Source organism: Stegodyphus dumicola, chromosome 3, assembly GCF_044657685.1.
Source record: "Stegodyphus dumicola isolate Sdum_Otavi_A_Nest chromosome 3, ASM4465768v1".
NCBI classification, from domain to species: domain Eukaryota; kingdom Metazoa; phylum Arthropoda; class Arachnida; order Araneae; family Eresidae; genus Stegodyphus; species Stegodyphus dumicola.
The window spans coordinates 57,722,694-57,794,782 of record NC_140770.1 but is presented as its reverse complement, the minus strand read 5'-3'; the positions used below and the strand labels follow the sequence as shown (position 1 = coordinate 57,794,782).

The 72,089-nt window shown below is 31.6% G+C and overlaps 1 protein-coding gene across 2 annotated transcripts; it reads left to right on the top strand.

The window, feature by feature from the left end:
* The first annotated feature begins 37,656 nt into the window (after positions 1-37,656).
* Positions 37,657-50,523, top strand: LOC118184181 (uncharacterized). Of its 2 annotated transcripts, none has more exons than XM_035353822.2 (2): positions 37,657-37,800; positions 49,072-50,523. In XM_035353822.2, the coding sequence occupies exon 2, from the start codon at positions 49,081-49,083 to the stop codon at positions 49,510-49,512; it is 432 nt and encodes a 143-aa protein (XP_035209713.1). In that variant the 5' UTR covers positions 37,657-37,800; positions 49,072-49,080; the 3' UTR covers positions 49,513-50,523. The 2 variants fall into 2 exon arrangements, with proteins under 2 accessions (XP_035209713.1, XP_035209712.1); XM_035353821.2 differs by having other exon boundaries at positions 37,760-37,872.
* The last annotated feature ends 21,566 nt before the right edge of the window (positions 50,524-72,089 follow it).

The window sequence follows — 72,089 nt, the reverse complement described above, 5'->3', positions numbered from 1 at the left end:
ACAGCCGCATGATCCGAAAAGACTGTTACTGGCGATTTGCCGAAATAAACTCGAAATTTGTGTACAGCCATTAATACGGCTAATGTTTCTCTTTCTGTAGCTGTATAATTCCTTTGTGTCTGATTCAATGTTTTACTAAAAAATGCCAGCGGATGGTTATTTTGCATAAGAACCGCACCCACCGCATAGTCTGACGCATCTGCTGCAATTTCCAGGTTTTCGTCCCACTCCGGGAATTTTAAAACAGGGGCATTAATAAGCGCTTCTTTTAATCTTTCAAAAGCTGTGTTAGCTTCCGCTGTCCACGTAAATTTAGCCCTTTTTCTTTTGATTACTAAGAGTGGTTCAACAATATTAGTGAAATCTTTTATGAAAGATCGATAGTAAGAACATAACCCAAGGAACGAAGAAAGTTTCTTGGCGGTGTTGGGCGGTGGGAAATTCTTAATAGCTTTTATTTTTGAATCTTGCGTTTCTATACCCTTTTGCGAAATTTTATAACCGAGATATTTAAGTTCTTTAGTTGCGAACTTGCATTTTGAGGCGTTAATTGTAAGACCGGCCTCTTTTAATAATTTAAAAACTTGTTCGAGGTCATTAATGTGTTGTTCCAACGTACTACTCGTTATAATTATATCATCTAGATAAATTAAAGTTGATTTTCCTAGGACAGGCTTTAGAACAATGTCCATAGCTCTCTGGAATGTTGATGGGGCCCCACACAACCCGAAGGGCATGCGTAAAAATGCATAAGTGCCCGATTTTGTTATAAACGCGGTTTTATGTATATGTTCGGGTCTCATAGTTTGATAGTAGCCAGACGTTAAGTCCAAAGTAGACATATATCTTGTCGATTTGATCTGTCTAATGATCTCGTCTATAACCAGCAAAGGGTAAACTGGAAATTTAGTAATAATATTTAGTTTTCTGTAATCGATAGCAAACCTCCAAGCCCTTTTATCCGAAGGAGGAAACTCGTTCTTTTTCCTACATAGTACGACTGGACTCGCGTACTCACTATTTATGGGCGTTATTATTTTATTCTTTAACATCTCCTGAATATGTTCTTCGATGATTAGGTCTTTTTGGTTATCATAACGATACGGTTTAGTCCTACAAGGTTTTTCGGCATTTTATTGAATCTTGTGAGTTACTATCTGGCAGTTTCCTGGTTTTTCTGAAAACAAATGAGAAAAATTACTCACCACTTACTGTATTGCTTTACTTTCATGGTCATTCAGATGGCTAAGGTCCACTTCAGGTGTCTCCACAGGTTCCACCACCTTCTGGTCCATCTCCAACACCACGGAACTATCTTGAAAATTTAATTTGGCCCTCGCGGCCCTTAAAAAGTCCATACCTAAAATAAGAGAGTGTTGTAGGTCTTTCACCACAAAAATTAATACTTTGAGATTTTCCTCTTTTACCTGTAAGTTTAATGATAATTTCCCGATACAGTGACATGTTTTTCCTTGCGCTGCTATAATTTCCGTATTTTTGGTTTTAAATAGTCGTATCCTATAAAAATTCTTTTTGAAGAAATTTTCACTCATAAAATTTCCTTCTGCTCCTGTATCGATGAGGGCTTCTACTGGTACATCGCCAACCAGGACTTGTATAATTGGTAGCTGTGAGGTTTTTACGATGACCGTGTTTAAATGTCTATTTGAGGGTTTTTTTAAAACTTCCGGGGTCTGGACCCTTCCTTTCACAGGCCCCTCTATTCGTTTAAAGCTTTCCTTTCAATCTGTGTCTTCTGGGTACGCGGATGTTTATTTTCAAATTTTCTTTTTGGGCCTTGACCTTCGAGTTTCGATGCGTTAGCTTGATAGTTCTTTCCCCCATAAGAGCGATTTCCATTTCTGGTTTCCTCCTTCCTTCTGGTACTTTGAGAATATGTTTCCCCTCTCGTTTTTTCCGCTATTCTGCGATTTTGAAACTTCACCGCCAATTCGAAAACTTCCTGCAATGTGGTTGGGTTTCTAATTTCAAAGTAGTCTTGAACAGCGGGTAACAATCTTGGTAATATTATTTCAATAATCTCCGCATCGGGTTTCTTTCCATACAGCATATCCTTTAGCTTGATTTTTCGTAGAATAAAGTCCGTCAATTCTGCTGTATCCCGTTGGTAGAAACTATATAGTTCGGCTTCCAGCCGTGCGCGATCTTTCGCTATGGGGAAGGCCTTTACTAACGATTTTTTGAAATTTTCAAATGTATATGTCTGGCTTGCAAATTCCTCTAATAAAAATTTACCTATATTTTTCCACCATAGCGCGGCCTGTCCTCTTAGTGCTGATGTGGCGATGGCAACTTTTTGTCTTTCAGGCACAGGGTAGAGCTGAAAGTGGTTTTCTAGACCTTCGAGAAATACCGACACCGAATTTTTTCCGTCGAAATAGACGTTTGGCTTGATTGACGCTCTCAAAGTCTGGACCAGGTATCCAAATCCTTCTAACTGACTTGTCATTTCTTGGTGTTGTCCAGCGGCTTCCGTCCAATTTTCGTCCATTTCAGTTCGATAATTGTTCGGGCGCCAATATAACGTTGCGCGCCTCCAATTTGCACGCAACCAAGAGGTGACTGTGAAAACTTGTATAAAAGATAGAGCCTTGTGAAGGGTTTAAGTCCCTTTTTATTCAACGTAATAAATTACAATTGCCTGCTCTTGACGCTCACAGACTGTGCCAACTTGGCAGTCAAATAAAAATAATAACCTGAAAAGAAAGTAAAGACAAGATTCTAACTACGAGGCTCTCTAAAATAACTAACTCACCGCGTTTTACAATACCGCTGCTAATTCAGCAGACTTGAAGCTCACTGGAACGATTACCACTACTTCCCGCCAAGCACATAGGCCGCAACGCGGGGTTCTTCAATTCTCGCTAACTACCTCCGCGCTCGTGCAGTAAGAATATCACACCGAACTCGTTTCCTTCTATTTAAATCAGAATACTTCCGCTGATAATTTGAATCCTTGCGCGTTCTACTAAAATTTACATATTCTGGCATTGGCAGTTCCAGGGGAAAGTAAGGCTTGACAGGAAAGATAGTTTAAACTTAAAATAAATGTTAGTTAAAATAAATATAAACCCTACATAGTAAATGCGTCATAGTGAATTCCATGCATACTCTTAATGCGCACGAACTTATTGACTGACCCGATAAAATGCAACATTATAGGGGCTATTGAGTAGTTTTGTGTTTAAAGTTATGACAGCGTATAAGATTCTTGGTAAAACACCGTGCATAAAATACAACTGCGAGATAAAACGAAATTTAATGAATTGATTTCTGATCTTAATATGCATCTACAAAATCCACTTTCAGCTCATACAATATGAAGGTAAATGTACAAGCAAAGTATATCCTATTGAGCTGAATACTGAGCTACTGAGCTGAAATCTTCCCATTTAAAAAATAAATGCGAAGTGAGACTATGGTGATGCTAGTAACATAAGAAGCGAAATGCTAATTAGTGATAAGGCCGGTATCACACATCCATTTATTTTTTTAGACGAGCAGCTATTTCAGTCAATTTTTGCACCTGCTTTACCATTCAAAGAAAGACGCACGCGCGACTTTTCCCTTCCTTTTGCAAAAAATTGTAAGTTATTCGTTTCATCGAATCCCTCTCTTCAGCATGGAATCCCTCCTGCCATCAACCCTCATTTATATTGGAGAAACATTTTCCTCTATACATGGTAACCCTAAAATAATCTGCTGTCATCGGCTATTTCATATCGTGTGACAAAACAAAAAAATTGTTCTAAGAATTTGTATAAGGTATTTTCTCCCTCCTTCCAGCATGCCTTCGTGGTGTAATGGTAGCACACTCGGCGCATATTCGAGGGGTCCAGGTTTGAGTCCTGGCGAGTGCACTGCACATTTTTCACATCTCTTGCTTCAAAATAACCTAAATGACTCTGCAGTTATTCTTTCTAAATGTTCTGAACGTGTGATACGATCTTAACATATCTAGTTTCCTGAAGAATCATCCTTCACACTGTTTGCCCCCTTGGAGGGTTTATATGCAGAGAACACCAGCAGCAGCTCATGATTCAGATATAAACATTTCGTGGTAAAACATGGTTCTGGTCCAACCCAATTTAGATCAGTCACATCGTAGTTTTTTGGAGGCAAATTATCATCTTATAAAGAAACGTGAATACTGAAGACTATAAGTACCTTTTCAGTGACTAGGCCAATTCATTGTAGCAAACATTTTTTCCTGAAGCTAATATCATTTTTCAAGATGATGGTGATTCACCAAAATCAAATTGCTCAATTATGGCTTGAAAAAAAAAAAAAAAGGCATTTACACATCTAAACATTTTTTCTAGAGAGTTAACATATTTTCCCTGGCCTGCACCATTGCAACAGTACCACTGCAGCCTCGGTTGGAAAAAGAACGAGACCATCTGGGAAGTAGATGAGTTTTTGAAGAAGATTGAGAAGACCATAAAATACCACCTATTGCCGCAATTCAGAACTTGTCTGCTTCCATTCGAAAAACAATTCAAGCAGTTTATGGCTGCAAAATCTTCTGCGTCATATCTGGCGTACAATTCTTTGTTTTGAAGTGTTTTCTTTAGTTTAAATATAAAGAAATATTATTCAACGCTGAAATATTGTTCAATATATTTCCATATAACTCATACTCTTCCTTTCCGAATTCATTGCAAATTCGAATTTTTTGTAATCATTCAATGATTCAGATGAAACTCAGAAACTAGTAAATGACTGATCTTATTATTTTGTTAAATCAGTCATATACAAAAACTAAAATCTTTAAGGGATATAACATTATCTACTGAAGAATTTAGGTACTTTTGGAAAATTTATGAACTGTTTATAGCAGATTAAAATTAAGAATAAAAATGGTAAAGTATTGTAGAAGCGATGACAAAATTAAGTAAGAAACTTGCAGAATCATTAGGTTATTTTTAAAGCGGGAAACGTGAAAAATGTGCAATATCCTCGCCGAGACTCGAACCTGGACCTTTCGAATACGCGCCGAGTGTGCTTCCATTACACCACGAAGGCATGCTGAAAGGACGGAGAAAATACTTTACATACTCCCCCTTTTAAATGGAGACTGGGGATTAGGGGATTCGATCGCCAAATCCTGATGGTGACGAATTATTGTTCACCACCTTTTAGTTCCGACGCCTCTGTAGAGACATTAGTTTGTTTTTTGATACGGAACACATGAAAACTGACCCCTCGTGATAAATGCCCTCTCCAAGACTTGAACATGGACCTCTCGAATACGCTCCGAATGTGCTACTGTTAGACCACGAAGGCATGTTGGAAGGAGGGAAAAAATACCTTATAAACTCTATAACAAAGAATTGAATGCGGATGTTGCGTGCGTTGATTTATAAACAGAAATGATCACAGTTGAGAATATATTTTTCGGAACAGTTGAAATAAATTTTAAAATTGATGGAAAAAATAAAAAACATTGATTTTGTTGAATTAATAACTAAAAGTTTGTTAATTATACAATCTAGCTTAAAACATTACAGTTGTGATCAGAATTAAAGTCATTTTAAGGGATTAGGGGCATAATAATTAGTTCTGGGACTAACATTAAAATGACCAGCTATATTTATTTTATATTTACTACTGAAAACTTGAAGAAATGCCTAACATCTATTTACAAATAATTTAAAACTAGAGGATGTTTAACATAGAAAGCGGTTTTTGCTGTGAATAAGAACTGATGAAGGAATAAAACATTACTACTATGAACTTGAAAAAAAAAAAAAAAAAAAAAAAAAAAAAGAAATGATTTAGTCTACTGGAAAATCGGATCTAATGCTTGAATGGATTTAATGCTAGAATGATCAAACGGCATTATGAAAAGGAAGAAATGGAAAGTTAAAGGTCTATGATGCTCAAAGGAATTACTAAGTGAATAAAATGGAAAGTTATAATTCCCCTAATAATACTTCGTTTTATACACTACCAACTCATATTTAAAAAATACAAAAATATATCTTTACCATCTACTTCATTAGCAGGCAATTACAAAAAAAAAAAATATTTTTAGAACTAAAAACATATCTATGAAGGCAAAATTCATTCTTGTTTCAACTAATCTCGCTTGTCTGATATCAGAACAAACGCAAGGGCTTTGGGCACCACACAGATAACAGTACAACTTTGTTCAGTTCCGTCTCCAGTATTGAAGGAGAGCACCTCAAGCGACGGGTCCGAGGGTCTCCTACCTTTCATCCCCTACCACTACCTCCTAGAGAAGACTTTCGACTCGCAGCATGTTTACTTGAGTGCCTCCATGTTGCTCAGACACTATACGTTTAAAAACATCCATGTCTTCTCCGGAATTTGAAACCGAGCCTTTCGGTATAGCAATCAGTATCACTAACGACTATCCCATTTGGGCGGTAATTTTGTGACTGCAATAAACGAACCCTGTAATGAAAAACTTTGTTGAAACCTATACAAAATACTTAACTTTCATATTAAAGTAGTATAATGATTAAAAGCGTAAAGAAATGAGGCATTTGAAAAAAACACGCTTATTAATACCAGTTTCATATTTCTCATTTGTGGATTTAGGTTATGGAAGGCATTCTACGGCTACCTGCTTAAAGTGAGGGATGCCTTTGTGAAAGCTTTTAAGGGGACCCATACACCTTAAACCCCCTCATGATCTTCAAATATGTGACTGTTGCAGGAATTGAAATATTTTATTTATTTTAAAAGCAATTACTTCCAACTTTTTACAGCTGACTGCATAATATAGCTGCTTTGGAAACTAGTAACCAGAAAGTTTATGTTGCCACAAATATTTTTGTAATTTAATCCTCTTTGTGACAAAATATTTCGCCATGTTTCCATCTTGCGCGCATGATATTTTAAAAATGGTTAATGGTACATACTTGAAATTTGATGGAATTCTTTATATGGGCACTATTTTCTAACTGAACCAACAATCTGATGAATATTTTAGTACTAAAAAATTTTATGGACGGAAACATTACACATTTTTTTAATAAAATACATTTTATAAACTCAACTCTAAATAAAATAAAAATTTAACATGAAAGTTTTAGAATTTTAGGTTCACTGTAGTTTTCAAATGTTATAAAAGCTATATATTAAATATGGAATTAAATTATGAAACAGAATGTTTTAAACTGTGCTCGCAAGTTGGAAACATGACGAAGAATGTTGTCACAAAGCGGATAAAATTATAAAAATATTTGTGGCAACACAAACTTTCTGATGACTATTTCAGAAAGCAGCTATATTATGTAGTCAGCTGTAAAAAGTTGGGAGTAATTGCTTTTAAAATAAATAAGTTATCCCAATTCTTGCGACAGTCACCTATTCGAACATCTTATGGGTTTTAAGGTGTATGAGTCCCCTTAAATTGGTACAGACTCGTATTCACATCGCACATTGGAAAACAACGACAACTCCCATGCAAGCAGGCCCGTTCGCAGGAATCGAATTGCCAGCCTCAGCGATTTTACCTTTTGCCAGCTAACAGACTTTTGCTTCTAAGAATAAAATCGTAAATTATTAGTGTTTGCACTAATAAATTAAATCGGTATAGATGTGAAACTGTAGTGACCGAACTTGAATATACAGTATTTGTTTTCTAAGAGAACTAAAAGTTTACATTCGAATTGTTTAGCTGATGTACAAGGATGAAAAATATGATAAAAAATTAGAAGTTGAAATATAAAAAAATCTATGATGCAGATTGGAGATAATTAAATTAGACAGTGACAGCAATGTTATCGAACTAGATTTTGACTCTGAAAAATATCCAAGACACTGAAAGCAGAAAAATCAAAAGCAATACCGAAGAAAGCACTAGAAAAACAGGAGAAAATTTCTGTAATTTGCTTCGAAGAAGTAGGATTTAATTAGAAATTACTTCTGCAGGTAATGTTTTCAAGAAAGTATGACAGCGGAAGTATAACTTTTGAGTTTTAAAGGAATGATTCATTACGCTAAATCTGCAGACGACAAATACTATAATACCAGTATTTTTAACGAAGATACAAAAGTATCATAAACTTCCTGATATTTTTAACGCTATCAAAGTGAAAATGATTATTAGAGTGAGGAAGAACACATAGAAATATCTCTAATGCATTACAGGAAGCTATGTAATACAAGCTTATCATATTTTGATATCCAGGAAATCTCTAAAGTTACCGAAAAACAAGGCACTCAGTTTTAAGATAAAAGTCCTTTTAGGAAATGTCAACGTACATTCAATAATGGAAAATATTCTAAGAATAAATATCTGTCAATAATTGTCGTAACTTAAAGAAAACTTTTAAGAGCAAAAAAATAAGTATAAGCTTTTGCTTGTATGTCAAACAATTTTCAGAACTTCAGAGGAAAGCATATTTATTAAATTTTTTTTATTTAATTTCTTAATAAATCAATAATCATAAATATGAGAAACTAGCCATTTAATATATATGAGCGATAATAAAACGGAATGTTTACATAATATATCTTATTATCCATTTCCACAGCATTACGTTAGAGTATTGCTCTGCCATCTGGTATCTGACACATATACGAAGCTTTATAACTATGTTTTCAAAGCTATGTTTTAATAAACTATGTTTAAAAAAAAATTAGATACACTTTTATAGTGGAAATAAAATTAGTCACTATAATGATTTTTAGCTACTAATTGGTCGAAAAAAAAATAAAGTTTAGGTTGATTTTTGGTTGAATTTTAGGTTGGAATATTTGCTATTTTAAGTTTAGGTTGATTTTAGGTTGATTTTAGGTTGAATTTTAGGTTGGAATATTTGCTATTTTAAGTTTAGGTTGATTTTAGGTTGATTTTAGGTTGAATTTTAGGTTGGAATATTTGCTGTTTATGCAGAGATTCCTGTAGCTGTTGCACACAATAAGAATTTTTGTTAAAATACAATCTATGAAATCAAAGGACAGTTGACAATCAATAAAATACTCAGTGTCAATTGTAAGCAATGTGATCAATGCTGATTTGATTCTTAACCCTTTAACAGTCAAGTTATTTTGATGATTTGGGTACACAAATTGTCAAATTTTTTTATTGCAAAAACCAAATGTTTAGTACAAAATAAAATATACTTAAGTAGTTAAAAATTGATATTTTGACGTACATGGGTAAAATTTTTAAAGTTTTGTAGCCACTGCATGTTTTCTTTGAGGCAGCTGTCACTCAACATGGCAGTTGCAAAGTTCGCTTCTAGTGGAGCATTATTTTCTAAAAATAAAAAAAAAATTAACTACTTTCTAAAACATAAATAAATATAAGTGAATACCTATTAGTAGTTCAGTAATTCAGTCTTATGTGGTACAACTGGAAACACTTTTCCAAGCACAAACCAACTCCACAATCACTACACCAGAATCGTGATTCCTTCTTTATCTTTTCCCCATTTTTATCCTTTTTCGAACAACACACTTTGCACTGTCTTGTAGGCTCACGTTTCGCAGGAATAGGAGGAAAATGGGATATAAAATGTCGTTCAGTAAGACGGGCAGGGTTATCTATTGTAGGTGGTCTGCCAACATTCTTTTGTCCAGAAGCTGCATCATCATATTTATGTAAAAGCTCTTCTACAACTTGGATTCGAAATTCTAAAAATGTAATACGTTTCCCAACTACATTTTTATAGAGCAAATATGAGTTCCAGAGTACCTTGTCTAGTAAATGTAAAAATATCTTTTTATAGTATTTTATCTGACGTTTTCGGATTGTTGGATGAAAGGATATTTCCTGATCACAGCCATCTACATCACCCATAGTTAGACCGTAATTAGAAACAATCTTCGGCTTGAGTATATCTCCATTTTTTATTTTTGAGGCTGACCATGGAAGTATCATGAATACTGCTCATCAAACACACATCCTTCATCTTCGGTTGAAGAATCTAAATCATCTATATAACGTTTCAAAGAACTGGACGCTATTTTACAACAAAAAGATCCCCTGCACCTTGAACCAAATAACCTCTAACCTTTGAAATCTTTAGTAAAGTGCTGTCATCTATTGAACTGAGCACACATTAACTTTTCCCGAGATACAGTCGGGTTTGACAAAGAGATGAAGCCGAAATAAACGTCTGCCGATATATATTCGGGTATAACAATACGATGTACTCAAAAAAAAAAAAAAATTACCCCGAGTAATACTTGGGCGTGACATTTTCGAACACTAGTGCTGTGCCCGAGATTATCTCGGGCATGACAGTTAAAAGGTTAAAAGGCCGATAAAACGTAACGTGCATCTTCTTTCTCCACGACATATCGTCGAAAGCAGAACGCGCTGCAGAATTCTGTATGAGAAATAATTATTCGGACAAAAATTAAAACTGTGTTCTCAATAGATGAATCTTGAGTATATGTAAATAGCGGCAATAAAACAAGATCCATTTATTATCCCCAAAGTAAAGAAGAAATCTTAGAATATGGTTCAAGAAATTCAAAGAAAGCTTTTCAAAGAGGTTTATGATTGTTACTGGTTTTTGATATAATGACAAATAAAAAATGAAGAAAGTGCAGAAAACTGTTAAAGTGAATTACACATATTATCAGTGACTTATTTTATATCCAGTTTTTAAATATGAAATAACTTATCTTTACCCACAGTGCCATCAATTAGTAGAACTGAGAGGATTTTCCAAACGTCTTCCTAGAATTTGAACAGATTTTAAGAGGACTGTGATAAAATGCCTCTTCCGCTACTAAAAAAAGTTTTATTGTTTTGAAAATTACGGTGTAGAACGATAATGAAGAATAACACAAAACTGTTAGGTAAAATATTTCTATAAATACAATGAAAGTCGTCTAAAACTTTGTGCGAACAGCCTAATCGTTGCTGTTTTTCAATAGCTAGTGTTCCTTAAAATCACTAATTTAAAGGTGCTTGAATTTGAGGTACAATATTAGCAGAGTGTCCTTATAATTCTTAATTTTGTAGTTTTTGGCCATTACCTATGCTCATTTAGTACTTTAATAAACTGATTAGTAAATAAACATGAAATAAAGTATCACTTTTAAATATGCTACTTTTGAAACGTAGGGCTTAAATACATGAATTTAATTCAAAGCTCTTAAACATTAATCATTTTCCTTAAAGATTCATTCTAGGAAAGGATCAGAAATCTCCATAAGAGTTTCAGATTTCAATTAATTGTTAATTAAATATCAACAACAAAAATTTAAACAGTAGCCCGAAGAAACGGTATTTTTACTGTTTCACTGAAACGAATGATTTTATTATTTGAATAAGTTTTAAACTTTTGTTATTTCATTAAAATTCAATCAGATAGACACTGGAAATAAATTAAACAGCTTGATGGGATGGGAAGAGAAGAAAAGTTCTATTTTTGAAATCTTCATTTTCATCTTATTTAGTATCAATGGCATTTTTGTAATAATTTTGGTTACACTTATGAAAAGAAAATTGTTTTTAATTCCTTGTAATAGCGAAACATTTCGGGTATCATAATTCACCTTAAGTATCCGTTTTGACCGTTTCTAAGTCCATTTGGATTTTTTTTGCGTGAATATATACCTATATATACATGTATACCGAAGTGAGTATATACATATATATATTTATATATACACTTCGGTTCGTGAATATATACATATACATGTATACATAAACACCATTCCCCCTTGCACGTTTGATGAATATATTCATGTTTTTTTTAATGCAAAATTAAAAATAATAATAATAATTTTGGACAAAAAGAGGAAATTAACTTTTAATCCTCCCTCTCGATTCCTATAATTATATTTGGGAAAGTTTTATACTCGTTATGAAAAAATAAATTATGAGAAAATTGGCTTCCATGTAACAAAGTTGAACGAGGTGTTTAATTTTAAAACTTATGATTTTTGATGTCATTTTCAACTCGCGTTGAAGGATAGGTTAATTAAGTTAAAATAGTTCGAAGGAATACGTTTCAATGAAGTGCAGCAAAAAATGTATGCAATTTAATAAAAGGTCATGTGGTGTCCAAATCAGATTTCTGTTTCCCTGTAATGAAGGTAAGATAGAAAATGGCTTAACAATATATTTATTTCTTTCTTTTTCTTACCACTTGCGAAATTTTAACAAAACAAACAACATTGTTTATATTAATTTAAAAGGACTTCAACATTATCCTGAACTGTTCCTTTGAATAGAAAATCGAAGTCTTGTGATTTTTGTAACTTTTAAGTTGAGAAAACCAAATATTTGTCTACGCAAATCTTGCATTTTATATTAAATAAAATAAGAATAAAATTTCAAAAATAAAAATTAAAATCTGAAAGGTTTCTTTCAAATTTTAACGGTCGCCCGAAAGGTTTTTCTAAGGTTTGCTTTTTACGCTCTTGCTAAGTTCACAACCTGCCAGTCTTCTCTTACACTCACTCCAACTAGCCCCCTTTTTGTTGTCTTTTTAGCTTTATTACTAAGCATCGTTTTCTTCCCACTTTCACATAAGTTCAACAACAAAATCATCAGAGTTTTTAAAACCTGCACGGCATCATATGTTTAGAATTCCCAATAGACTGTTAAGTGTTGGCATATATTTTTATATCATTCCAGTCTTTCCTCAGTTCCTCGTATCAGTACTGTTTTCCTAGGAAGATTTTGCCTTTCTATTTTTCACTTTTTATGTGTCAACTTTTATTTATTAAATATTACGTTCTTTCCACTTACGCTACAGGAAACTGAACTCAACAGCAACATCACAAAATATTTAAAGGCAGTATATCTTTAGAATTCCGGTTTGAGAGATTAGATAACTACAGACTTTGTTTTTTCGAACAGCGTAGCTACCGCTCGCTTTCTAATCTAAAAAAATAAGGCAAATTCGAAATTCAAAATTCGGTACCTTCATTTTTTTACAATGCGAAGAACGTGCACTACTCAAAAAAAAAAAAAAAAAAAAAAAAAAAAAAAAAAAAAAAAAAATGGACAGTTTTATATCTCCCGTGCGACTGGTCCGACTGACGAAATTCAACTTACGTTTTTCATCTCTCGAAAACCCAACTCAGGATATGTATTATATTTATTATATTTATCCATAGCATTGTTCTAATACAGGTATTTTGACATAAAATAGGACTTTATCTGAAATAATACACCAATTTCTTTCCATATTTCATTCTATGAATCAAATTACGCCAAACTACCGAGTTTGATAAAAATCGCACAAGTAGTTTTTAAAAAATTAGTTCTCAAAATTTTAGCTCAATGTTAATTGAGTTTGGTATATATTTCTTAATCTCTATTTTTAATTAAACTTATTTGATTCTTATTTTCATATTTCGAAATTCAGGTTCATTCCAAAAAAAAAAAATCACCGATTTTTTATGATTTATTTTTTTAAATTTGTATTTTTAAATAAATTTTATAAATTTTTCAAAAATAATTTTGAATTATAACCTATAAATGTTTTACCATCATCTTAAAAAAGGCGTATTTGTAAGCATACATGCAAACAATTACAGTTTTTTATTCAAAATTCCGAAGATATACGTGAATTTTGGCGCGTTTTGAAATTTGGCATATCTGTTGAAAGCGATAAAACATCAAATGGGATTTAGACACTTTGCTAAAATTCTTTGAATGTGACTCTTTTTCCGCTCACGCACAATGTAAAAAGGTAACCGTTTTTTCTGCTCCGGCATAATGAAGGGAAAGGAAAATTGGTTGCCGTATTTTAAGACGTTCGTCATTTGCGCAGTGTATGTACATATGTGTATGCAGATTCTTCAACATTTCATTTCTTAAAAAATAATACACTGGGATAATATTTGGTGGCAACAATCTGAAAAGTGATACACCTTTTATCCGACGGAAAATCCCGTTTCAAGACTAATCATTCCTTTTGGAATAACAATAGATTTCAGATTTATATCTAGCCCTATGCCCGATTAAAAAACATAGACGAGTGGAAGGAAATTTAGTATCTGAAGATTCCTAATTTGAACTCATCCTTTCTCCTCCTTTTAATGCAAATTTTATTTCCCAAAATATCTTTTATTATGCCTGGGGTTAATTTATAATAATAGAAGTTTTCCACGCTTTCTTGCTGCCACAGAAAGTGTTTCTCAGGAAAATTGTTTTAAGATAAAAGATTTAGTGATGTGCTTTTAAGGCATTTGTTATTTTGTTTTTGTGTCAGGGAAAGGAAACGAACGCGTTAATCTTGACTTTCGGTAAATTTGCTCGCGGTTACGATTTAGCAGACGATCGATTAAGATCAATGTCATCAGAGAAACACGCCTACTTTTGCCACTGTTTCGATCCAGCGGTTAAGATTCGCTGGAAAGTGTTCTGAAAGCGTGTTCGTCCTAGTTGTCTAAAATGCGAAGGTGTCAACGGATTGTGTCATGAGGAAAATAAAAATGGCAACACAGAAAAGAAATAATCGGTTACGAGTTCGGCCAATACTCCAAGATTTCTGAATTGTGTTATTAATAATTGCGGAAAATGATGAAATTTTCTAAAAGAATAAATTATTAATTTATAGAACTTATTCCTAAAATTAAATTATTAACTTAAATTAGAAAGGGCGGAAAAGGAAAACATGTGTGTGCCGTGGGAGCACTCATCTAATTGATGTTTTCATTTACAGAGTGTTAAGTGTTGTCAAATTTCTTTTATATTCGCTATGTTTATTCACAAAATTTATACGAATTGTTCGCACACAAAACGGAAAAACACTAACACAGCATGTGAAAACATTAGAAAGTAACAAAATGTTTAATTTAATTATTTTTTCTTTTGAATTTGAGGATGTCAACGATTTATAAATTAAATGGAATCCTAAGTTTTAATACTTTTATTTCTGAAAGGAGGTTAAATGTTATTTTTATATACATAAAATTGTTGATTTTAATAAATTTAAATAGATTCTAAAAATGCAAGCAATAGGATATTAATAGCCTTGTTATTATCATCTAATTTTATGATTTGCATTCTGCAGACTGTTTTATAGTGGCTTTAAGATAGTATGAGAGGAATGAGCTTTAAGGCATTAGTTGCCTAATCTATTTATTAATAGTTGTTATTGAATTATTTTTGCCCAAAGGAGCGTTAGGGCTATTAGTCTCAAAACACGATTTTGTTCAAATTGTTGCCACCAAATGTTATCGCTCTGTTTTATTTTAAATGAAATTTAATAAAGAATGTTTCTAGCATTGTAAAAAAACGACGGTACCTACAGCCATCAAATTTTGCATAACGTAGTCTTCCACCCGAACATGGACACTTGGAAGTCCTAATTTTGAATTTCGAATTTGTTTTATTATCTATTTCACATTTTGTAAAATCCAATGAATTCTTTATTAACAAACTCGACGATTCAAAGCGAGCAGTGGCAACATTGTACAGAAATAAAAATAGCGCGCGAGACTGTCTATCGGGAATTCTAAAGATATGCTGTTTTTAAATATATAAATATATGCTGCTTTTTATTTTTGTGATATTGCTCTTGAATTGTATTTTATGTGGTTTAAATGGGAAGAACATGATATTTAATAAATAAAAGTAACACACAGAACGCTAAAAAATTATCCCTTTGGGCGTAATATAAATTCTGAAAGCTTTCCAATTTTTTTATTAGGAAACATTTTTTTATTATTTATTATTTTAATAAACCGTCATTTATTAAAAACGATACGATTCATTAGGAAATCAGAATATTACTAGCGTTAAAATATTTGGTTAGCTCTGTTAGATTTGTTTAGAGCTTGATTCTGATTGGGAAACTGAAATTTAAATAATATAATTTTTTTTTACATACTCTAAATAAATCTTTTCGAAACTTTCTTCGAGCTACTTTCAGCAAAATCTAAACATTCACACAAAAATTATTCTATAACGAACATTTAACAAGGTTATTTTCCGGTTTTTCGAAGCAAATTATATAGATGTAAAGCTTCATAAATTATTTACTATACTGCTAATAACAGGCAATCATCCATATACTCATTTTTGAATACTATATGATGTCCATATTTATGTCCAGGAAAATTTATCCATCGTATCTGATTTATGCGCATATATAATAGTAGAAATCCGTGAAGCATGTATACGTAAAATCAAATATTTTTCTTAATCATTTTGTATTTCATTCGTTATTAATTGTATTTATTTAATTACTTCTTTCAGTTATTGACATTTTTCGCTTAAAGGTGGTAGAAAATACCTCATAACTCTTTCAGTTTTACTTTCAATGTTCCAAACAATAATAGTGTTTATACTGTAGAGTCTTTAGGATTTTTTTGGGGGGGGAGCAGGAGATATGAAAAATGAGCAACGCCTTCGCCTGGATTCGAACCACGGACCTCTGGAAGACAACTACACCACGAAGGCAAGCTAAGAAGGGGGAAGAAATGCCTTGTAATACAAGGTATAAACTCCTGTACAAATTTATTTTTATCATTTTTTCAAATTTATTGTTAATTTCCAGTGGTAAAATAGACAGCATTCATCTCAGATAATTTACAAATTCAAATAATTCCCAGGAATAGTACTGCGTTTATTTAACAAAATTGCAGAAGAATTTGCATAAGAAGGAATTTTATCTGCATTCATAGTACTCGCAAATTCTAGCATACTAAAATAATCAGGCGTTTCGCATATTTTGTTGGATATACATTCTCACAATACAGCTAACTGATTTCACATTTGTCGCTACACATTCTATTACGAAATTTAATTTATCAGTTTTATCTGTTTGTGACATAACAAACTCATCAAGGTCTCTAAATGAAAGTTCTTTTTTCGTGAAGAAATATATACAGTTTAACCATCGAGTTAAAATTTTATTAATTTTGTTGCCGCTTATTTATTTTTATAAGGTTTTTTTGACGAAAGATTTCTTTAAGCTCACATGTGAAATTATTCTAATGTTAAAAACCGAAGTTTAATTTCTAAAATTAGAGAAACTTGAGGTCTGAGAAAGGCCATCAGGAAAAGAAGTAAATAAAATAACAGCTAAAACAATAAAAAAATAAATAAAATATTCGAAAGGGTTCAAATTTTAACGACTGCCCAAAAATGTTTGTTGAAGTTTTTGTACACTCCTGTTGAGCTTGCAGTCTACTAGTACTCACGCCTGTTAACTTTTTTTTTATTATTTTTAGCTTTATTATTAAGCATAAGTTTCTTCGAACTTACGCCATATGCAATTTAACAGCAAAATTTAAAAAAAAATTAAGAATAGCACGTGCTTAGAATTCACGATGAAGTGTTAAGTGTTGGAATATATTTTTCTCAGTTTATCATACCAATATACACCTTTCTTAGTAAGATGGTTTACAAAACCTTTTTTTGCTTTTTATTAATAACGCTTTATGTATTATATTTATTAATTAAATATAATGTTCTATGCACTTATGCTACATCAAATTCAGTTGAATAGCAAAACCGCAAAATATTTAAAAACAACAAATCTTAGAATTTCCGACATACTGGCTCGTGCCCTGGAGATACAAATGTTTCATTCCGTTACAGTATTAATCAAAACTTCGTTAAACTTTTACAAAATAGGAAATATAAAATTCGAAATTCAAGATTTCGCCATCCAGATGCACATGTTCGGGTGGAGGACAACGCTATTCAAAATGTCATAGCTCTAGGTACGTTCGATTTTTCACAGTGCAAGGAACATACGTACATATATGTAGATTCTTCATTATTTAATTTCTTTAAAGATAATACAGGGTGATAATATTTGGTGACAACAATTTGAAAAGTGATCCGCCGTTTATAATGCACGAAGCAAAATTACATTTCAGGACTACTAGGCCATTCGGACTAACGCCATTTTGGACTAATAATGAATAGTTAAAATTATATAATGAGTTAAAACCGCGAAGGGAATTAGTAAAATTTATAATGAGTAAGTAAATAATAAATAAAAATTTAACAAGAATGAGAAAATTAATTACAAATTTTAAAAAATTAAAAATAAAAATATCTGAAAGGTTTCAGATTTTAAATTATGTCCAAAATGGCGCTTTTTTAATGTTTTGTGTGTTACTTTTATGTAATAAATATCATGTTCTACGTACTCAAACCATAAAATTCAGTTCAACAGTAATATCGCAAATTAATTTTAAAATGAGCGTATCTTTAGAATTTCTGATACAGAGTCTAGCGCGCTGGAGATAAAAATGTTTTCTTTTTCGTACAGTGTTGCCATTGCTCACTTTGAAATCGTTTAGTTTTTTTTAGTTAAAAATTCATTTAAGTGTTACAAAATATGAAATCGATAATGAAACAAATTTCAAATTCAAATATGGCTTTCACATGCCTATATTCTATGGAAGATTACGTTATTCAAATTTTGATGGGACTAGGTACCGTTGATTTATCACAGTGCGAGAAATATACATACATTCATTCATGCAGATTCTTTATTATTTAATTTCTTTAACTCTAAATTGCGTTAATACTTTTATATGATGGCAACGATTTGAAAAGTGATGCAGCCTTTTTAAAGTTTTCGACGCAAAATGCGAAACCGAAATTAATAGTCCCTCAGGGCAAATTACCTCTTTGGACAAAAAAATAATAAACATTACGTAATAGAACGAAGGAAAACTGAGTAAATTAACAGAAACAATATGCTACAAAAAGGATAAAAGAAGATAAGTCTTCTGATTTGTACTCTTTAACAAAATTTCACCTTTATATTGGTTTCTCTTCCATTTGAAGCCATTTTGACGAGATGATTGCAGTCCATAAAAGCTTCTCTTTCTGATGCGATCTCAGTTTGATAAGAAGTACTTTTTTAAACTGCTGAAGACTTCTCCTTTTGCTCTTCTTCTCTTTAAAACTAGAGGCATTTGTTCAGCATTCAGTACAAATATCAGTTTTGCTATCTGCAAATAAAATATTGCGTTTACAGATTCCGATTCAGTTGCACAAAATAGTCTCGGAATTTTATTTTAGTTGGAGTTTCGAAGCTCTTTGGCTGGATCAAATCAAGCAGTGTTTCTAATAAGATATTCTATATCATAAAATAATTAATAATGCACTGAAATTTCTGAAAAAAAATTTAGCGAAGATTTTTATATTTTAGTGACATTAAAGATGTGAAATTAATTAGTGCTTACCAATGCATTTTCTTTAAATTATTATCTTTGTGTGAGCATAAAGCTGTCATCAGATCACTTGGCGTATCTTAGGTTACACAGAATTATTCTTGAGCTCTTTTGCCGTAGATGTGATCAAGTTAAAATGGCGGGAATGATAGAAAAATAGCAAAAACAGGACCCTGATGTGCCCATAAAAGGCGCTGCTCTAAATGATGCGAAACTTAAAGCAGCATTATCGCTGCTTTAATTTTTACCTGGTATAATTTATTTTGATTGTTCGTAAATAGTGTGCTGCAGACTATTATGCATTTCATTTGTTCTCGTATACTTTTAATTTACAATAAGGTAAACTGTGTAGATTCGCAGTGTATGAAGTTCAGCGGCGTATCTAAATTATTTACAAAAGATGTGTTCATTAAAAGTCAGAAAATAGTTATAAATATCACTGAATTTATCAGGCACTGTAACGCAATTAGTTAAAAATGTATAAATTATAAATTGTTTTTCTTTTTGAAATTTTATCATGCAATTTTTCATTCTCCGATGGCATTTTATTTACAAAAGAATTCAATTTATCTCTAATAAACATTAAAAGTGGTGACCACCAATTCCAATGCCTAAACAGAAGACTTCATTAATGGCATTTTCTGTAGTAATCATAGATATATGACCAAAGGCCTCTGGTCATACTGCCTTTGGCCACCTAAACGCTATAGTGATTAATGCCGCTGATTTGCAGTACCAATGGGGCCGAGTAATCCCGGAGAAGGCTTGAATCTTTGTAAGCGTATAATGCCTGTGCGCTAAAGGGGCACACTAAATCACGGAGACCGAAAGTTCTCTCAAGAGGCTGGGGTCAACGAAAGAAAGGTGAGAGATCCCCGGACTGCCACCACCACAGGCGTCGGGACTATGCCAGTACCACCAGTGGTGAACTTCCAGCGTCCCGTCACTTTTACTTGTACACTGTTACCACCAAATATTATCGTCGTGTATTATATTTGAAGAAATGAAATAAATAAGAATGTGCATAAATATAGGTATGTTTCTAGCATTGCGATAAGACAACGGTACCTAGAGCCATCCAGTTTTGAACGACGTAATCCTATTGCGAATATGGGCATCTGGAAGGCCAAATTTAAAATCTGGAATTTGTTTTATAATCGATTTCGTATTTTGTAAAAATTTAAAGAATTTTCGATTAACAAACTCAAGGATTTCAAAGCGAGCAATGGCAACGTTGTACAGAAAAAAAATTTTTATCTCGAGCGCGTGAGACTCTGTATCGGAAATTCTAAAGATATGATCAGTTTAAAATTATTTTGCGATATTGCTCTCGAACTGAATTTTATGGTTTAAGTGTGAGGAGCGTGATATTTAATAAATAAAGGTAACGCACAAAATTTTAAAAAAATGCCCCTTTGGACGCAATTTAAAATCTGAAACCTTTCAAATTTATTGATTTATTTATTTATATTTATTTTATACTTATATTTATCCATCCTGGGGAATTTTATACTTCCAGAAGGGAATAAGATAAGCTTTCATTTAGCTGTTAAGTATTTAGCTTTAGTGTAAGAGTGGCTATAAGAAACTACTATTGGTATTTATCTACATTTTGTTGCTTAATTTTTAAAACACGTTAAAAATAATCTAAGTGAATGTGTACATATATTTTTTTCAAGTTTTGGAAGGAGACGGAGGATGAATGACCTTCTAACAATAGGAGAAAGGGTGCACGGAGCAAAATACGTTGAGAATGACCGGCGTAAACAAAGTTAAAAGAACACCATTCAAAACGTAATGCACCATGTAAAACGTAAAAACTTTTAAACTCAAAACGAACGGCATTTCAGATGAATGCACTGCGGTAAAGTAATTTTAAAGACTCCTAGTAAAATGAGATGAATATTAAAGAACTTATAACAATTACGATAAGTATACTAGATTTCTCCTTATCGATCGCTGACTCAGCATGCAATGCTTCTCTAATCCTCAAGTCAGCACCTAAGTAGCTGTAAAGAAAAGCTTGCGAGACGGAAAAACTCGAAAAAGACAATGAAGATAACTTTTAAGCCTCTAATAATTTTTAACTTGTAAAACTGATCAGCATCTCCGTGCATCTATAGTTGTTAATAAATAGGATTTTAGCCTCATAAAACGGTACACTAGAACTGCTTTTCAGGTCAGTTGCAGTTGGAACAGTTAAAGCTTTTAAAATTAATTTCAACTTTAACACATTGTCTGTCATATTAGAAAATTAAAGTCGTTATCCCTGGAGCAATGATGTTTTGTTACAAAAACAGAATAAAAAAATGAAGAACAATAGTTTTTTAAAAATTGCTATTTATATAAAAAATACAAATAGCAATTTTTAAAAATTGCTATTTATATTTTTGCATTTATATAAAATATTGCATTTATATAAAAATTACTATTGTTTTATGCATTGTCTGCTATGAAGTCTGTATTTGCTTCTATTGAAGAAAATCTTGCTTTGCTATGCTATAATGTTCTAAAAATCTCATGTGGACACCATATAACTTCATTGTACGGTCTAGTAAATCATTCACATTTTTTGCTGCACGTTATCTAAACTTATTTCCTGCAGTTTTTCTAACTTAACCAACCGATTCCACAAAAATGAAGTAAAAAATTGTAAATTTTGAAATTAAACATAACGATAAATTTTTCTTGTACGGGAGTCAAACTTCTTATAATTTTATTTTTTGTATCCTATTAGGTATTTTTGTAATTGTCCCAAACATAAGTATAGAATTAAGACACAATAACACGCCGAACAAATACTAATTCAGAAGTCAAACAACAAAAATCAGCGTTATATTCTCAAAATTTTCACAGGACTAGTTTCGATGGCTTTACCAAACCACCATCCTCAGCTGCAAAACCGCAAAAAAAAAATTTTTGCGTTTTTTGCAGCTGAGGATGGTGAAAATTTTGAGAATATAACGCTGATTTTTGTTTTTGACTTCTGAATTAGTATAAGTATAAAAACACGAAAAACTGCATTAAAAATTAGATTTCGTGATGTGTCGAATATTTTTAAATTGGCACTGCTAAAAGATGAATATTTTCTTAATTTAAAACTCTTCTTTAATTGAACGTATTTTACTACGACTACCAACTGTGAAAAGAAAGCTTGGGAAAGGGGGTAATTATATATATATATATATATATATATATATATATAAAGACAAACATTTAAAAAAAAAAAAAAAAAAAAAACAAGATATAAACATGCCTAGTAGTTTCGCGCATTAAGCTGTTGAAAAATTATCAGTAAAAACATAAAGTGAGAAATTTAGAATTAATTTTTGAGAACCAAAATTTAAAATTCATAATTAATAAATTTCAAATAATCCTATAAATGCGATAAAGAATTTTAAAAATGTTAAAAACCAAAACATTTCAAACAAGAAATACCCTAATCCAAAAAATTATAAATTTAAAGCAAAACGAACATAATAGATGAGGAATTCAATCAACCTCAATGCCACTTCATCAGGAGGAGGAGCATTGAAATCAACTGAAATCTCTCCTCCACAAAAATCCTTGCTTTTCTGTGTCCAGAATTAGCCGATGAACTATTTCAATGTATTTTAATTATGATACTTCACCCAAAAATTCTACCCCTCGCCAAAGTAAGGGGGAAAATATTGCTTGTTTTGGGGAGGTTTTAGAATGCTTCGAAAAGAAAAAAAAAGAGAAAAATGTAATAAGTAAATTCTAAATAGAATCTTGTACCTTAAATAAAAAGAATTCTATTTAAAGAATTGAAAACGTAAGTCAAATAATAAAATACTACAGTGAAAAATTTCAATCAAAATTTTACCTTTAAACAAATAGGATATAATCCAAAGAATTTAAAACGTAAGTCAAATTATAAATCTTTAGTGAAAAAAATTATTTAAAACTCACAAGAAGTAATTAAAACCTTCGAGCACTTTCATTAGAACACAATCGAAACTATGAAGTGTAGTAAAGCATAGGTTTGCCATTTTGGCTTCATTGGCGAAACTAAAATACCTCGGAGAGAAAGAAATCGCTCTAAAGGCTAAAATTCTGACCAAAATTATGGAATTTGAAACAAAAGAAAACCTTTCATACTTTTAAAAAGTATTACAGGGTGTAGATTACTCCAGATTTCTTTAAAGGATTATTAATGAATTTTAAAGGAATTTCATTATCTTTGAAAATTTTGGTGAGAATTAGAATTTCTTCTTTTTATGTTTCCATTTTGCTAATTTGGTTAATAATAGTATTTGCAATAACTTTTTCAGATATGTTGGAGTTCCAATTTATGAGTTTATTAGTAGAAAATTTGGAATCTTTTCTTTTATCAAAAAGGTTTAGTTTCTGTTAGATTATATATACATAGATAAACTATTTCTGTTTAGTTTTCATTGGTCTTATTTTAGACAGTTTGGGTAGATGTTGCTGTTTCCGATGAGATTATAATTGTTAAAAGTAATAATATCCTCAAAATAACCCTAAGTGTGTTTAAATTTACTGAAATCGTTATCAAAAAGTCTCTTTAGGAATTTGAATTATTTAGAAAATAGAAATAAGTTACAAATATGAGTGGAATATGAATTTCCCATTGGAATTTCTTGTGTTTGCAGGTAAAGGAAGTTTGAATGTTTAATCTAGTTACTGTATAGCGAAAACTGTAGAAATTTTTCCCATTTTTGTAAATCCAGAATATTAAGTATTTCAGAGAAAAATTCTGTCATTTCTAAAATACTTTCGTAGATTTTTTTTGAGTGGCAGAGACGCGTAGAAATTTTCAATTCAAATCATAGCAAGTAATAAATTTGAAGATTTATAACGTCTTCAGTGATTTTCAAGTTTTCGTAAATAATCCAGCAAGTTTCTGTCGGCTTTAACTTGTTCAAAAACTATATTACAAATAGTTTTAAGTAGTTGGTAAAAATATTATCAAAATTCTTCTTGAAGTTTCTGGTATTATTGGCTATAAATGTAAATTTTACAGGATTTTTATGAAATTTTGGTAAGGCATAAAGATTACCAAATCTGTTATCTGTAGTAAAGAGAGAAATTCCCCATTTTTTGCGAAAAGCAAAAATTTTGTTAAAAACAATTCTTTATTTATTTCTGCAGATACTATAGGTAGAAGAACTTTTCATGAAAGTAGAATTTTTCATGAAATACTGAAATTATTGTTTGCTTTATCAATTTTGGTTATGGTAAAATGTTTTTTTTAATTGTGAAAACTTCAGACGTAAATTTTTCCAGTTTTTAATACCTTTAAATCCTTGATTTTTTTTAAATTTTCCTTTTGCTTTGAGTAATAATCTCATTCTTCCCTTCTTTAAATATATGTGAAAGTAAACTTAATTGAGAACTTACTTTCAAGATGAAATTATCAATATCTGTAGAAATACTTTCTATGCAATGTAATTTATTGATGAATTTAATAAGTCTTGTTTCGCGATTACAGTACTTAGCCTTTACTTCGTACAGCCCACCAGCGGCCGAGCGGTAAAGACGCTGAACACTGGTAGTTCGGTCCGAGGTTCGAATCCCGCGAACGGGCTGGCTGCATGGGCGTTTTCGTGGTTTTCCCCATGTGTAACGTGTATACGAGCCTGTTTCCCTTAGAAAGTCCTCCACGAAAGGCATCCCTCCCCTTAGGCAGATAGCCCTAGTGTGCTTTGCCATAATTAAATACACCACACCACACCACACCACCTTTACTTCGTACAAGGAAGCAAGAAGGTGAAGAAAAAAAAATGCGTGTGTGGTGGGTGCTCTTAGGTGATCAATGTTTACGTTTGCAAGTAATATTTTCGAAAGTAAAAGAAATGAAAAACAGTCTGAGAGACCATTTAGATGTCAAAATAAATTGAAAACAAGGGTTGAACATTGGACAGGAAAAGGTACGTTGGTTGGTTATTTTAATTAAAAGCAAATACGAACAAACTTACACTATACTCTGCTTTTACTCGTCCCAAAGGTCTAGGGCAGGTTCTGGCAACCTTTTTTGGCTGCGCCTCGAAATCGACTAAAATATGTATATTAAGAAGACATTTCGGGTCAGTGGTACTTTCATATTAACAGTTTTTCTTGGTGAATAATAAGATAAATTTTACTGAGAGAATTATTACAAAGTGCTTTAAACTTAATACATAAAAATTTAATAATTTATTTTAAATTATCAGGACTTGTATTTCTCTTGATTTGCTCTGGAAACATGAATGGTCCTGAATAGGAACTGGCAGCTTACTCAAGCTATGTTCAGGAAGGTGTGAAATAGACAACACAAGCAGGAAGGGTATACGAAACCCTTTATTTTCTATCTTTTACAGGTATTTCCGAAACTTCGGAATACAGAGACCAAACAGGAAACGGAATACAGACCGGAATACAGACATTTGTGGTCTGAACGTAAGAATATAAAAGCTACTAACTAAAACTCTAACTAAAAACTAACTTTGAATTAGTATACAAATGCCTAGCACTAAGATTGGCCTTTATTTAAAGAAAGGTAAGTATGTAGTACGCCGAGCTGCTTAAACTGCAATACGTTTGCAAATAACAAGAGGACTAAACCTCTGGCCTTAAAGGCAACGAGTAACAGAGTGAAAACTCGTAAAACTACAGTGGCAAGCGGCTTGCTTCCTATAACCCCTTCCTCTTTCTCTCTTGGCAAAAAGCCACAACTTAAGTACTTGGCGCTAGCAAGACAATTTGCATAAACAGGTTAAAGCATTTAATTCTGGCCGGAAGTAGAAAATAAGAAGTGATAGTACAGTTTTAAAATAAAATAAACGTTAGTAAAACTTAGGATCCTTACAAAATAATTTATGAACTAATAATTAAAGTGCACTTTAAACTTAAAACATAAAAATTTTATAATTAATTTTTAAATAATGCAATAAAATTTTATAATTAATATTTATAAATAATTGATCAACAATTAATTAACATTAATTGATCAACAATTAATGCCAATTTAAATAATTACAATAATTGATCAACAATAATTGATCAACAATTAATTAAAACATAAAAATTAAAATTAACATTATAAATATTATAATAAAAGGAAACATAACTTAATGAACTTTATCCTTCCATTCGATATCAATAACCTCCATGTTGCTGAACTTGAGCCGTCAGTTCAGTAAAGTCTGGCTTATAGTTAATCGTCTTAAGTCGAATACTTAATTTTCACTAGTTAAGCTGTTCCTGATCTTATTTTAAAAAAATTTGGTGCGTGAAAATATTTGCTCTTATTTATAAATTGAGTCGAATGTGGAAAAAATGAAAAAGGTCAGCATTTTGAAATTACGGATTAAGTATCGGCCTTGCCAAACTTAGCGATTTCTCCTTGAAATTATGCTTTGATTTTTTATTTTTTAAATGCATGTTCGTTGCTGCATCTGTGTAATAAACAAAAATATTATTGCTGTTATTTATTTTCGGTTTATATTGTTGAGTATTAAGTGCTTGTTTCACATTTAGGTTTAATTATTTATTTGATATATTATACTTTATTTTTTGAACTCATGAACTCATGAGAGTCACTTGAAGTTATGAAATAGGTCACTCGGTGACTCGCGAGGTTGTCGAGGCCTGGTCTAGGGTATTGATTTGTGTTGAGACAAATCTTACTTACTTTAATTTAAAGTTATTCCCGAAAGTTAGTAACTAGGCTACGAAAATCACTTGAACGTGCGTACGTACATACGTTCGTACAGACGCCACGAAAAATTCTCTTTAGAATTCATTTTAAAGCAGTTTTATAATTTTTTTGGAGGAAAAGAGTGTTTTATTCTGTCCTTACATACAGATATCACGGAAATACATCGTTAAATTGCATTTGAAAGAGGTCAAAATGGAATATTTTCGTTGAAATATGCTGCCTGAAACTTTTCGCGATTACAATGCTTCCTTTTTCTTCGTACAAGGAAGTAAAAATACAAAAATTACTAAAAAATTATGCCGATTAAGCTTTCTTAGTTTTCATAGAGAATTTCCCAAGCAGTGCAAAATTTAAGAATAAGTAATGGCAACTTAGAACCTTTCTCCTATTTATTTTAATTTTTTTTTCGATTCAGAAATAAAAATATATGTTTATAAGTAAATAATTATATAAACTTCTTTATTTCTTACTACAGCTGAACTTAATGACGTCTCTATTCTGATAAAGTGTGCAACCTTGAGGACAGATAATTAGAAATATTCTTCATCACGTATTATAGGTGCTCACATGTCAATCCGGTTCTTTTGAAAAAAAAAAGAGGTTTACATATAAATACATCTCCAAACAAAGCGATGACACTTTGTGAGAAAATTCGTAACTGAATGAATTTAATTTTTGTCAGAAGTACAAATAAAAGTTGATTAAATCTATATCTTTAAATCGATGAATAAGATTTATAACACACTGTATATAAATTAGCGTAATTTTTAGATTTTCTGGTGCATTATTGATAATCATTTTAATGGTAATGTAAATAATCTAAATTCAGATTTAAAACAACTATAATCTTGAAACCTTTGTAACACCGTATTTCCACCAATTACATAATTGAAATGTATTCACTGACAGCATAAAATTGCTTTGTGCCGCCAGTTTGAAATCACTGCGCTTGAAGAATTTTGAAGCTCTTTCTGGCTCCCATCTTCCTTAGAACAAAATATAGGTGCAAATATAATGCTTCAAAAATAACAATGTTTACGTGTATTAACTTAATATTATTTTGCTACACGAGTGAACAAATAGAAGTGGCTACAAGCATTATTTCATTTAATATACATCACACACATTCACTTCTATTTACAACTGTACTCAAAATATAAGAGTAAAACTTATAAGAACATTTCAGCATTGGGACTGAGACATTTTTCGAATATGCGGAATCTAATTTTTATATGGTCCTGATTAGAATAAATAAAGTGAGAAATGTAACACGTATTTGAAATAAATAAATAAAAGGTTTACGTTTAACACTTTGCATGTTACCTTTATCTACTAAAAATCATGTTTTTCGCACTTAAGCAATAAAATTCAATTTAACAGCAATATTACAAAATATTTAAAAAGAGGATATCTTCAGAATTTCCGATACACAGTCTTGTGCGATAGAGATAAAAATATTTTTTTTTTCGTACAGTGTTGCCATTGCTCGCTTTGAAATCGTTGAGTTTGTTGATCAAAAATTCGTTAAAGTGCTACAAAATATGAAATAGATAATAAAACAAATTCGAGACTCCAAATCCAGGGTTCCAGATGCCCATATTCGAGTGGAGGACTTCGTTATTCAAAATTTGATGTCTCTAGGTATCGTTATTTTTTTACAAAGCGAGAAACATACGTAGTTTCTTCATTATTTAATTTCTTTAAATATAATACAGGGTTCTAATATTTGGTGGCAACAATTTGAAATGTGAAACGCCGTTTCATATTGGACGACGCAAAATGCCAAAGCGAAATTAATCGCCATTCTTGCCTATTGCCACTTTCGGCTAAAAAAATTATAATGTTTGAGACTTTACGTATTTGAGGTTCTATTCATATTTCGTTATCTGCACACAATTATGAGTCTTTATGGTTTGTAATCAGATTAAAATTTTATGGACATCCTTCATACGTACAGTTTAATCCAGATACTATGGAATACTTCAGTAAAGAGGAAAGCATTGAAGAATTTTATTATATATATGTAATAATAAAATTCCATAATCAAGAATACATTTAAAATTCTAACTGTATGTTCTATTCATTTTTAATGGCAACGTTCTCTTATTTGAAAGTACGTAGAATTAAATTCACAGCCCCGTAGTCATGTTCTTTTTCCCGCCTTTTCTACACGTACAGTTATAGAATGTTCTGGAAATATTTAAAGCGAACTGGATTGGCTGACGAGGCTGACGTCATTTCTTGGAAGCTCCGCCTTTTCAGAGGCTATAAAAGGACTCGCAAAGGAATATCGGAGGCTTTTTCTTAAATGTCACAATGCAGTAAACCCTTCATACAAAATGTTATTAGTAGTTCTTTTTTATTTACTCCGGATATCTGAATTTTGTAACTGCTATTTCTCCTGAATAATAATAAATGGATCCTGTTTTTTTTTTTTTTAAACTTATCGTCTGATAATTTAAGCTACGACTAAAGCCGGTACATCACATATATATATATTGTATTATACTGCATATTAATTCCGTTATATATGCTGTTTTAGGGCTAATGAAATTTGAAGTTTTTAAAATTTTAAAAATACTTGCATTAACTTAACTTTCCCTTCCTCTATTCTACATAGTTTTCCCTCTGAGGGTTAGTTTATTTGTAAATTGAATTCCTTTGATTATTTTTATTCAGTATATTTAATTTATATTTACATTTTTGTAATAACGTTCAATGAATTTTATGTTCCCTTACATTTATTATTTGAAACGTATTTTGGGCAGATTCTTCGTTAAGTTACCTAGACGTGGCAGGTCTTCTCATATCTAAGAGTCACTGACAACATATGATTGCATCTTACTTCTGTTATTTACCTTTCAGCTTATTATAACCTTATCTAGTCCTGAAGTACTCGCACTTTCAAAATCCACACCTTTTGTTCACCCCCTTCTTATTTTTTCGATGTACCTTTTAAGAATTGCCGTCAACAATCCTTCATGTGATGTGCGCCTCTGGGGATTTGCAGACGTGTATGGCTCAGTTAACGTCAGATATTTTTAAGATAATATTACATGGATTCTTATTGCAGTGCAAGTTTCTTTTAAAGAAATAATTGTATGATAGTTACCATAAGCATAATCACGATTACTTATCATTTACTACGATCTTACTGTAGCCGATTTCTTCAGAAATTAAATTACCCCTCGATTTTCGGAAGATAAAATTATGTAAAAAACGGAGGAAAAAAAGTATATATTAATATGATAAAATGATTATTAAAATCTATTTTTTTCAAAATTGTTTCTCAAAATATTGTTACTCGTATTTATGAATCGTAATATCTTAGTTTTTTTCACTGATAGATCGCATGTTATGTTGACCAAAAAATAAACGAATTTATTTGTTCTCACTCATACAGTCAATCTCACTTTTCAAGCTATTTACTCATTTTAATCTCACTTTCCAAAATCTCAGTCACGCAGTATGGTTCTATTTATAGTAGTTGTGCTAATACACTACTTACATGTATGTGACAAGGCATTCATTCACCAAAATCGCTTCATAGAAGGAAACGGATCAGCATTTAGAGATTATGAATAGGAAATAAGTAGAAAAAGGTCAAATTCCGTGAGTCGATGTTCGTTCAGAGGATGAAGAATTATCTCTCACTTAAATTATTTTTTATTTTTAAAATTAAATGGATTTAACAGTAAGGAGCTAGAAAATAAAATATGTTAATCGACACTATTTAGTACGCATTTTAACAAAAACAATTACCAGATTTCAGAAAGAAAAAAGCGCAGTTGAACGAGGAAATGAGAAACCACATGAGATTGCTGATGCCACAGTCATAATGTAGGACTAGAAAAAAAATTGAATATAGAATGCCGGGTTTTCAGTATAAAGAATATGTATTTGTTGAGAGATAAGGAATAATTTTTTGAGTTTTTCCTTAGCTATTCACATTCGCTATTGCGAAAACAAGGGGATTATTTTATTGTTATCAATAGCGTAATAAATTTCTAAAAATGCATTTCTGTTTTAAGAACAACTGTTTACTAAAATCAAAAATGATACCAGCAGTTTTAAAAATAAAGTTTATACGTCTCGAAAGAAATGACGTAACTTTTTTCAATTGGAATATTACCATTACATTAAGCTTTGAGAATAATATTAATGAAGTGTTAATTAGAACCTGACTAATGATACAAAGACATAAAACTGAACACTAGTTCAGTTACCAAAAATATGTTGACTGATGTAAGGCAGCAGAAAGAATAATTATGCGCTTTAATTATTATTAAATATTAACACAAGCACAAAATATCTTCGTTTGTCGTGTTACTCTTACAATATTACGTACGCTGGATTGGACTGGATTATTTAATTATGACAAAGCACACGAGGGCTATCTGCCTAAAGGGAGGGATGCCTTCGTGGAGGACTTTCTAAGGAAAACTGGCTCGTATACACGTTACACATGGGGAAAACCATGAAAACACCCATGCCATTAAACTTGTTTTAAAATTACCTTTTTTATTTTGTTTGGTTTCAAACTGTCTTAGCAATACTAAATGCTAAATCCTCAATTAAGCATTTCACTCATTTTAAAAATGCAAAATTCTAAAGTCGCTAAACTATCAATATTCATCCATAACCACTAAAACATTAATGATGAAAAATAATAACTAAAATATTAATTAGAATTTTCAGTACCCGTAACATAATGATCAACGTATTTATGTGTGCCAACATATTCCGCGTTATGAATGCCCCACAGAAAATAAAACTAAAATGTTTTCTTGAATATTTCAACTGCATTAGTGAAGAAAAGAAGAAAACCCGTAGACAGATTTAATTTTGTATAGGTTTGGCTTGAAAGTAATTTCTGTCTTTTTAGTATAAAATAAAACTTAAGAGAGTAAGGTTTCAAAGTAATTCCGTTTTCTATTCAGATTTCATAAAAATGTGAATTTCCTGCTGGTATGAATGATTTCTCTGAACTACCCGATTAAAATTTCGAAATATTTTGACGAATCATGTAAACATTGTACCCGCGTAATTTTAAAATCGATAATATGACTTCTGTTATATCAGAAGTTTAGCCCCAGTCCTCTTTGATTCTGACATAATTTTCCAACTATATGTAATTCCTTTATATCTCATACTTGTAAATAACTATATATATTAAAAGCAACCTTTATTAAATATACAAAAGGTAAACAGAATTATTAAACTAAATAAATTTAATACGATATAAGATAAAATACAGTCATGTAAAGAAAAATATGTCTTGAGGACGAAACGTTCCAACGGCGAAATGTTAACGGTGAAATGGCAACGGCGAAAAGTCCTAGACCCGCTCAATATTCCGCAATCCCAACAAAATGACAGTATGATCTTTTTTCATCATGCTTGGATCATGCTCTTTTCTTATTAATGCTGTTGAAGATTATCCATTTTTCATGCCCAGTCATAATTTGTTTGAAAAAAAAAAAACGCCAGAAAGACGTTTGAAAAAAGATTACGTTGCGCAATTATATAAAATTAAATTATAATAACTTATTTTTGTATCATCTATCTTCATAAATTTATTCCACTTCTAAATGAAAATAAAATTTTAATTACATACTTATTTAGTTTCTTTAAACCTCAGTTTTATAGTAGACTTTAAAACTGATTTTCATGTACTGATTTCAGTGATTTTCATGTACTGATAACTGCCTTTTAGAAACCTTTTGTTTCAAAAGCTTAAGTTACTACTTACGAATGTTTAACTATTTCAAAAGGAATTGTTACTTAGTTTTCAAATAAACATTTTTTCAACTTTAACAATTCCATCCAAAAATTTAACTTTGAAATCCACATTTCTTTAATTTTTCTGCTTTTATTTACTTAATGAATACTTGAAATTTTAAATGAGTGTATTTATCATATTTCCTCAACTATTTCCACTCTTCCTTTTAATGTATTTTATTTTCCGGAAATAAAGAGGGAAAAATTCTGTGCGTAATTTAATTTCCAAAGAGCGGGGTTACAGTAAGAACGTAACAAAAAGGAAAAGTAGCTATGGATAAACTACAGGTAACTACCATAACATTACTTCTTTAAATGAAACCTACATTCCAATAAGAATACATGATAATATTGACATTACAATATCTGATGGATAATGAGCTGATATCTGATGGTAACTGAGGCAGACATTTTTCACTAGACTCAATTACCTTATAAAAACCCCAGGGGCACCTCACATGAATGAATATTGGTTGAACTTTACAAGAGGGACATCGGAGGAACGAAAGAGAAGGGGGCGAACAAAATATCTGGATTTCGAAAGGTCGAATAAATCATCAGTAAATAAGCTACAATGAGCTGAAACATAAATAATAGAAGTAAGGTGAAATCATATGTTTTGAGATACACAAACTGACGCGTATTCGGGAGGTCCGAAGCTCGAATCCCGAAGTGGGTACTGCACATTTTTCACCTCCCCAGCAACAACAAAACTAATGACTCTATAAATAATATAACGGGGAAAGTGGAATGGATTAAACGCTAATACAAAAATGCTAATACAAATTAAATATACTGAATAAAAATACAAAATAATCAAGGGAATACAATTTACTAATAAATTAGGCCTCCCAAGGCAAAGCTATGCACAGCAGGAAAAGGGCAAAATTATGCAAATATTAAAAAAATTTTCAGATAGTAGTGGGGGAAAAATACACATGGAAATGAGATATTTGAATAATGAAAACAGAATTCCGAATTGACGACGTTTCATTCATCTCTGTAAAAAATATTTTAATATCTTTAAAAGATATATTTTGAAAATAAATAAATTTTGTATTGTTTTAAAGTAGGAAAAAGTATTGATTAATTTTATATTCATTTAATATCGGTTGCTGAGTGATATAATAAAATTTTAATGACTTAGCATACATTGAAATACAAGCCTGTTTTGGTAGTACGAACCCAGATTATAATGGCCAGTCTAAATATAGTTTCAATACACGACGTATGTTATCAGGTTAGAGCTGTCATTAGCTTGAAGTACACCTTGCACCAATAAAAAAAAAAAATTCTATGAACTTTCAGATTTTATACTACACCCAAAGGGATAATTTGCACAGAAGGGCTATTAATTTCCTTTGGCATTTTGCGTTGATTCACTATAAAGGGCGAACCAGTTTTTAAACTGTTGCCACCAAATTAGAGCCTGCATTGTATTTAAAGGAAATAAATTATAGAAACATTAGGATTTTTTTTTTTTTTTGAGCAAGAGAGATGAAAAATTAGCAATTGCCTTCCCCGAGAATCGAATCATGGACCTCTGGAATACCAGTCCAGTGTGCAGTCCACCACACCACGAAGGCACGCCAAGAAGGTGGGAGAAATACCTTATAAAATAATGAAGAATCTGTAAAAATGTATGTATGCTTGTCACATACATACATTTTTACAATAGTACCTAGAGCATATTTATACATACATAAAACAATAGTACCTAGAGCCATCAAATTTTGAATAACATACGTGTCCACCCGAATATGGGCATCTGGAAGCCCAAATTTGGAATATGGTATTTGTTTTATTATATGTTTCATATTTTGTAAAGCATTTATGACTTTTTGATTAAGAAAATCAACGATTTTAAAGCGAGCAATGGCAACACTGTACGGTAAAAAATTATGTTTTATATTTTGTAAAGCATTTATGAGTTTTTAATTAAGAAAATCAACGATTTCAAAGCGAGCAATGGTAACACTGTACGGTAAAAAAAAAATATGTTTTATATTTTGTAAAGCATTTGTGAGTTTTTGATTAAGAAAATCAACGATTTCAAAGCGAGAAATGGCAACACTGTACGGGGGAAAAATAATTATCTCTAGCGCACTAGCCTACGTATTGGAAATTCTAAAGATATGCTCTTTTAAGTATTTTATAATAATATAAAATAAATAAATAAAATAAATAGCTGTTGAATTGAATTTTATAGTTTAAGTGCGAAGAATATGATATTTAATAAATTAAGGTAAGACACAAAACGTTCAAAATAAGACCCCTTTGGGGATAATATAAAATCAGAAAGGTTGCAGATTTTTTTTTTTTTAATGTCATGTTCTTTGCTCTTAAACACATCAAATTCAATTCAACAACTTTTTTTTTTCCAATGGCAGATTGTGAACAATTACAAATGCAACCCAGTCCATTAATCTATACAAAGCCGGATGTGGTGGTCTCTTTATCATGGAGGCATCTAATAGGTGGGCCACCATCGCCTTTCCTACGAAAAGGCGGATAGTTACAACATGCCTTCTCCGAGATTCGAACCCAGGCCCTTCGGCATCGCAGTCAGCTGACCTGACCACTATATCGACTGGACGGCTCAATTCAACAACTATATCACAAAATATTTAAAAACACCATATCTTTAGATTTTCCGACAAACAGTCTCGCGAGCTATAGATTATTTATTTATTTATTTGTTTTCTGTACAGTTTTGCCATTGCTTGTTTTGAAATCGTTGAGTTTGGTAATCAAAAATTCGTTTTAAAGTTTTATAGATTGGGAAATAGATAATAAAACAAATTCGAAATTAAAAATCCGGGCCTCCAGATGCCCACATTCGTGTGGAGGATTACATTATTCAAAATCTGATGGCTGTAAGTACCGTCGTTTAATAACAATGCCAGAAACATACCTACATTCTTGCACTTTCATCTTTATTTAATTTCTTTTAAAATAATACAGGACGATAGTTTTTGTAGCAAAAATTTGAAAAGTTATTTATCCTTTTACAGTGATTCAAAGCTAAATCTCGTTTCGAGACTAATAGCCCTTCTCAGCTAACGCTCTTTCGGGCTAAAAAAGTTGAACGTTTTATATCAAATTTATATATACATTGTTTTAACATAGGTATTTCGACATAAAATTGGTCTTTATCTGAAATGATGCACCTATGTTCCCCTCTTCAATTCTACGAGTCAAATTATGCTGAAATATTAAATTTTGTCACATTTGGTGAGAAAATTACCGAGAAATTAAGAAATTTATCTTGGCGCATTTTTTTTCAGCTTGTGACAAGAATAATTCACGTGGCCAAATTCTTAATTTGTGGTAACTAATTTTTCTTTTCCTTTCAATGTGCACGAGAGGAACAAAAGGTGCATCGTTCATTCTTTCAAACAATTTTAACTAAGTGCATAAACCGTATTTGGCGTTATTATCGATTATAACAAATATGTCAAATTTCAATACGCGCCAGCATATAAATTCATGTATATAATCGAAAATTTTGAATAAAAAATTTCAATGTTTTGCAGGTATGCCTAAAAGTGCATCTACTTTAAAATGACGCTAAATTTTATACTTCATAATTCAAAAATTTTTTCGAAAATTTTATACAAATTCTAAAAACAAATCAGAAAACAGCGGCGGATTTTATTTAAATCGAACCTATATTTCGAATCGTGAAAAAAAGAATCAGGGAAATTTAATAGCAAAAGAGATATATTGATAAATATGCACCAAATTCAGTTAACAATGAGGAGCTAAAATTTTGAGAGCTAAATTTTTTAAAAATTACTCTTTTGAATTTTACAAAACTTAGCCATTGGCATAATTTGAGCCTTACAGTCGAAGTATCGAAAACATTAGTATGTCATTAATTTTAGAAAATGTGCCATTTTTTGCCAAAGCACCCATGTCAGAACTATGCTATATATAAGTTTAATATATATCTTAAGTCGTGCGTTCGAGACAGGATATATATAATTTTAATATATATCCTAAGTCGTGCGTTCGAGACAGGATATATATAATTTTAATATATACCCTAAGTCGTGCTTTCGAGACAGGATATATATAATTTTAATATATATCCTAAGTCGTGCTTTCGAGACAGGATATATATAATTTTAATATATATCCTAAGTCGTGCTTTCGAGACAGGATATATATAATTTTAATATTTATCCTAAGTTGTGCTTTCGAGACAGGATATATATAATTTTAATATATATCCTAGGTCGTGCTTTCGAGACAAGAAAAATGCAAGCTTAATTTCGTTAATCGCCCCAGCAGAATGGCAGATACAGAATCCCGTTTTTTTTTTTTTTTTTTTTTTTTTTTTTTTTTTTTCAGTGCAAGGGATGCAATTAAGTCTCAACTAAAAATACTTCATCGAGCATTAAAACCTTATTTATTTTTGTTAAATTGTTTTAGTGGATTAGTAAATTACTTCATCTCACTAATACTTTCGTATTTGATAGAGATTACTTCATTTAATTGTAATTGTTGTAGATAAGAACCATGAAAATGAAACCGATAAATTAGGAAGCATTTTCAAGCAATTTCCTTTAAAAATATTCAAAATAGCAATTACTGAGATTATTTCGCGGAAACATATCTGCATAAGATACGTTTCGGACGTAGAACATTACACATAATCTTCTAGTTCCTTTACAACTCACATTTTAATCCCGTAAACGTATGTTTTAGCACTGTAATAGAGCTTAAAATGTCAAATTCGTATTGTTGTAAAGCAAAAGGAAATTTAAGATCACGTAATCTAATAAAAACCATTTCCTTTGTATCAATCTGATATGTCGAGGAACCATTATAGTTATATACTCAAGTATCATTCATATCGATAATAAGTCTCCTTTGTATCGATAATAGCCGTTTGAGCAGAGCAGCCATCAGCATTGCCTGAGTTCAACAGAGCATGGAGAGGAAATCTATTTGACGAATTTCACTTTCGATCTCCAGAAAAGCCTGATTCCGGGAAACGGCAGAATGCAGGAAAAAAAGGCAAAATAAATAAAAGAAAGAAAAAGTCAAGCATCAAAAATTGGGCCCGATTAACCGATAATAAGGTTTGCGAACGCTCGAGTGATTGGAAGAGGAAAAAAATGCGTTGGAGGAACTGTGGGTTTAAAGGCGTTGTATATAGACACAAAGCACTAACTTTCTTCTCTTCATTCCACGGAATTCACTACCAAGTGAGTATTTAAATTTATTGGTCTCACTGCTCACTTCACAATCACTTGGGAATATTTTTCAGCTTTGAAATCGTAAGTTAGTTTGTTTGGATAGTAAAAGCGATCTATTTCGATGATGTTTCTCCTTCAGAAAAATCTAAACGATTTCGTTTAATTGAATCCTAAAACTTCAAATTTTAAGCCATTTTTAAAATATGAGTACAAAATTTCTTAGAGAAACTCAGTAACTTTTTATAATGTAAATTTTAAACGAATTTTTAAAATCACTTGGGAATAAATAAAAAGTAATTCTATTCAATTTTAAATTTAAATAAATTATATATTAATAAAAAGTAATTCTATTCAATTTTTAAATTTATTGTATTAATAAAAAGTAATTCTATTCAATTTTTAAATTTATTGTATTAATAAAAAGTAATTCTATTCAATTTTAAATTTAAATAAATTATATATTAATAAAAAGTAATTCTATTCAATTTTTAAATTTATTGTATTAATAAAAAGTAATTCTATTCAATTTTTAAATTTATTGTATTAATAAAAAGTAATTCCATTCAATTTTTAAATTTATTGTATTAATAAAAAGTAATTCTATTCAATTTTAAAAGAATTTTTGAAATTGAGTAGAATTACTTTTTATCTTTCAAAGCGGAATATTTTCTATTAGCTAATTCTTGATTTTATTTAAACTATAATTTTAGAATGAATAGATATTAACAATAACTTATTGTTAGAGCTGCAGGAAATATATGTCGCTTGCCAATACAATTGAACGCTGAAAATGCTCTTTCTCAGATTTATAATTGAATAAATTATCTCTGTTTCTCTCATTTTTAGCTAATTTAAAAATTATTTTATCCAAATTTTGATTTAAATATTAGTTTTTAGAGAGTAATTTTAAATAATAATATCATATATATTCTTTGCATTAGATTCATATATGCTTGAACTTTTCTCCCACTCGTTTTCAATTTAAGAGAAATTTGTTTTTAAACTAGTTTAACTAGTATTATTGAAATTAATATGTCTTTTTGAAATCTTTCTGCAAATTTAGTATTATACGTATCTCTCCATTCTGCGTAAAAATCATTGCGTATCATTGCGTAAAAATATCTACAATTAATATACAGCAAAAAAATATATTATAATACATTAACTACTAAAAATTAGAACGTTGTGAAGTTGTATGAAAATACATCAACAACGTCATAAAACTCATTACGGTTCATTATTTATTATGATGATTTTAAAATGACATCATAAAATCAAAGCACATATTAATTCGTTATTTAATGTAATATGTAAAATAAATCTTGTGCTTTAACTTCCTTTGCAAACTTTATTGATTCCCATTTAGATTTCTTATGATGCATTATATTTATTGCTTTTTGACATTTTTATTGATTGGAAAACATTTTAAAAGCATAATTGCTGCTAGTTTTACATTTTTTTTTAAATTATACTACACTAGATTTCAGTTCTGCCAATATTTTTTAACGGTGATAAAGAAAGGAATACTATAGAATATTTGCTTATTTTCACTTTTTAGCTTGAAATGGAATAGCGTTCGCAACACGTTTTCAGATTTCTATTTTACATGATTTATTTTTCTATATATATATTAAATTGCATTTCACTTTGCAGATAATAGTTTTCTATTTTTAAAATTGGCAAACTTAATTTTTAAAATTGAGAGAATTATTTTCAATATTCTTTAATCAATAAGATTTAATAAATCTGCACTCAAAGAAAGCATGATTTACTTAAAATATTTTTGGACAAAAATTATAATTTTTAACAGAACTCTACTCGTGTCCTAATTTTATACTAGCTTTCATCGTTATATTTTATTAAGAATTATTTGTGCAATACTCTGTAATTATTTCAAATTTAGAATATAATCGAAGATTATAAATATAGAAAAATAGAAAATTTAAATAATTTAATTTGGAAATACAAGCCAAAATTTTATCCGAAATTTTTTCCCACTCAGTTTAAAATATTAAACTTTAAAATGTTTGTATTTTTCCTACAAATTAATGTTACAATTATCTTATATTATATTATAAGTAAATTTACATATTTCTAGATCAAATAGAAATTATTTTATTATATCTATGAACGAGAAATAAAAAATAATGTTCTTTCATTTCATTTTCAAGTAAGTAAAATCAAATCCAGTTCAAATTTTTCATATCATCAGTGTCAAAAATTAGATACCTAAATTTTAATAAAAACTTAATTAGCAACTTTCTCAAATTTGGATTAGGATTTCTTCATAGCACTTCGACAAACGGCTGACTTTAAATTTTTTAATAAACTTTATTTACTGTCGTTTATTTATATTTCTAAGCAATTTCATTTATTATTAGTGCCAGCGCACTATTGTATTCCCTCGCGTACGTTTCCTCTAGCATATTTTTGCATAATTTTCATACATAATTTGTGCAGTATTCGTGTAATTTTCCCCTTCCTCAATGCAATCAGCAAAACTAGCTCCCTTAAAATTTAAAATAGATACCTGCATGTAGGAACTGGTTTTTGTCTTCCCTCTCAAACTACCTGCGAAGGTCACTTCCAACCTTTCCCTTCCAACTGTTGAACTTTATACCAGCCTAATACAAGAACCGGCCCATAACAATGAAGCAAACACGAACTGGCATTAAGTTTGCGATTTCGTGGAGTCGACTGCATATTTGTCTTCTCAAAATATTTACGGATGATTTGAGCCGTAAGGAATAGTAGGAAACCAGTAAGAACAGGCGATTTTCAAAATGCGGTAGAGAACAAATGAAAATATTATCTTATTAGAAGTATTCGTACGGGAATGTATGTTATTTTTAAAGAAATAATATAGTCAACTGTAGTTTATCTATGGCTACTTTTCTTTTCCTATGTTCTTACTGCAACCCGCCCTTCGAAATTAAAATCGCATAACTTTCTCTGTCAATTTCGGACGTTCTCTTTTTTACTAATTAAAAATTAGTAAAAGTAAGTATTAGTAAGAGTTTACGATATTTCGCTTCATAAGTATATTTAAAGGAGATTTAATTACATATTATTTTATAAATTGGAGACAGTTGTATTGGGACATTTAAATAGTAAAACTGTTTAAAATTTAGGAAACATAATAGTGGAAAATAGGTTTTATAAAAAATGTATATATTGCTCTTATCTTATATCTGAGCAGATTAAGGGAATTCTATTCTTAACATAAATCTTTGTGCAATTTGCTGAACAACAAAACCTGTTGGGTGAAGCAAGAAAAATATGCTCGAGTATATCTGTTTCTGGTTATGAATGGTTTAAGGAATGAAAAGTCAAATAATCGTTAAAGATCTAAAAATCGTCTTGTTGTGCAGAATCTAAGAATAATAAGAAGAATAAGTTGTAAGACTCTAAGAATGTTACTCGATTCTTTCTGGAATAATGGAATAATTTATTATTCAGCACCTAAATTTATTGACATATGTATATTTATATATATATGTCTGCATTTTAAGAAGGAAGAATTTAATGAAAGCTAAATATATAATTCTTTTTAATTCGTTTGTTTGCATACTCAGTTCTCCAAATTTACGTTACAAAGCTATAACATTCATGTTTATTTAGAAAATAGGAATTTTATCTAAAAATAATACTCAAAGCTTAGTTCTCGTTAAGAGATATTAGAGGATGGAGGAAGAGGAACAGTAACGTACTTTAGGAGGAGCAGTAACTGTTGTAGTATGTTCTGTTACCGATAGATGGCAGCACTACCAAATATTTGAATTGGCTCATATAAGTGATTTATTTTCGGAGAATCAGAAAAAATAATTGTTTTTTTTTTAATTTTCACTAATAATTTGCGTTGCTTTAAAACCCATTGACAGTTTTCAAACTCCTTTTCAGACAAAAAATTGTTAAATTAGTTTGTTTAAGTAATTTATATCAGTATTTTTTGAACGGATAGGATACGTTACGTATGGTATAGTTTCATGAAAATGCTTCCCTAACTCTTGTAGCAGAATTTTTTAGCCATAAATATCAGACGGGAAACATTATTTGGAATAATTTCTGAAGCATTTTTATTTCATTGGATACTGAAGTAAGTATATATCAATTTCTGACATTTGTTAAACTTCCTGTGATTCCTCCTTCGCAAATCTACTTCTTTTTTCACCAAATATATAGCTTCGTTGCATTTGAAAGATGTAAATTTTGTCATATCTGCAAGTGACATCTATTTAATTTCTATCTCTGATTCTTGTGTGGAAATGATGGAAGTTTAGGAGCGTGAAATCGTTGAATCTCCAATCCCAGGCTTGCACTCAAATATCGGCGTGCTAATCCTTATATTATATAAGCATGCGGTAGCGATGACTTTAGCTCATTACATTGTTTTCTATCTACTCGACTGATAGACAGCGGACGAATTTCAATCTACCAGTTTTAATCTACTAAAGAATTTCTGTCTGCATAATTTCTGTTAAGCTCTGGATATGAAGAGGAAAGGTATTTTGAATGAGGAGATTCGTAAAAATGTTAAAACTGCCTGGAATCGAACTTGAAGGATTCAAATTGAGGGGTTCAATGTTCCATCTCAGTTTTTAAAAAAATTAATATTTTATGTTTGTCCGAATGAAATCCAAGTTATTTTTCTGAACGGATCAATTTTCATTATTTTTTAATTTTTTATGAGAATTTTTCAAACAAATGATTAAATGATGAACTTTTTAAGATTTAATTTACAAAGATCGAATTAAATTAAAAAGTCAGCAATTAAAGTTTAAATTTTATGAACAGTTTTCCTTTGGTGATAATTATCTTTCAATGTGGTCTTAAAGACAAGTTATAATTACAGTGCTAACAGGAAGCTAACATAACCCCTCAGTAGTCGCCCAGTGGTTGTGAACGTTGAACAGTGATAGTTCGCAAGAAGATGCTAGTTCTAGCAAACGAGCTGGTTTTGTCAATGTTTTCGTGGTTTTGATCGACATATAATATAAACACAAACCAGTTTTAAATAAAATGTCCTCTATTCAAGTGTCCTCCTCCACAGGCAGATAATCTCTGTATGCTTTGCCATACTCAAATAAACACATAAAGGTAACAAAATTCTGCCACTACAGTTAACGTTTTTATACGTAAAATAATTCATACAAAACTTCAGAAGCATACATAATTAAAATAATCTTCGACAAATTTTATCTCTTTTTTTTTTTTTTTTTTTTAATATCAATGTTGTCAGAGAAGTCTAACTTCAGTCTTTAAAAATCATATGAATGCTAAAAAAACTGCATTACTAAAAGCTACATTTTTTATCACTCTAATAAAACATAGTATCATTGCAGATGTGAGTGCTAATACGATTTATTTTAGATCATATATAAAACAATACTGCCAATTTACATCTAGACTGCCAATTAAGGTTTTGAGAGTTCTTTATTTTACAAAAAAAAAAAAAAAAAAATATTCCTCCCTGTAAATAGAGACATTTGCTTTGCCTTAACTGTTTGATAGTAATATCATTCAATTTACTTTATAAATAATCTCCATAACTGGATTGTAAAAAGTACGATTAGTAATGCTTCACTAAGGCGGGTATATAAAAAACACATTATACAAACGAAAAGTTAATACACATTCTAACCACTTCTGAAAAACATCATTTGCAAATATGGGGCAACTATAAGTCTCTTGAATGTAATTGCTGCTTTAAATTCAAATGGTCCATCACGTTCTGACGATAGATTTAAATCGAAACATGTTACCAGAAAAAACTTCGGCGATAAATAATTTTAACATGTATGGGGAATGATATCAGGAAATTATTCATAGACCGAATCACTCGATATAACAAAGTGTTTCATGTACTATTTCTTAGTTCTACAGTTTCATACATTCTCTATATGCATATTGATATTGAAAATAAGCACGTTTTTATAACCGGAGTGAATATGAAATTTTACCTTATTTAAAAATATAAATTTCAAATCCTAAATTACCAAATTTATTGTTATTAGATACTTTTATATGCAGCCCAGCAGCGGCCGAGCGGAAAATTCGCTGAACACTGGTAGTTCGGTCCGAGGTTCGAATCCCGCGAACGGGCTGGCTGCATGGGCGTTTTCGCGATTTTCCCCATACGTAACGTGTATACGATCCAGTTTTCCTTAGAATGTCCTCTACGAAGGCACCCATCCCCTCAGGCAGATAGCCCTCGAGGCTTTGCCATAATCACACACTTTTATATGCAATTTGTAAACGCCTCTTATGGCGGGCACTCGCCTATGCAGCATCGTCCACTCTTAAAGCCAGAAGTGGTGGCTATTTCATTGTGGAAGGACCACCGTTGCTTCTTATGAAGGTACGAACAGTTATAACAATGCCTCCTCGAGCCCGAATGCCGCAATATACTGATTTTCTGATAAATAATGAGTGGAAAAATAATAATACCAGTAAGAAAATTTTTCAAGTTCATAGGTTTACCGAGATAATTTGCAGCAATTCTGTGTAATAATGAAGATTGAAAAATTAATATTTGCTTGCCATAATATAGCGTTGTTTGCTGTTTTTACGAAGCTTACTTGTCTGACAACAGTCAGCACAGGCCCATGATATTCCTCGTGACAAGGAATTCAACGCTCCTGTAGTTGGCAAGAACCTTGAGCATCATGCAGCTGGTAGCTCAACTTTAGCTCAGTTCCGCCTCCAATTTGGAGATAGAGCACACCATTTGAAATTTGAACCACTAACCTCTCGAGAGGACTTTTGGCTCACCGCTTATTTAGAGTACCCTCTTGCCACGCAATACTATCATCGATACCTTTTCGATTCGAATTTGGGCCCTTCGGTATAGGATAGTACTCACTAACTACTATTATGGCTCGGCGGATAGTACTGTTTCAATTTTTTAAGCAAGAGATTTTTTTTTAAATTAAGAATGAAAGAATAATTTTTCAAAAGCAATTATTATGCAAAATATTTAAGAGGAAACCTATAGCAAAAAGATTATACCAGACCTGCAAAGGCAGAAATTTAATCAAGGAATTTTTTCTCAATATATCAAATTATGACTTGTTTTCTAAATTCCTTCCTTTTCTTTTGTTTTTTGCAAGTGTTGTACTCCACAATCAGTAACTTAATTTAAAAACATTTTCTTATTAATCTATACACATATCTATATTCCAGCTATGGAGAAAATGCAGTATAGCAACTTTAGAGCTTGAGGCTATCCTTGAGGCATTTTCAAAATATTATCGTTTTTCTTTTTCAATATAACCTTCGCTTGTTCTTTAGTGTAATAAATTGGCTGATAGAAAAGTCCTCTTCTTTATACATCCTTCATAAAGATATTTCTTTTTATAAAAAAGCCAATAAGGATAGTTTGGTTGAACTCCTTATAAATCAATATATAAAGAAAGGCAAGTGAAATTAATTTTATTGAATTCGCTCCTATATGAAAGCTAAGTATCCATTTTCTATGTTTATTCAAAGAAAATAACTCTACAAATTGCGAATTTATCCTTCATTTAGTGTTTACTCATGCATAAAATAGATTTTCAAAATTGCTTTCGAGGCAATGTCAACGGCTTGAAATATCATTTCATTGCCTGTGCAAAACTTTCCTGATCTAAATAACTGGTACATTCTTACAGATATTAGGATAAGAAATTTCCATTAAAGATTTCTATTACTTAAATTAAAAATCATCTTGATCTAGTAGAAAACAAAAATTGCCCTTAGATAGCTACAAAATTTATTCAAAAATAGCGAATAGTAAAGTTGTTTCTCTGGAAATATATCTACCAAGTCTAACGATGATTCTGCATAATTGCTGAAACTATTAAAAAACCCAAAAATCACTCATTGCTTTTAATAACATAAACGCAAATGTAGCAGTCAGTTCTACTTTAAATTCCCATGTATTTCCCAGAAAATATGTCACATGTATATCCTAAGCAGTCCACTTCTAGTTCGGAGGCTCAGCACTTAAATAACTACATTGAAACTGGGAAATAGAATAACATATGACTCCATTGTAAGATAAATAGTAATAATAATAATAATATTTAGTCGCTATATGTTAGCTTCCTCAACTTTCTAGCCAACCATTATCGACTACACAGGATTTCTTCCTTCAACAAAAATCATTTCAGCAAACAATCATTGTTCATCTTAAATTTTTGGTTGGGCAAACTGCACAGGGCACTATCATATATTACAAAAATGTAATGCAGAAGCCCCTGGTTAGTACTAAATGCGTAACAGTTCTTGCAAGATTAGAACTATGTTTTTTAAGAAATTTAATCAAGTGCATTTTGATTACCTTTATGCCCAGTAGACAACATTATACATTAGAATCCTAAATATATTCTCATTTTGAAATATTCTTTCAAAAATCAACCTTTCTCTAAGCTTTTACAAAACGGCATAATGGCTGACCTGAAGGAAAGCTAAGCAATAGATTTTGTGTCAATCATACAGGACATAAACAGTATAGTTCGCACAAGTTTTCTCTTACTGGTTGATGTCATGGGTATATACGAGTAGAATTCATATAGCATTACTGACAGTGTGAAAGTCATTATATAGTAGCATTCACGGGGGCTTCTTCAGATGTTGTTTATATTATTCATACGTCTAGCTCGTCTTCAGGCAATGCTCACTTATGATGATTCTACATTCAACTTCTGTTATTAAGCTGTTCTTTTGCAGATGAAACCCAGTCTGCAATTTAAAAATTTCATAATGAAATTCCTTAGTCACTGTATGTTCTTTTTTGTGACAATTGCATTAATACAGAGAAACTCACTGAAAAGCAAAGGTTTTAAATATTTAACTGAGCTATAAAGTTGCACATATTTTGCAGAAATTTAACTTTCGGGTTGTTTTTTCTCCCATCAATAAAATTCCAACTTCTATATTCAAGGACCCCATTCCGGATATGAATTCCTGGGGTATTTATAGGATTCCTTGCCAGTGTGGTTTAATTTACATTGGCCAAACTAAGAGAGCCTTAAAATTTCGCGTCAAAGAACAAAACGAAAAGAAAAAAGGAAACACAGAGGTCTTCTGTTGCTCAACATTGTTGGTCCGAAAATCACACTTTCAATTTTTCTGCTGCCAAAATTATTCAAAAAACATCTTCCATTGGAGAACTGGATTTTCTAGAGGCATTTCACATTCATAAAAATCTTTCTGTTCTAGTTAACGATCTAATTCCAATCCAAATTTGCCTTCGGCTTTTAGAGAAATTATGTTTTAGTTCTGGTTTCGCCAACAGATGGCGCCACTTGCTTATTCTTGTCCAGGCTTTCTTATCTTATCTAATCATTATTTCCTATCTTGTTCATTTGCGGTTTTGCAGCTGAAGATGATGGTTCGGTAAAACCATCGAAACTAGTCCTGTGAAAATTTTGTAGGTATAACGCTGATTTTTGTTTTTTGACTTCTGAATTAGTATTTAACTGAGTTTGGATCACCCTATTAATGAATGCAAAAGGAAAAATTATTAGAGAAACAACAGAACGAACACGATGCCAATGTATAAAATTTGGTACTTTTCCTGTTATCGGGACCACATTCAGATATCATACATCTTTAGAATTTGTAATCTAATTGCCAATTTTGAAAAGGCATTCTTTCACTTTTTAAAAAAGTAAAATTTATAACGATTTTAAAAGTAAATACTGGCGAATTCATATGAACCAGTCTCTTGGACCAACGGACCAAGGCGTAGGCTTCCGGAGTACCTTTGCTGAAAACAGCCATTACCTCCACAACTTCATTAAGAAAAACTGAATAATTAAAAGATGAGTATGGCTAAGTAAAAGGAACGAGAACCTTTAAGGGTTTAAAGACAGAGACAGGAGAACGAGAAGGAGTCCACAGAAAGCGACGAAAAAATTCTTTCAACTCCTAATTTCGACTAGGTAGGGGTCAAAGGCTTTCCGCCTCAGCAATTGAGGAGAGAAAGAGGTGATTGTTGAGGCGATGAAAATTTGCAAGGGGACAAAAATATGTCAACAGTGGTTACCCTCCCAAGTACTGTCCGCGCCCGATGCTGCTTGACTTCGGCCCAAGGCCCAAGGCGATATTTTCCGGAGTACCTTTGCAACTTAATGCAATTACCTCCACAACTTCGTTAAGAAAACTGAAGTAATTAAGAAAGAGCATTGGCTAAAGGGAAGAGATCGAAACCATTAAGGGTTTACTGTGAAAGAAATGGATAAGAAGTCCACGCTGGGGACGAGAAATTCTTTCTGCTTTCAACTTGTTATCCAAGATTGAAAGAGAGAGAGGTGATGAGTTTGACTTCGGTGATCGGGCGAGAACCGGTACTTTCAGCATGGTATGGACATTGAAAAATTTAAGGGGAAAAATAACGTTAACAAATAAAATTCGATCAAAGGGCCGCTACATCTTTAGAATTTCTAATCTCGTTGCAAATTTTGAAAAGGCATTCTTTCACTTTCTAAAAAAGTAAAATTTATAAAGATTTTAAAAGTAAATACTGGCGAATTCATATGAACCAGTCTCTCGGTGAGTGTGGAATATTTGAAATTTATAGTGGCGCTCAAAGCAAGCCCAAATGTTAACCGTTCTTGCTTGTTCAGAACGTCTTCTGATGGCAGCGAGGAAGACCGCTGACAGAATTTGAATGCCAACAGGCAGGTTATTTTGGCATATAAAATTGTTTATATGTATGTTCGTAGGATATAATTTGAAGATTGTACATATTAATGCATACATAATAAAGGACTATAAACACCATGAATAACTCCACTTTTGAACCCCGAGATTACTAATTCATCAGCGAGTTTCACAAAGCATTTAGCGACATCCCAATAACAGAATAGTACCTAAAATTCTAATCAATAGTATAATGATTGTGTCGCCCAGACAGAAAAGTGGTTAGTGACACTTATTGCCGTTACGAAGTGCTCAGATTCTAGTCTCAGCAAAGACATGGATGAAAATTGTCTGTCCGTTCACAGAAAACAATGTGTACACCTATTAGGTGCCTCCATAATAAAGTAAACACCGTTCCTGGCCTTAGTAGTGGCGAACGTCTATAACGGCTAGTGCTCACATCTAGAAATTAAAAAATAATAATAATAAAATGGTTGTATGCAAATTCAAGGTTATATTGTGATTTAATAATTAATGAATTAGTCATTTAATTCCGACTCAACCCACAGACGTTTCAGAAGAAAACTTTCGATGGTTTCAAGAACCTTCTTTTCAGGAAAAACGAATTAAATTATTTGTTTCCTTTGTTTTTAGGATTGAACCATGAAGTCTTGTTGGGCTGTACTTCTTCTCCTGGTCATTTTGCAGAATTTGGCCTTGAGTGCACTTGGCGGTCATCACCACCATGGAAACTCGAATCTTGCCCACATCCTAGCTGCAGGTCTCATCGTCCAATTACTGGCAAGTGCTGGCAAGCATAAACATCATCACCACCATGGCCATCATCACGAGCACGAAGCTAGACATAATGAAATTGGTTATGGTCACGAAGAGGCTCTTCCCTATCACGGCCAAGAATGGAATAATCCATCTGATGGCGGTTTGCAGACACAACCCTCTTTCGCTACTGGTTCTTGGGCAAGAACTCCATTGGACCTTGCTTATGCTCGCTCGCGTTTTGAAGAACCTTTGCTTGAATCTTACAATGTCCCATACTTTTATCCACCCCCTTCAGGAATGTGGAGGCTGCATTAATCATCGACATGCTCTTTAAACTCCTGATTTTATTTGCCGTAATAAATGGCAACATAGTACAATTTCAGGCATGAATCGAATATGCAACGTTTGAGGTAATCTTGAAACTGTCCAGAAGCTTTTGCTGATAAAAACATCTTTTACTCTTTTCCCGTTCATCTTTCCTTACTTTTCACATAACTGTGCTTCTTCTGTTTTGATAATAATTTGTGCATAAATGTTTGTTTTCTGGCAATAGTGCTAAGAAACTGTGTTTAGCACTTTCTAAATTTTGCTTTAGATTTGCATATGATTTTTATTATTTTGTGATACTAAGTTCTTCTCCTTTTAATTATAGTTGTTTATCTAATTTTTAATATGTGTTTACTTCTTATTTAGAATTTACTTTTGACACTTAAAGAATTGGAAACTCTCTTTAAGTTTCTAGTTTTTATATCTTTGTAATATTTTTTCTCTTGTTTTTGCATTCAGTAATATCCCTTGTTTTATTACTTTATTGAATTTTTATGCATTCCGTGAATTTTTTTTTTTTTAATTCACTGAAAGTTAACCGAATTAGTCATCTCGGTATCTTAAACGATCTTGAGCCATAGAATACATCATGTAATATTTACTCAAACATTAAAGTATAGTTGTTCCCGCATTGATATGTAATGAAAGCACATAAAATCTGCTCTTGACGCATTGCGCATGCCCAGAGATCAGTGGCGTACTCGTACTCTTAAAAAAATAACAGTTTGCAAAGTTGTAATGAGTTAAGTGACAGTATTTCTGGGTTTTATATGCAATGAATCAAGAGTTTTCATTTATCCAAATAAATATACATTTAACATCAACAATACTTTACTGTTTGCATAAATAAATTTATTCAATTTAATACCACTTTGAGAGTGGATCGAATATTTGTAAAATAAATCTTTGTATGTAAAAAGCCAAATTATAGATTTTATATATATTTTGTAAATATGTAAATGAATTGTATAATAAAAATAGTTTTTTTTTTATAAAAAATGAGATTTTTTTAACATTTTCTGTTGATATATTTTGATGTTGAAACTAAAATGAAGTAATTCCGATTTTCGTAAAGGAAAAACAAAGTGTTTATCAAAATGAGATTACATGAGTTACTATAATATGGCATCCTTTGCGAGAGTGCTAAATTTAATTTAATTAAATGTAGTTTTGCGAAATTTCAGAACAATGGCTTTTGGGAAGGGTAGTTATTTCAAAAGATTTTGTAACAGTCAGTACACCAAATACGAGAGAAGTTTTTAACTCCACTCAGGTACAAACTTAAACTGAGTAATAATTTTATAAAACTACGTTCTACCGAATCCGCTTGCGTGCAATAGAAGGCAAAAAACTTCGTGTAGCGTCTCATTAATAGATGGCGAATGTTGCTAGCTAATAAAGTATAACGGCAGCACTGAATCAAATCTTAAATATAAACAAAATATTTTAATATTTTGTTTACATTTAAGATTGTAAGAATTTCCGAAAATAATCGGTTATGGTTATAATGTTTAAAATCAGATGTTAAATATAAACAAAGATTAAGAATTTTCAAAAATAATCGATTAAGGTTATAATGATTTACATCAGATGTTAAATATCAAGAAAATATTAAGAGTTTCCAAAAATAAATCGGTTACGGTTATGATGATTAAAATCAGATGTTAAATATAAAGAATTTCAAAAATAATTATCGATTAGGAAAAATTTAGTTAAAACTGAGTAGAATTACAGTCGTTTAATAAACATCTGATGCTTAATAAATAGAGAAAACCTTGCTTAATAAATTTCAAACAAAAAATTTTAAAATAAAATATAAAAAAGTTAATCTAAAGGCTATTTCTATTAGCTAGCTCCTCGACGACAACACTCAAAAACTGCAGTTGCTCTTAATACCTTGCGATATAATTATTGGTTATAAAGATATAAAGAGTAACTGCAGTTTTGAGTGTTGTGGTCAAGAAGTCAAATTTCATACTTTTTAGTGCCAATCAAGCTAATAGAAATAGGCTTTAGATTAAAAATTTCTTTTATATTTTATTAACTACTTTTGCCTCCCAAAAGCTGAGGGGAAAATTATGCACTTGATTAAACGCGTTTACAGCATTACAAATGAGAATTAGTTACAGATAAACTACTAATAACTTTCACAACATTATTTTCTTAAATGAAACCTACATTCCAATAACAATATATAGTTACATAAACATTAAAGTATCTGACAGATATCGAGCCGATATCTTAAGGTTAACTCGGACCCCGTCTGAGTTATCTTGTAAAGCCTCAGAGACATCTCACGTGAATGAGTCTTGATCTCTCTCACCAAGAGAGATATTGGACAAACAAAGGATGAGGGGGAAACTAAAAGACTCAGATTTTGAAATATCAGGCGCATCACCCCTCCATAAGACGGCAATGAGCTAGAATGTAAATAACAGAAGTAAGGTGAAATCACATGTTAGGAAAGTTCCTTAATGAGATACATTCCGCATGAGAAGAAGAGAAAGAATGACCTTGCTTGTTTGCATTAGTTGTACATAAGTCAAGTGATCTCTGAGGTCATCTGCATTGTTTGTTTATAAAGGTAAACATAAGTCACGTGATCAATGAGGTCATCGGAATGTATCTCATTGTTAAAACATTTGCCGTGTTCGTGTAGCTTAAAGAAGAAGAAATTGCACAAAATTGGCTTCGAATAATAAATGCAAGGGAAAATAAAATGGATGATTTGCTAATGTAAAAGTGCAGATACTAAATGAATATACTGCAACGTATTTTGCAGTATTTAACAAAATAACAGATGATCTTCTTAGTAAAACATAAATTTTAGTTTTAGTTTAAGAAGATACATAATTTGAATACAATCTTTTAGTTAAAAAATTTTCATATATCTACTAGATGGTAAAACTTTCAGAATGTAATTTTAAAACAATTTTTTACGTTACTGAGCAACGGTTACATGATACAAATATGGCGTTGCCACTCCAATAATAAATATAGTTATTTGTTAAATAATAAAATATTGCAATACTCAATAAAAGTGAAACTAATAAAAGGTTATTTTCAAAACCTAAAAAACGCATGTTAATAATTTTATTGTCATGCGATGATATGTAGTTGCTTTATTTTTTACCATGATATTTTCAATGACGATGTTTTTAAACTTTGAAAAGCTTTGTTTTTGAAAAGTTTTCGATTTGAACAATAAACTAGTCCTCAGAAGGAAAAACTATGTACAGTAGAGGAAGAGGAAAATTATGAGAATATTTTCAAAATTTTCAGAACTTAACTCTAAAATGTTAGGAGGAAAATACGTAAGCAAATCCGGTAAATATTGTAAGTTGTAAAAAAATAAATATAAACTAACATTTGGAAAATAAGCATAATATCAGAATAATTTGTAACGCTCCTGAAAATGATGTAATATTATAAATCCACAACCAGAGTTTAATTCAAGTGATGAAATGAACACATAATTCATTTCATCAAATTCACTAATTGTTATGTTAATTGTTTTCGTCACTTCTTTCAGTCAGTTTCACAGAACGTAAATCCTGCGGGATCTAAATAGCAAGCGAAGCTATAAGTTAAATAAAAAAGAGTTTAGTGTAAAACTACTATTAATGGTATTTTTCCTCGTGAGCCGCTGATTTGAAGCTTAGGCTGCATTCAGTAAGTATTTTCTGGCTATTGCTGGTGTTTATGTTCAGAGGTCCGGTTTAATTTAGAGACGGGTTGATAAATATTGAATTTACAATTTGTATTGCACATATTTAAGGGGACTCATACACCTTAAAACCCATAAGACCTTCGAATAGATGACTGTTGCAAGAATTGGAATAACTTATTTATTTTAAAAGCAATTACTTTTACAGCTGACTACATAATATAGCTAGCTGCTTTCATAAATAGTAATCAGAAAGTTTGTGTTGCCACAAATATTTTTATAATTTAATCTGCTTTTTGACAACATTTTTCGTCCTGTTTCCACCTTTCGCGCACAGTTTAAAACCTTCTGTTTCATAATTTAATTCCAAATTTAATATATAGCTTTTATAACATTTGAAGAGTACTGTGAACCTAAAATTCTAAAAATTTCATGTTAAATTTTTATTTTATTTTGAGTTGATATAATAAAATGTATTTTATTAAAACATTTTGTAATGTTTTCGTCCATAAAATTTTTCAATATTAAAATATTCATCAGATTTTTGGTTCAGTTAGAAAATAGTGCCCATATAAAGAATTCCATCCAATTTCAAGGATGTACCATTAGCCATTTTTAAAATATCATGCGCGCAAGGTGGAAACGTGGCGAAATATTTTGTCACAAAGAGGATTAAATTACAAATATATTTATGGCTACACAAACTTTCTGGTTACTAGTTTCCAAAGCATCTATATTATGTAGTCAGCTGTAAAAGGTTGGAAGTAACGGCTTTTAAAATAAATAAAATATCCAAATTCTTGCAACAGTCGCATATTCGAGGATCATAAGGGGTTTAAGGTGTAAGTTTTTGTATTCCAAGAACACGCACGGAAAAGTATGTGAATTTGTTAAATTTTTAATTGTATACTAACAAGTTGTAGTGTACATAAACTTTCAGTTTGTTTTTATTTTTATTTATTTATATTTATATTTCTCAGGCGCTGCAGTGCAAGGATGATAACATGGCTGTAGCGAGAATGTCGAACACATTGGTAGTGCAGAAGATTTTTCAAGCGTCTAATAACTTAAAGGTTCAATTAGGTAACACGTTCATAACACAGAATGCTATGCAAGACCATAATAAGTTGAGAGTCAGTCAGGTAACACGTTTATAGTACAGAAGGTTATATAAACGTGTAAAGCTGACACTCAGTCATGTAACACGTTTATAGTACAGGAGATTATGCAAGCATACTATAATACGTTGAGTCCAAATAACACGTTTATGGTACAGAAAGCTAAGTAAGCATGTAGAAAGTTGAGACTTTATACAGTACAGAAGATTATATAATTTTTAAATAAGTTGAGGTTCAGTTATTTAATACGTTTGCAGTACAGGAGGTTACTCAAGCGTATAATAAACTCACAGTCAAGCAAGTAGCACGTTTGACTTGCTCCAAAAATAGCACGGACGAAAACGCCACGGAAAAAGCAACGCAAGGCGAAAATGTCATCGTACGAAATATCGTAGGAGAAAACAAACCAAGGGAAAAAACATCGCAGTTCTAAAACTACAAAACAGAGTCATCGGGAAAAAAAACGCGGTTCAAAAACTTTTCAAAGTTTAAAAACATCGTCATTGAAAACATCATGGTAAAAAATAAAGCAACTACATATCATCGCATGACGATAACATTATTAACATGCGGTTTTTAGGTTTTGAAAATAGTAAATGCATATTTGTGTAATGATTTATGAGGAGGAATGAAGCTCTAGAAGTATGAGATCATAAGTAAAGAGATTTATTTAAACCTTTAATCTGACCCTGTATTTATTTTCAGACATTCGCTTCATTCCTTTTAAGAGATTTTGCAGTATTTAACGTTCACCAGATTTGGTTATGTGGTTTCAGCCTCACTTTTAGTTCAGTAAAAAATAATTCATTTATTGTACATGTTTACTTATCTGTGGATACGTTAAACCAAACACGTAATTCCTTTCGAGAGAGGAACAGAAATTGCAGTCAATCAAGTGGAGTTATAGTCCATCCCCTCCCCCCCCCAACAAAGATTTGAGATATCGGGAGGAACACTTTGCTCGAATTCGCCATCGAAAACCAGATGATCGCTTTATCGTATAAATGCCACTTAAATCTGTGTTTCTAAAAACATAACTTTGGGCAGTTTCAAAGAGCTTGCGTCAAAATGCTTATATACGGTTTTGAGACTATGAAAGCATACACAACGATGAAAGTGTTTTATACTGAGTTCATGCAAGAACATGAAAGTTTGCATCATATGGTTGAGTCTAAAAGGGAAGCTAGTTCAAAGGCGGTTTATTATCAACCTCATCACGGGGCTACAGACCTGACAAGGATACCATATGTCTGCACGTGATCTTAACGCTAGTGCAAAAACTAATAACGGTCAGTTCTTCAATAGCATTCTTTTAAAGGGAGGTGTAATACTAAAAGTCCATTTTTCTATCATGCTTAGATTTAGAAACATCTTTATCCCTTTAATTGTAACATAGAAAAACTGTTTCTACAAATTGAAACTGACAAGTCTTAAGTCGATTTTCAAAGATTTCTTTGAAAAAAATCCACTTACAGAACCTTCTGCAAAGGCCTGCGCTTTTCAAACCGCTGGGTATGCAACAGCATGTGCTCCGTTCTCAGCTCAGGGGACAGTTCATCAAATAGTTTTCAATGTAGGAAAAGACTTTTCTCTAGCTTCGTTCGCATTTTTAATCGAGTTCTACATGGACAATGTCCTGTCAGAGACTTCAGACGTTATTCAAGTAAAGAGTTTTCAGAGATAGTTGACCCAGTTGCTTCAACGGCGTGGAATTGAACTGTACAAATGGCTCGGTAATAACACTGAGTTAAATTAAGGGAATTCTAGAAAACATCCTTTTTAGCATTCAGCAAAGAAATGATTGTGAAAGCCCTAAGAATGTAGTGGAATACATATAGTGATTCTTTCTCCTTCAAAGAGTCTACTGAACCTGACTGCAGATAGACCAAACAAGCAGTGCTATCCGACATAGCTTGCAATTACTTTCCCTTGAGTTTGGTTGGACCAGCCATTACCAAAAAGTTTATAGGCACTTCAAAGTTATTGGCACGAATCACTTCCCGGGCAATATCATTAGAAAGGCACAACTTTGCCTCAGCATTTCCCATAATCGTAAATCTACGTATTCCGAGATTTGTGTTAAGCAAATTTTTATAGAAAAAACGTTACTCACGGATTTGCTGACGGCTCGAAGGCTGTGTATGGAGCTGCGGTTTGTCTTCAAGTTATTTCAAAGGAAAGCCTGCAACCAGATATCTTTCGTGTATAAAGTCGTAGGTTGCTCCAAGCGAGACAATGGCAATTCCCAGAATGGAGTTGTCAACATGCTTACTTATTTCCCAACTGGTTATTAGGACTCTGTTATCACTGAAATTAAGATTTGACCTTATTTATCCATAGTCAGGCTTCACTACCTTTCTTGCGTAGATTAATATGTCTCGCCATCGACTTAAGATATTTGTAAGCAACTAGATTTCAAGGATTCAGCAGCGGGCGGAAAATTTCAAATTGGATCATATATCCTCAGAGAGTAAACCAGCAAACACAATCTCACGTGGGTTGGGTGTTATAACTGGATGCGGTGGCATGGTCTACAACAGATTTTACAATAACAGATATAAATAAGCCTAAGTTAGGCATGAGAAGTCCTGCAGACGATCTTTATCTAAAGGAATTGCGACCTCTTTTGCCCCTGTATTGGTAAACGTTTTCTCTTCGAAAATTTTCTCCCTTCAAACAGCGAAACCTGTAATGTCAAAAGGCAGTTGAGATTTCTTAATCTCTCTTTAGATAAAAGCGGTGCTATCTGTATTGGAGGACGTTTGAGTTAGTCAGATCTGTGCTACAATCGGAAATATCGTATAGTTTTTCCAGCTGAGCACAAACTAACGAAACGTATCATGGAATATTATCATAAAATGTTATTTTATGTGGGATTATGTGGGCTATTCTTAGCAGTGTACGTTCAACACTTTTCCCTATGGGCGGTAGAAATTAGGTAAGGTAGATAGTTCACGATAGTATGCAGTGCTGTCTACTAAGCCCCACTGCTGCGTTGCAACTAATGGGTGGCCTTTCTGACGAAAGTGTAATTCAGTGTTTTACCTTAGAGAATATCAGAATAGACTCTTGTGAGATCTTTTCTGTGGAGTATAGTGGTAAAAATAGGTGTCTTCCAAAAAACATATATTGTAGGTTTCGTTTGTGTGTCTACGAAAGCTGACGTACTTTGAGTGGTGTCTAATCTAAAAATCGAAGTTTTAATGCAACTTTGAAATAGATTTTGCATGACGAGTAAAATGTTCCGTAATTTTAACAGATAATGCATCCAATTTCATAACGCAGAATTCTGCTCACGAGGAACTAAAGTGTTTGCAGAATCTTGTAAGTATCTAATAAGAATCCGATGACAAATTATCAGGTTTTTTTGGCTTCTGAAGAAGTACTGGGTAAGTTTTTTTTGTACAGAGCTCCACACTTCGGAAGGCTTTAGAAAGCTGGTGTTAAATCTTTTAAACATAACCTAAAAGAGACAGTTGCTGAAGAACAGATATTGCCCAATAAGTGTGAAAAACATGGCACCTTGATTATATTAACCACTTGCAACGAAAAGCTAATTATAATTTTTCTGAAGATAATGTTTTTCTTGATGCTCTTGCAGTGTCGAAGAAAGCTTATTTACCTCCCTGAAAATGGTCTTTCTATCGAACGGAAGAAAGTTGGTCCTGATGGTAAAATTCATGTGATGATCGTAAGAACGTCAACTGGTACCGTTGAAAGATGCATTTCAAAACTTTGAATATTGACTGTCCAGTATGACATTGTTGTATTATGTAATATTCAATTTATTATAACAATTTGTTAACTCTAATATATACAAATATTTTCATATGTTTGTTATACTTTATGGAACTTGTTTGTCTTACATGTTTATTTTGTCTTTCAAAATTGGTAACGGGGCAGTATCAACTGTGAGGATATAACAGTCACATACGTTTCATTATTATTCCAGTAGTTTCAATTGTTGTCTGTTTTGTAGCTTAAATTCTTATAAAATAAATTAGTTCTTAGTTTTCTCACTATTAGCACCAATTTATTCGTCTTAATTTATAACAGCTTGACCGTCGAAGCGAGTCAAAAACACTTGTTCCTGAAGCGAGCGATTTTATGTCAAGACAACAAATTACAAATAAAAAAAGGAAACACAGAAGTCTTCTGTTGCCCAACACTGTTGGTCCGAAAATCACACTTTCAATTTTTCTGCTGCCAAAATTATTCAAAAAACATCTTCTATTGGAGAACTGGATTTTCTAGAGGCATTTCCCATTCAAAAAAAAATCTTTCTGTTCTAGTTAACTATGCTAATTCGAATCCATCTTTGCCTTCGGCCTTTAAAGAAATTATGTTTTAGTTCTGGTTTCATCAACAGATGGCGCCACTAGCTTATTTTCTGTCCAGACTTTCTTATCTTATCTAATCATTATATCCTATCTCGTTCATTTGCGCTTTTGCAGCTGAGGATGGTGATTCGATAAAACCATCGAAACTAGTCCTGTGAAAATTTGAAAATATAAAGCTGATTTTTGTTGTTTGACTTCTGAATTAGTATTTGTTCGGCGTGTTATTGTGTCTTAACAAATCACATATTTACAAAACCATACTACATCCCATGCTGAGTTACGTTTACCCTGCTTGGGTATACTCTTGCAAAACCAACTGGAAGAAGTTTGAGGCTAAGCAGAATTACATCATAAGACAAGTCACTTGCGCCTCTGGTTTGTTAGGAATAATGTAACCATGAAGAACTAGGCATAGCACAATTTTGTGCCTTTTTCAATTACCTGGCACAAAACTTTCATTTGAATCATAAGAACTGTAAGAATAACATCATTCCTATCTACTATAATTATTATTACAATTCTCGTAATTACATGAAGCGACCAATGACCATATTAAGTAATAATTAGTAAATAACTCTTTGTTTCTCTGTATTTTGTTTCTTGCATCATACAAATTTTGTATCATTTGCACCATTTATTGTTACTTCTGTATTTAATGCATGTGGATGTTGCCTAAAATTGTTTCACTTGCTTGTATAAACTCTATGTGCTCTGATTTGAACATAAAAAGCTTTTAGCAGTAACCTCATGTTACAAAGTATTAAACTATAGGCTATCACTACCTGTTACGTTCTTATGCATGTGTCGATCCACTTATATATCGTTTAATCCTCGAGTAACTGTTTACCATCAAACATTATCTGGATTATCAAAAATTATTTGGATTATCTTAATAATCAACGATTTTTGAATGAGATTAGACTTCACGTCTGAGCCCTCATGTGCTAATACAAGTTCTCCTAGTAAAATAGCGATTTTAACGGTTATTTCGTGAGCGACGAGCGTAGCGCCCCTCCCCCCCCCCCCCAGAGTGCAGGTTACCAATTGATATATTTAGATCGCCTCAGGACTGCTATATTTCCTGCTTTACATCGCTAAAAGGTACAATCATGAAACGATTGTATCGACTCTGTAAACAATGGCTACCACGGATAACACAGTCGACATCTTTGATAGTAAAGACTGGGGTCAGCAACCACTTTTACCTCTCACCAAACTGTATAGATGGTCAAGAGAGGTAATATTTTCGTTCGAAAAGTTCGACAGTGAGATTTCAGTGAATAAGCATGAATTAGGATCCCCACAACACGTTTTTTCGATTTTTTAGAATGATATCTCTCTGTGTATATGTGTGTTACGATGTTTTCGTCCATGATAACTCTTCTATCAAACTTCCAAAAATTTCTAGCTTCCATATTTAAGCTATCTTCGCTCATGTTGTAGGGTTTATATTTATTTTAACTAACATTTATTTTAAGTTTAAACTATCTTTCCTGTCAAGCCTTACTTTCCCCTGGAACTGCCAATGCCAGAGTATGTAAATTTTAGTAGAACGCGCAAGGATTCAAATTATCAGCGGAAGTATTCTGAGTTAAATAGAAAGGAAACGAGTTCGAGGTGTGCTGTTCTTACTTCACGAGCGCGGAGGTAGTTAGACAGAAATTGAAGAACCCCGCGTTTCGGCCTGTGTGCTTGCCTCGGAGAATTGTTAATCGTTCAACGTGATATTCAAAGTTTGCTGAATTAGCAGCGGTATTGTAAAACGCGGTGAGGTTAGTTACTTTTAGAGAGCCTCGTAGTTAGAGTCTTGTTATTATTTCTTTTCAGGTTCTTATTTTTATTTTACCGCCGGGTCGGCGTAGTTTGTGAGCGTCAAGAGCACGCAATTGTAATTTCTTAAGTTGAATAAAAAGGGACTTAAACCCTTAGCAAGACTCTGTCTATTTTCCAGTTTCAACAGTCACCTCTTGGTTGCGTGCAGGTTGGAGGCGCGCAACTCTACAATGTAAAAAGTTGATTAGATTTTCGGATAAAATTGAATAACCGGAAGTGATACTTAAAACACAGAAGTTTTTAATCGACATCCGGAAGTGGTTCAGTACGTTGAAGCTCATAACAGTTTTTAATCAAAAACATGTTACAAAATTTTCATTTTTAGTATTTAAGATTTTTTGTCAGTGAGAATAACATATTAGACTTTGGCTAAAACTGATGAACCGTAAGTGATATGCTACTCAAAGCTCTGAAAAAAATGCATTATTATATAGTCCAGAACTTGTCGAAAATTGTTGAAACATTAGATAAAAATAAAGAGCATTTTGTAACGATCGCGGGGCTATACGTACAGAGCAAAATTAATTTAAATTTATGAGTACAACAGAAATAATATAGAAGAAAATTCAATAATGGTATTCATTCCAATATTTATTTTAAATATACTATAAACACTTATTTTTTTAGTTAAAATCCAGTTAAATCGTATTATATTATGGTGGAAAATAAAGTGCAATTTTAAATGAAGGAAATAAAGAATCAAGCATTTGAGGGTATAAATTTAGAAAAACCAATTTATACACATGGCCAATAACGCCTCATCAAAGATTTCGTATTACGGACCTTTCTGTTTGTTGGAACAACAGTTACGTTTCCTTTACAAACGAGCAACATTCAGTGATACTTTACTTAAAGATCTTTGCTATTTTAAAACATCGAAATGGTGGGAGGTCATGTACTGGCCACATCATATTTATTTTATTTTATTAGTCCAAAAAGGAATGTACTCCCGAATGGGATATTAGTTTCGAAATGACATTTTGCGTTGAATCGCTAAAAAAAGGCTTACCACTTTTCAAATTGTTGCTGCTAAATATTATCGTCCTTATTATTTTCAACGAAATTAAATAATACAGAAAATGTGCATGAATGTATGCATGTTTTCGCATTATGAAAAACAATGGTTTCTACAGCCATCAAATTCTGAATAACGTAGTCCTCTACTCGAACATTCGCACCTGAAAGCCATAATTTTGAATTTCGAATTTGTTTTATTATCTATTTCATATTTTGGAAAATTTTAACGAATTTTTGATTAACAAACTCAAAGATTTCAAAGTGAGCTGTAACAACACTGTACGGAATAAAGCATTTTTATCTCCAGCAAGCGATATTGTCTATCGAAAATTCTAAATCTATATTGTTTTTAAATATTATAAAATTCAATCTAATTTTCTGTGGCGTAAGCGTCAAGAGCGGGATATTAAACAGATAAATTAAACGCCCAAAATGTTTGTAATAAAAAGACCAAAAAAAAAAAAAAAAAAGTTTTGCAAAGCCATCTTAGCAAGAAAACCGCTATTTGTATGATGAACGGAAAATCGACTGTATGCCGACACATAACACTGCATCGGTAATTTAAAACGTATACTGCTATGCTGCTTTTAAAATTTTCGTTCATTTGCTATTAAACTGTGTATGGTGGAAGTGCGAAGAAAATGATGCTTAATGATAAAGCTAAAAATGAAAAAAAAAGGGGGGTGAGGCGGGGAGGGTCGTCAGTAGAAGTGCATGCAAAAGCAGACAATTAGACTATAGACTCAGCAAGAGCGTTAAAAATCCGTGCACTAAACTGTGCTTGCTCACCACACTTTTATGCACAAAATCACTGAAATACAGTTATTTCACAAAAGTATTCGAACGCTTACATTATTTTTCTTTGTTGATTATTGTATATTTTACTTATACAAAATATAAATACTTATACAAAATATAAATTTATTTCTGTTGAACAGAAATAAATAAAAATTTATATTTTGCTAAATTGTGTTCTGAAACTTTTTGGAAATTGTATTATGCAGTCTGGTTCATCAGGTAATCTCTTAACGATGGTGCTACCATCTATATGTTGATGATAGCAACAATTTCTGACGGGTTTTGAGAAATTCCTGTGACGCAGGTGATGCCAAGTCAGAAGACTCAAATAAAACAAAGAAAACTATCGCCTTATATTAGGTCTGACTGTATAAATCATTAGTCACAAACTAGCCGCCCAAGGGCCGCATTTGGCTTTCGAAGCAGTTTCACATGAGACAGTTTTGCCATTGTTTATTCTGAAGGTTTTCCCACTTGGAAAGTTTCTTAAATGGTTTATTTTTAGTTTCATTAAGTTATTTAATAGGTAAATCAATATTTTAGAATAATTTGAAATAAATGTCAGTCTGTAAATCTAGTATTTAATTGTCAGTGCTTTTGAATTACAAAATGTAATCATTAGAAATTTATTGCAGATACCAACATTTAGATTTTAGACAGACAGAAAATAAGCATAAATTTGGCTTTTTTTTAAATCATTATTATTACTGTTTGATAAATGTTTAGTAAGTAAAGTTTAAAACTCAGTTAAAAGTAACCTTTTAAATTTATTAAGCATTTCGGACTGTCAGGTGCTTTCATATCCTTCCTCAATGCCATTTGAATTCGAGACAACTGGAATAAATAATTTAGCTTCAACCAGTTTGGGTCACGTGATTGCTCAATGTAAATATGGAGCTCTTATTATTTAAAAAAAAATGCTATGACTCTTTCTTGTTGTCTCCCAGCTCATAATTTCCTGCCTAGAGCCCTTGGTTTCAAGACATTTCTGAAATATTTTTTAATTGCCCAAAATAATGTTCTACTCTTAGAAATAAAACAAGCGGACGTTAGGGAGATTCAGAGGAATATTGTGCCAAAGGTCATACCTGTTTGCTGATTGTTACAGGACTTACTGAAGAACACGAATGAAATTTGAGGTCGTAGGTTGGATTGCAATTTAATTCTATCCACTTCTTACCAGTAAGGAATATTAGGAGTTTATTTATCATGTATTTTTTAAATGACAGGAAAACAAAGAAGCAGTACCAAGAACTTTCACTTTTATACAATACGAAAAGTATCTAATATTAAAAAACTACTTTACATCTAAAAGTTTCAACATACATAAAGATATAATAATGCAAAAAAGGCTCCTGCCAGGATTTTAAGCGTTAATATCGTTAGAAAACTTTTCAAAAAATCCAGCATTAAGGCTAAAATATATTAAAAAACAATGAATCTTCTTCAACAAATTTTTCCTGTAGACAACGACCTGTTGATATAGTAACCACATCTGGGATACAAATAAAGACAGATACTGGTAATTATAATAACATTTTCTAAGACGACCACTTTTTGACTCAATCGACACAGTTATACAGTATGATGATCGCCAAAGTGTCTGATTTGATTACTAGACTGTACAATTTTATGTTCTTCATAAGCGAAAGAGTTGCACTGCAGTTCTTATTTCAACAGCAAAATTATATTTTTGAGACTGAATAGTTGATCATTGATTTAGTGTAATTCGCAATTTTGAGAGACATACTTGTGTGAGAAAAGCACACAAGTATTACTACTTCAGGGACGTGCGATTTGTCACATAGGATACCTCTGGATTATGAAATAAATTTCTTTAAACAATTTCACGTTCTTCTATACTGGTTGAAATAAATTTTACCCTCTTTCTTCACTGTATTCCCCACTTTTTTTTTAAGTAAAAATATATCAATGGGTTTCTAAATATGACTTTTTGACTGTATTTCAAGTACATCCAAAATTTACTCATATTCAAAATCTGAGTTATTTTATTACTTATAAGGCGTCTACGTCTACTATTAAATCACTTAATAATAAATTAAATAATTTAAATACAAAATTAACATTTTTAAAATTATAATACGAACATTCACATCCGTAACTTAAGCAAACTCTTGATTTTCTAATGATTAATCATCCTATTTTCATCTATTCCGAAAAGATACTTTTGAACTTTTTATTTTTTTCCAAAATCCCCATTTTGAAGCACATTAATTAATGCAGTACATCTATTTTTAAAATTTCATTCCTAATATCTAGCACTAGATGGCAGCACTAACCATTCTTCATCAAAAATTTCTGCCTAAAAGTATTGATAAAAACACTACGTGTTTTTGAAAGAGAACATAGAAATTTTTAAAAGCACAAAAGAAGTAATAATTTTACTATCTCCATTTATTTATAATTTTTGAGTAATTAATAATTCAAAATGCATTATTAAAGTTCCTAACATACTTTTGATTTTTTGCGACTGAGTAAAATAGATTTATTAAATCTGAACTCAAAACTTTTTTTACTTGTTTCATATTTTTATCATATTCATATTACATATCTATATCTATATATATATATATATATGCTCATATATCGCATTTTTATCTTTTAATATACTCTTAAAATATCATCCACTCCACATACGCGGAATTCTGTTATGCAAACATTTTTTTTTTCCTTTTTAAAAATATTTCCAGAATTGAAGGACCATCTTGCATACGAGGCCATCTTTCATTCGAATTTAAATGGTTACTAGGGATGCAATAAAGGAAGAAGGTTAATAGGCAGAAAATGAACCCACAATACATTGCTAAGTAAAATACTGCAATTACATGCTACCTTTTACGTCTGAGGTATACAGATGAAACACAAACGGTTCGAAAACTGACACAGAAATTTAATTCTATTTGAACAAAAGAAATGTTAATTAAATTATTGCTTAGATGTTTTATATTGAACTTTTTTCTACTAAACGCATGAATACTTTCATTTTCGAAGCTTAATTGCATATTATCAAATATTAATTTAATTCTGATGAAAAACTAACTGCACTACTATTTATCTTTGAAAATACATAGTTTTTTCATTTAAAATTAGCATTAAAAATTTAATTTGACCCATTTTTATAACCTTAATTTAAATGTTTTCAATGATCAAATATCGCTATTTTTAATTATAGAATAATGAAAATAGTGAAAATAAGTGATGGATTTTAACTTCAAAAAACGGCAATTTCTAAATTTTGATCTAAGAATCTAAGATGAGCAGAGAAATTTTAGTTTCAGACTCTGAGAAGTGGTTAGTTTACCTTGTGTTTATCACGACCACCTATTTAAAATTGAAAACGAAACATAAATTAATGGTTTTTTTTTTCATAATTTGGTTACTTAATTTGATTTATTTGAAGCATGAGAAAGTTTTAAGCAAATTTTAGAACAGCAAAACAGCATTAACGTTTACTAATTAAAAATAGCGATATTTGATCATTGAAAACATTTAAATTAAGGTTATAAAAATGGGTCAAATTAAATTTTTAATGCTAATTTTAAAGAAAAAACTATGTATTTTCAAAGATAAATAGTAGTGCAGTTAGTTTTTCATCAGAATTAAATTAATATTTGATAATATGCAATTAAGCTTCGAAAATGAAAGTATTCATGCGTTTAGTAGAAAAAAGTAATATGCAGTATTTCAAATGGCAGCTGCATAACCTTCAGTTTCATTTCAAATTGAAATTTTAAGATTTTTCTAAATTTTAAAACATTTATATCTTTATGACATAAAATGATTAGAAAATTATGTATTTAAATTATTAATCTTACGTTGCATGGAATATATAATACTTATAAATATTATCCGAATTTATACACTCAAAATTTGAAGACTAATGTTTTGAATCCAGATTTTTATGCAGTTTCTTTAATATTTATTTTTTCATTCAACCTAAAAAACCTCTATTATTTGTACAATATTTAGTCTTTTGTTAACAAAAATTTTTAATGGTGGTTTGTCAGCGATTTATAAGAAAGCGTTGTATTTCGCTACACAATTTTATATCCTAGGAAAATTTAGATGTAGTCAATTTTATTAACCTTTTTAATAAATGATTATTATTCATTTATAGTTCCGCGGTTTCGAGAAGTTATAAAAGATGGCGCTACTATCGCAGTGCTTCAGAAACAGACATTTACCTTCAATCGTTACTGGTTAAAATAATGAGACCATCTACTATTTGACAATGGTTTGAAGAATAATGAAATGACAGAGCGATGATCTCATTTATAAACTAGTAAGCCCGCGATTCTCTGATGTATCGAATACGAAAGGCATGAAATTCTGTGATGAATCCAGTGGTGTAGCGAGTATAACTGGCGCCCGAGGCAGAATACCTATTTTTGGTAACTTTTTGGCGCTCCCCCCCCCCAAAAAAAAAGTACCTTACAGTAATATAATGTATAGAATATATTCGCAATAAGAAAATAGTGCAAAGAATAATAAAATGCTGAACCTGCAATAAAATACTTTAAAATATATTATGAATAGTCACCACCTAACTACACTAGCATTGGATTCGGAAATGTATCTGTGTCGGCGGAAAAATCAGACATAGATGATCTAGGATTAGTTAAAAAAGTTTTACTTATTTTCTAAATTTTTATAATTGTTTTTAAAAAAGTACAATTGTTAAAAAAAAAAAAAAATCTGACATTTTTCAGATTTTAAATTACGTCCAAAGGGGCGTTTTTTTAACGTTTTGAGTGTTACCTTTATTTATTAAATATCATGTTCTTTACACTTAAACCATAAAATTCAGTTCAAGAGCAATATCGCAAAATAATGTTAAATTAAGCATATCTTTAGAGTTTCCGATATACACAGTCTCGCGAGCTGGAGATAAAAGTATTTTTTTTCTATATAACGTTGCCATTTCTCGCTTTTAAAGCATTGAGTTTGTAAATCAAAAATTCGTTAAAGTTTTACAAAATATAAAATCTATAATACAATAAATTCCAAATTTGGGATTTCAGATGCCCATATTCGCAGTAGGATTTCGTCATTCAAAATTCGATGGCTCTATGTACCATTGTTTTATCCCAATGCGAGAAATAGACAATCATTTATGCAGATTTTTCATTATTTAATTTCTTCAAATATAATGCAGGACTCTAACATTTTGTGGCAACAGTTTGAAAAGTGAACCGACGTTTATGAGTCCGACGCAAAATGCCAAAACGAAAGCAATAGTCCTTCGGGACTGAAATCCCTTTGGACTAACAATTAAAAGTTTAATATATATTATAGATAAGTAGATATATTTATTAATAATAACATAATACAAGTATTATAATACATTAATACAATTAATTACTATGTATACGCGTTTCTTACCTTGGATGAAACAAATTTATCAATTACTTCATCAAAGTCGATCCTTCCAAATTTTTCTCTTTCCGCACTTAATAATGCTAGATGATTTAGGGGATCTTGTCCCATCGTTTGCAAATATGTCAAAATTTATTTTAATTTGTTGAATGAACGTTCACAGCTAGCATTTGACAATGAGTATTTGAAGGATGACTATTACGTTTGAAAAAACGTTTTCTTTATAGATCTGTAATGGAGTTTTATGTTCCGTTTCTTTTCTACTTCGGAGTAACATCTTGCAGTCACATTCACTGTTCAAAACAATTAGGGGATATTGTGGGTTCGGTATGAAATAACCATATAATCGACAACCTTTTTAACAAAAGGAAATAGAGATAATAAAGGAAAATTATAAAGTTTACAAAGTTGGGAATATGCAAATTTAGTCCGTGACGTCGAAAACTATGAGTTTTAGATAAGGAGTAAAAAGCGACTTGCAACATTCCTTTTATAGTTAGGAGATTAAAAACAATTGACACGCGTTAAATGCTTCGTAGCAATGAATATGCGATTTCTCAATAAGATGACTTAGTTGAATCGGTAGCCAGGAAGGCCATCAGTCGTTTACAGGAGATTCAAACGCAATCCATTGTAGCGAAAGCGTTAGGAGTTCCTCAGTCATTTCCAGACTATGGAATCGGTTTCTGAAAACTGGATATGATTGAAAAATTCGGGACAAGGTCCTGTTATCGTTTTAAAATAAAAAATTGGGAGCTATACGTGCATTTCGTTGTAAAAAATAAAAATATATCTCTATTTTTGAGAAATAAAGTGGTCAGAAAGAACGTTTTGTACGCGGAGATATTTGATTGATGTACTGCAAACATTTTATTGCACATTTTATCAGATAAACAAGAAAATAAATAATTAATTATATTACAATAATTATTAACTTTAAATATATTTTTCAATAATCGATCAAAATAAAAACTGAAATTTTCCGGATAATCTTGTTTGGAGACAATTTGGCGCTCCTTTGCGAGCGGCGCCCGGGGCATCATACACCCCCTTGCCCCCTCCCCCGCTACGCCACTGGATGAATCTGATTAATCGAATTAGCCAGATCGTGAACTTCGCTACAGTACGGATTACATGGGAATGAGAATGGAAGAATTAAAATACGGACAGGAAAAAAAAAAAAATTTAAAGAAATGATTTTAAAAGGAAAAAATATTAAGGAATGATTAATGAAAATTATTTATTAAGATTAAAAGGATGTAATTTTAAAAACAATGTTGGAAAATCTCACCTTTGTTAGCTTTCCCAAATGTAAGATACCTTTGCATGGTATTTTACATTTTTCTCAACAAACCTTATCCTTCAATGATCCTCAAAAAAGTTCATACTCTCTTGTTAATTCATACATAAAATATCTGTTTGGAATGCCTTGCTTTCCCAAACTTTTACGCTTGTTTGAAAACTCCCACCTTAAATTTTCCCTTAAAATCTTCTGATACTTAATTACTGCATCACTAAAAGCAGGTTTAGAGCAAGCCATAACTAAGTGCAAAAATCTTATCTCCAAAACAATATTCTCCATAATATCTGAGCGTTAAACAAACGCCGAAAATAGTGTTATGAATTTTCCATTCAGATAGTTAACTTTAGCAGAATTATAAGTAAAACTGCTGTATTTGTCTGTGTAATGTAGCGCGAGACAAATTTTAAGAGAAAGCTATGTCGGAAAAGTAAGAATACAGGGGCATGTGCATTTAACTTTGAATAAATGGATACCTCGGTAATCTGTATTGAAATTAAATAAATGTAATTGACCACTATGTTAGCTGTAACCGTAATTCCATCCTCTTTGTAAATCAGAAATTTACTGATGTTTACATTGCGTGTGCCGAATAGTATGGGTTACCACATGCTAGTAAATCAGTGTGGGTTGCACATCATATCATTTATCGCCATTCTTGGCGATATTTTTTGGTTAAAATTCTGTGGGGGGCTATACTAAAGCTGTTTTAAAAACTGCTTCTTATACATTTGCCAAGAAGTCTTCCCATCATATGTGAATAACTTCAAGTGTAATGGCAAACCGCACATTGAGTTGATCAATGTTAAACGAATTTCGCTTACTGCGCATGCCCAGCGTACAATTTGGCGCAATTTTAAAAGAAGATAAATGCAGTATATGGTTGATATTGTGTTATCTGCGCGTAAACACTTCGGGGTTTCAGAATTTTTCAGGTTGTAAGTTGCTACATTACTTAAAGTGCAAATATCGATTGTAAACTACGCAAATTTTAATTTTCATCTAAGAAGTATTACAAAAAAGGATATGTTACAAGACATATTAGCTGAATGTTTATTGATTATACTTCTGAGGAATGAAAGCAATTGAATATTAACCATACTTTCCATTCGTATATACTTTCACAAATTGAGGAATAATTCTACTAGTTTAAACTACTGAATTAAAGTCAAATAACTGATATTAAATGTAATGTTCATGAACAAAATAAACCAAAATGAAATGAAACTGAAGCACATGCAATAAGCACACAACAAATTTCCGTAGTATTGCAATTGTAAAAACAGTAAAACCAGCATGACTAGCTTCTGTTTCTCCCCCCCCCTTAGTCGCCAGTATTTCCTCCCACACCAACGGTACACCATTGAGCATGCGCACTAAGCGAAATTCGTTAGCACTGATCAACTCAATGTGCGGTTTGCCATTACGCATAACTTCAGGAGGGAATGAGCAGGCATGGGTAAAAATTTAGAACCATCAAAATTGCTCCCTGTCGTCGCTGCGAATTTCTTTAGGGACTTCTTTAGCGAGTGCAGAAACCCTGTCATTCATCAATTTGTTGTTCCGCGGCAGAAACTCTCTCTTCTATATGTTCTTTTACAGAAGAAACTCTTTCTCCTATTTCTTCTTTTACCGCAGAGACTCTTTCTACCTATTTCTTCTTTTACCGCAGAAACGCTATCTTCAATTTGATCTTTTACAGAAGAAACCCGTTTTTCAATTTGTCCGACCTTATTTTCGACAGCGTCTATTCTGTCTTCCATAGCCTCGAATTTATTTTCTATTACGTAGGTAATTTCTCTTTTCATTTCTTCTTGATCTGCTTCAATCTTTTCTTGTCCAGATTTCTAACAGAATCGTTCATCTTTTCTTTAAATGCAGCAAATACTGCCATGAATTTGCCTTAACTGTTCTTCCATCGCCTTATAATTGGCATTCGAAATCTCACTTCTGACACCAAAAGTGTCACGTACGTACGGGTTCGTAATAAATTGAATGCATAATTTCGATGAAAATTGAATAAAATTTATTATTATCACAGCAAATAAATAAAATGCTTAACTTTAATTAGAGATATCCCAGTATCTCACGGTAGTTATCTTTTAAACTACACAAAATGTTCAGCAGAACTTAATTCAAAACAGAGAAAGCTAATCCGATTTCACCGCGAATTCGCTACAGTAAAACAACAACAGTTTTCTAAACAACTCATAAAAAAACTGAATTCAGATGTTTTTCTCCAGCTTTTATATTTTTAAAAGCACGAGAAACTTCTTTTATTTCGTCGATTTTTTTGGATCTTAAAAGAGTACAATTACGAGATATCTATTATTAAAATGTTAGATGCGCGTGCACCTGTATTTAATTTTTCCTGCGTAGCTTTCTCTTCAAATAAGTTTCGTGCAGTGCACGCGAATATAAAACAATTTTAATAACAATTTTATTAAAAATAGCAAAGTAAATAAATAAAAAATCTGTAACAGTATTTTATATAAAAACTTAAAAGATATGTAAATGCAAACTTAAAACAGATCATTAAAATATATCTTGAAAAATCCATTTTCACGAGTAAGCTGATCATGAGTCAAATGAAAAGCAGTCTAAGATGAACCTACTTCAGCATGACCATAAAAAAATGTCATATGTGTAAGGATTCAAACCACTTAAAAATTAGATCAAAGACCTAATCGTTGAATTTATTTGGAATGTGTATATTTGGAATTTATTAGAGTAATTACTACGCCTTATAAATCGCCTCCAACTATACATGCGAGCTCGTCGCCATTCAAAGTGCTCTAGAGATTTATCTCTCTAAAGAAGACCAGAGTTACAAGGGCATCATCATCTTCTTTTACTGCAGATCAGCATTGCAAGCGATCCAGAAGGGCAAATGTCAACTCAGTTATCAGATCATTGAGCTCACAAACAAAATCATTGCTGTCCAGAGATCCTGCATCTTACAATGGATACCGGCTCATGTAAATAGTTTTGGTAATGAGAAGGCCGATGACCTTGCAAAGGCATCCCGTGATTCTCCTCGGCCATCTAACTGCCTAACCCTCGTTGATGCCAATGCAGTTGCCAGCCAAAGACTA

Bases quoted from the DNA above. Each gene is read 5' to 3' on its own strand.
- LOC118184181 (XM_035353822.2), top strand. From the start codon at position 49,081: ATGAAGTCTTGTTGGGCTGTACTTCTTCTCCTGGTCATTTTGCAGAAT.